The 72,089-nt window shown below is 35.5% G+C and overlaps 5 protein-coding genes across 6 annotated transcripts; 1 reads left to right on the top strand and 4 right to left on the bottom strand.

Annotated features, from left to right (window-relative positions):
* Window positions 1-21,677: 21,677 nt before the first annotated feature.
* On the bottom strand, window positions 21,678-22,790 carry LOC140867559 (cyclin-dependent kinase G-1-like). The gene has a single exon (XM_073272635.1). The coding sequence runs from the start codon at window positions 22,788-22,790 to the stop codon at window positions 21,678-21,680; it is 1,113 nt and encodes a 370-aa protein (XP_073128736.1).
* Window positions 22,791-26,211: 3,421 nt separating this feature from the next.
* Window positions 26,212-34,618, bottom strand: LOC140874274 (guanosine nucleotide diphosphate dissociation inhibitor 2). Its single transcript, XM_073277550.1, has 13 exons — window positions 34,361-34,618; window positions 32,663-32,725; window positions 32,457-32,540; window positions 32,255-32,362; window positions 31,972-32,144; window positions 31,135-31,246; window positions 30,934-31,014; window positions 30,675-30,737; window positions 29,812-29,913; window positions 28,864-28,988; window positions 27,148-27,358; window positions 26,987-27,061; window positions 26,212-26,466 (listed from the first exon to the last, which is right to left on the bottom strand). Exons 1-13 carry the CDS (start codon window positions 34,445-34,447, stop codon window positions 26,416-26,418), a joined length of 1,335 nt encoding a protein of 444 aa, XP_073133651.1. The 5' UTR covers window positions 34,448-34,618; the 3' UTR covers window positions 26,212-26,415.
* A 5,795-nt stretch (window positions 34,619-40,413) lies between these two features.
* Window positions 40,414-45,226, top strand: LOC140876429 (ankyrin repeat protein SKIP35). The gene is made up of 4 exons (XM_073280390.1): window positions 40,414-40,510; window positions 40,725-41,743; window positions 42,256-42,688; window positions 44,115-45,226. Exons 2-4 carry the CDS (start codon window positions 41,004-41,006, stop codon window positions 44,928-44,930), a joined length of 1,989 nt encoding a protein of 662 aa, XP_073136491.1. The 5' UTR covers window positions 40,414-40,510; window positions 40,725-41,003; the 3' UTR covers window positions 44,931-45,226.
* A 2,176-nt stretch (window positions 45,227-47,402) lies between these two features.
* LOC140865036 (desiccation-related protein At2g46140) lies at window positions 47,403-49,731 on the bottom strand. 2 transcript variants are annotated; one of them, XM_073269540.1, is made up of 3 exons: window positions 49,653-49,731; window positions 48,099-49,024; window positions 47,403-47,612 (listed from the first exon to the last, which is right to left on the bottom strand). In XM_073269540.1, the coding sequence occupies exons 2-3, from the start codon at window positions 49,020-49,022 to the stop codon at window positions 47,607-47,609; spliced, it is 930 nt and encodes a 309-aa protein (XP_073125641.1). In that variant the 5' UTR covers window positions 49,023-49,024; window positions 49,653-49,731; the 3' UTR covers window positions 47,403-47,606. The 2 variants fall into 2 exon arrangements, with proteins under 2 accessions (XP_073125641.1, XP_073125633.1); XM_073269532.1 differs by lacking the exon at window positions 49,653-49,731 and adding an exon at window positions 49,343-49,587.
* A 1,447-nt stretch (window positions 49,732-51,178) lies between these two features.
* Window positions 51,179-54,697, bottom strand: LOC140891370 (6,7-dimethyl-8-ribityllumazine synthase, chloroplastic). The gene is made up of 8 exons (XM_073299834.1): window positions 54,505-54,697; window positions 54,176-54,288; window positions 53,968-54,063; window positions 53,183-53,278; window positions 52,910-52,988; window positions 51,873-51,919; window positions 51,673-51,732; window positions 51,179-51,387 (listed from the first exon to the last, which is right to left on the bottom strand). The coding sequence occupies exons 1-8, from the start codon at window positions 54,653-54,655 to the stop codon at window positions 51,346-51,348; spliced, it is 684 nt and encodes a 227-aa protein (XP_073155935.1). The 5' UTR covers window positions 54,656-54,697; the 3' UTR covers window positions 51,179-51,345.
* Window positions 54,698-72,089: the final 17,392 nt, after the last annotated feature.

The raw sequence follows: 72,089 nt of genomic DNA, 5'->3' as shown, positions 1-72,089 counted from the left end.
TACTCAAGTATTCTCCACCTCGATCCGATCGAAGTGCTTTAATACTTTTACCTAGCTTGTTTTCTACTTCGGCCTTGAATTCTTTGAACTTTTCAAATGCTTCAGACTTATATTTCATTAAATATAAATACCCATACCTTGAATAATCATCAGTAAGGTAATGAAGTAGGTGTGGCCATGTTGAGTCCCTACTCTAAATGGACCACAAAACATCTGTATGGATCAAATCCAACAGATTCTGACTACGCTCAGGTTTCCCCTTAAAAGGAGATTTAGTCATTTTTCCTTTTAGGCAGGATTCACAAGTAGGTAGAGAGTTAATATCAGACATATCAAACATGCCCTCTCCCACTAGCTTGTTCATCCTCCTTGAGGAAATATGACCTAGTCTAGCGTGCCAAAGGTTTGCGGGTTTTGACTATCGATTTTCCTTTTGTTTGTTGTCGCCGGTTTGTCAATACAATTCACTGGAACGTCTTTTAGTTTTAAATTGTATAGATCGTTTTCAAGTTGTCCATTTCCAATTAAACATTCGTTCTTGTAAATATTGCAAATCCCATTCACAAAATTACAAGAATAACCATCTCTATCAAGCATAGAAATAGAAATAATGTTTTTAATTAAATCTGGCACAAATAAAACATCTCTCAACAATAATTTAAAACCATTCTGCAAAATCAAACAAACATCTCCAATGGCCGTAGCTTCAACTCTGGAACCATTCCCGAGCCTCAGCTGGGTCTCACCCATTCTAAGCCTGCGACTTCTTGTCATCACCTGCAAATCATTGCAAATGTGAGATCCACATCCGGTATCCAATACCCAAGAAGTTGTATTAAGTGACATGTTTATTTCGATATAGAACATACCCTTTGCAGTTCCTAACTGCTCAAGATACTCCTTGCAGTTGCGCTTCCAATGACCCGGCTTCTTGCAGTAATGACAAACATCCTTGGATTTTCCATTGTTTGAAGCACTTGTCTTTTGCTTCTTCTCGGGTTCCACTTTCTTGGGTGGGGCAGAACGTTTCTTGCCCTTCATACTTGGCCCCTTCTTTGCAGAAGATGAGGAGCCCACCAAGAAAGCTGGCTTATCCTTCTTAAGTGTGGATTCATATGTAACGAGCATATTGACCATCTCTTCAAGGGTGGCCTCTATCTTGTTCATATTAAAATTTATCACGAATCCATCAAATGAGGAAGGAAGAGATAGAAGCAACAAGTCCACATTGAGTTCATGCTCCAACACCAAATCAAGGGTCGCTAACTTCTGTATGAGCCAAATCACTCGTACCCCATGATCACGGACCGAAGTCCCTTCACGCATGCGGCACGTCATCAACTCCTTAACAGTAGAGAACCTTTCAGCCCTCGACTGAGCCCCAAAAAGTTCCTTGAGTTGCGCGTGAATGTCAGCAGCATTCACCGTGTCCTCAAATCGCCTCTGGAGTTCATCAGACATCGAGGCTTGCATATAGCATTTGGTCTTGATGTCATGGTCCCACCATGCATCAAGCTTGGCCAATTCCTCCGGACTAACATCAGCTGGTGCTTCCTTCGGAGGTGCTTTCTCTAATACGTAGAGCATTTTCTTCGAAGTTAAGACAATCTTCAACTTCCGGAACCATTCCGTATAGTTGGCGCCAGTCAGCTTGTTTTGTTCGAGGATCGAGAATAAAGGATTTCGCGAATTCATTGTATGAAATACTGAAAAGGAAAACAGACATATATCAATGATTTTTTAACAATTTACTAAGACATAAAATAGGCGAATTTAATTTTATGAATCTCATCCCACTATTTTAACGATTTCACCACCCTCTAGTGAAAACGGGAAACTTTTTCCTTAGTGAGAACATGGAGTCCAATTGACAAACTTATGGTCCCGAATAATATCAGCCAACCATAATTCTCAAAAGGTAGAGCCCAATTGCTTCCAAAGCAACCCCCATGTGTTTACCTCATGTCCAATAAGGGCCCAATAATATGACGCCGTTTAAAGTGACATGTCAAGATGACCCATCAATATTAAGTTGTGATAGACGGTCGCCATGTGGATCCCCCAATAATATGAGCCGATCCCATGGGAGTTCCACCCAACTTACAACATTTGTCGATCCAATGTACAGCTTTCCGACGGACGGGCCCCCCCAATAATATGAGCCGGACCGTATCCGCGGGTAGCATCACATACATTGACCGTTGATGGAAGGTAGGAACATTTAAACAATATTTAAATTTCCTTTATTTATCTTGATATAAATTTTAAATCATATTTAAAATGAGGGATTTTATTTATAAAATATTTGTCTCATCATATTTAATTTATTGCATGCATTGCCGGATTCACGCAATTTATGTCTAAACATGCATACAATCATAATATCACATATTATATAGGATGATCGATTCCATTTCTAATTGACCCGTGGTTGCCAATCACGGGTCTTAGTCCAATCCTAGGTAATATGCAGTATGCAAATGCAATCCTATTACATATGCTTCCAATTTACATTTCTTCAGTCTTCATTGTCTGCTGGGCCCACCATCTTCAAATCTTGATCTCCCACTAAATCTAATGTATTTACAATAAATAACAATGACAAGTAGGGGATACATTTTTAGGGGGTGGGAACGGGCTATAAACCAAGTCCACTTTTATTACATATGACATTCATATCGGGCCATAAACCAGGCCCATTAATAAAACCAACAACAATAAAGACAAAATGTAAATTCCTAACATACACCTACAAAATTGGTCATGGCAATCGATCATCCTTATCCAATAACATTTAATTCAAAATTAATTTATTGGATAACATGCTGTGGCAATTCAAATTTAAACAAGATAAAATCATATTTTATATATAAAATCACATTTCACATATAAAATCATATTTTATCTCCATATCAAATAAAATCATATTTTATCTATAAAATCCAATTTTACAAATAAAATCATATTTTACTCAATATATCATAAGATCATATCTTATCATCAATTGTACCAAAATAATTGATTTCAAAATTCAATTTACGGATAAAATATTAAAATTTTCCAAAAATTCAAATTTATCCAAAATCAATTTTAAAATTTACGGACTCGAACAATTCGATCCGAAATCTCGTGAACCAATCAAAAACAATTTTTGACCGGACCAAAAATAAAATTTTAACATATTAAAATTAATTTTTAATAAAATATTAATTTTTCCCGCGGGCCACCCGGGACACTCCCGGGTTGGCCCGCACCCGGGGCGCGGGCCGGGGCAGCCCGGCTGCCCCCTTAGGGCAGCAACGCTTGCTGCCCTGGCGGCGCCTGGCGCCGCCCTGGGCGGCGCCGAGCGCTGCCCTGCGCAGCGCCCAGCGCTGCGCTGGGCAGCGCACCGCGCTGCCCTGGGCAGCGCCGGTCGCCGCCCTGGGCGGCGCCGTGCGCCCCCTTTGGGCGGCGCCGTGCGCCGCCCCTGGGGGCAGCGACCATCGCTGCCCCTTCCGGGCAGCGATCCAATCGCTGCCCGGGTTTCGCCCCCGAAAAAAAAAAAAAATTTTTTTTATTAAAAATATTTATTTTGTTTCAAAAACCGAGACTCAAAAATTTTTTGTACAATTGATTAATTCAATCGATTGATCTGAGCAACCTGGCTCTGATACCACTGTTGGAAAACTGGCGAGTTCCCAGACCAATTACGATTGATACCCGGTGCAGCGGAAGTTTAAAAATTTTTCATGGAACGTTTCCATGGTATGGGTATCAACCGTTCATCGATTGAATTACGTGTGTGTAAAATTTAAATAACAATTAAATAAATTTTACCTCAAATCTCGCAACGAGATTAATGGACACCAACAGAACAATTCTGCTCTTGTTGTCTCTCCCTGGAACCGATGAACGCCTTCAATCAGGTCCACGAACAGAGGTTTAATCCCTCTGATAGATTGCACTAGAAAATCTATCAGAAGTTTTCTGCGAAGAGAATACACGAATTTGATTCGTTATTCCTTACTGCGATTCAAAATCACAGACCGGAATTTTCTCGGGCAGAGGGAGGGAGAGGCGGCCGAAAAACGTTTTTGAGAGGGGCTAGGGTTTCGAAAATCCTGTCTCAAAATTATGACCTATTGTGTGTAATTTCTGTACTGAAATAACTTATTTATAATGCAGGCCACTAACACCTTAGGGCCCATTAGTCATAAGCTGGGGCCCGACAAGCAAAGCCCACTCGTTCAGAAATTAATATAAAATTCATCGTGACTCCGATTGATGAAACGATTTCACCAATGTGCACAGAAACCATTTCTGCACGTTTTAAAGTCAAAATAAATTTTCCTGAATCCGAATTCAGTGGTTTCCAAAAATGTCCATCCCTATGTCATTTTAGGAAATCCTACTCCCTTACTCTTATTTAAGAAGTCCAACTCCTTAGTTCATTAAATTTAACTCTTTAAATTTAACTATCTCAACGGGGATTAAAACTCCATTACACTGTGTGACCCTCAATGGTTCAGGGATACAGCTAGCCGTGGGCTCACAACTCCTTGTGACTCGGAACAACACTTTCCGACTTGCCCAACGAATCATGGTAAAGCGCCTAGCAACATCGCCCCATGATTCCCTAGGTATCACTGATAGTGCCTACAAGAACCAGTAGATTTTGGTTAGCGTACAGTACGGTCCCTTCATCCATATATCCCGATCGAATCAACAACCATTGGTATATCGAGAGTCGCTCAAGATTCGATAACTATGCAATGCATCTTGAAGATCAAATTAGTGACATCGCATGTGCTACTAAGAAACCATTTCTTAAATCACATCAAGTACTCTGACCAGAGATTTGTCACACTAATATCTCCTCAGATCGCATAGGATATCCACACTCGCAAGTATGTGGTGAATCCTTGACAACAATGCATTGACTCCTATATGTGTCGTAACTGTACACAATCTCGACACCTGATGACCCCCTCAGAGTCGGTAAACGAGTCAAAGCACAGTACTAGCATATAGAGTCTCCATGATGTTTCAAGTCGTAAGGACTAATGGTGTACAACCAAAACCGCGGACTTTATCCACTCGATAAGTGATAACCACTTGGAAAGTCCGGATAGGGTAGTTCGACTATTCATCCTATGAATATCCATTTGCATGCTTCGAACATCTCCATGTTCCCTACCAATGAAACGTGGTACTCCGCATCGCAAATGCTAGTCTCAAACTCGAGCGATCCTTATCCTTATTATCGGACGGCTCAATCGACTAGGAACGGTTTTAGAATATACAGTGACTATAAGATGTATTTCATGATAGACATCTCCATGTTCTACCACATCTTACATACACTATAGTATATTCAAGGTCTTTATCAAAACAACAATAGTATATCACAATATAACAATATGAAGTAATATAAAGTCATTGCCATAAAAGTGTAAATAATATTAAACAAAAGATTGTTTATACAAAGAGTCAACAAAGCCCATAGCCACACAGTTGGCTCACTGGGCACCCACTCTTACAATATTGGTACTAAATGAGTCTTTAGGAATAAACTTGATGAGCATGGTACTATCACTAGAAATAAAGCTAGGCTTGTAGCGAAAGGATATAGTCAAGAAGAAGGCATTGATTATGATGAAACTTATGCGCCTGTTGCTAGAATAGAATCTATTCGCATGCTACTTGCTTTTGCTTGCTCTAGAAATTTTAAGTTATTTCAAATGGATGTTAAAAGTGCATTTCTTAATGGTGAATTGAAAGAGGAAGTTTACATTGAACAACCTGATGGCTTTGTTGATGCATTATTGCCTGATCATGTGTATAGACTAAACCAAGCATTGTATGGTTTGAAACAAGCTCCTCGAGCTTGGTATGAAAAATTATCAACTTTCCTTCTTTCAAATGGTTTTTTGAGAGGAAAGATTGACATTACTTTATTTAACAAAAATGTCAAAGATGATTTATTGATTGTGCAAATTTATGTTGATGACATAATTTTTTGTTCTACTAATGAAACTCTCTGTCAAGATTTCTCCAAGCTTATTGACCGCGTTAATCGGTGTGAATAAATTCAACTGGCAAGCGTACCAGGTCAAGTAATAATATAGTAGGCAAAGGTCCAAGTGTCGAATCCACAGGGACCGTATAAAAATGATTATCAAAATATATTTATTTCTACCTAATCTAGACTAATTAAAAGGATGATTTCAGATTTTTAACTAACAAATAAAATTGCAAATAAAATTAAATAAACTAAAACGGAGCTGGAAAATTTGTATTTAACTCAAATTTGGTAAAAATTCGATCAAGGACTCACGTAGGTACCAGACAATTCATGTAACAAGCAGTCGATCTAAGACATCAGACTTAATATTAATTCACGGAAATTTTCCTAATTCGTTCGAAGGACTATTTCTAGAACAATCAAACCTATTCAAATATTGATGAACTAATATTTCGTAATTCTAATCAAACTTGATTGCATGAATAACTGTGAAAATTCAGTTTACACCCAAACCGCATAATGAAACCGAATTCTATTTCTAGTAAGTTTTACACTATGTTGAAAATCAAAGTGATCGAATTTGAAACCTCCTCCGTCGACTTGGAATCGATTAACAAGCAAACAAATAACTGGCCAAGAAATTTATAAGACAAATATAAATTCGATAATCAATAAAATCAATCAAGTCTGAAAATCTCAAATAAACAAACGAGTTTTATACATAAATTGTCTGGCCCAATCACGTGGCCTTGATCGAAAGGAAAAACTACTCAAGAATCAATTTCATAATTCAAACAAAGTTTTTGATCATGAATTGAAAATAAAAATAAGAAAAGAAGAAGAAACGAGAAATCTTCTCTCCCAAGTTATAGTAGCCGCCGTCTCTGAAAATCTGGAACTGGAACCCTTATTCTGATGCTAAAAAATATATTTATAGGTCCCAAATATTAAAAAGATAAAATCTTTCCCGAGCAAGAATTTTCCAAAAATAAAACTCTTGTCCCGCGGCTCGCTCGAGCGAGCATAGGGTCTCGCTCGAGCGAGAACTCTTCTGCTCCAAAGAATTTGAAATCACGTCTCGCTCGCTCGAGCGAGCACCACCTCTCGCTCGAGCGAGCATGTTTCTGCCCGAAGAATTAATTCATACACAGACGTTGAGCGATTGCTTCCTCTTCAGCGCTATCGCGCTTGCTCTCTTCTCTTCATCACAACTCCACGCGCTATCGCGCTTCATTCCTCCTTGTTAGCACTAGTTTTAGCTATTCCCATCTTCTCTTGCGCTTTAGCACTCCCTCATGCGCCCTTCATCTTCAATCATGCGCGATAGCGCCTTCCTTTAGCGCAGATCACAATTGGTTTGCACAACACCTTGCGCTGTTCACTATGCTCCCTTGCGCGTTTGCGATTCCAGCTGCGCCCTCCATCTTCAATCATGCGCGATAGCGCCTTCCTTTAGCGCAGATCACAACTGGTTTGCACAACACCTTGCGCTGTTCACTATGCTCCCTTGCGCGTTTGCGCTTCCAGCTGCGCCCTCCATCTCTTCATCAGCGCATGATCTTCATTTGTTCTTCTTTGACGCAGCTTGAAGTCCATGCTTCTGTTCTTGAATCCTTTGTTCCGGATTCTGCTCATTCATTCACGTAATTGTTGCTGAAGCTTGCACTAAATCATGCGCCTAAACTCGATCTTAAATCTCCAAGGAAATAGTGTCTTGTCATCGCAAATGTCGAGTTTCCTATAAATTAAACCAAGGGGAATGATGTGAACAATATGCATGAAATGACACAAAATGCGTACAAAATAATACGAAGTAATTCAAGAACGATATAAAAACATCACAATAATATGCATACAAAATGTAGTTATCAACACCCTCATACTTAACTTTTGCTCGCCCTTGACCAAGACATGCAAAACAAAATACAAACAAAAACATAAGTAAGGACGATTCATAAATATGCAAAGCCTCCGAGAAGTTCAATCATAAAACCAAAAACACAGACATGCTCTCAACTTTTCATAATATACCTTCGATTTAACGTGAACGTGTGTGTGTGAAATGTCATTCCAGTTTCATACAACTCAGACCAAATTCGTCTCAAATCTGCTTAGCGACCTATAACAAATCAGTGCAAGTTTCACTTTTTAAGTGCACATTCCTTCCAACGACCTCTAGACATACCCACCTCCCTTGAGATAATGAATTACACACCTCCGGATTTTGACCCGGTATTGCTTTATTCCCAATAATTACCCGCTGACTTAGCTATAACTGGCTAGGATACGAAAAATCATTCTATTTTTTCTTTCTAATCCCCTCGTCTATAGCCCGGATGGAGCATCAATCCCATTTAACCCGCATACTTAGCCTTAAATTAAATATTTTTTATAGGATTTTAATCCTTTCAAGGCCCGGATGGAATTGTATAAAAAAAAAATTTTCTCTAGATGCGCCCAAGATCATAAGTGTCTTACTAGAGCCTCATCAAAATTCATAGAACACAATCAAGATCCACAAACCACCTATTGTCGTGCAATGGTCAAACAGACAGAAACTTCATCAAATCTTTCGTTACAGTCCACTGGTCTAACACAAGTGCTTATAAATATTCACGATTCAACCTACAGTTTCTCATGTCAAGTCAAGAGCAAAAATTTTCAAAAATAAATTTTTTTTCAACATAAACTTCATCATCATTGGCTATTATGACTCATCCCACTCATGCAAGACAACACAAACAAACAAAAATAAACAATATGAAAACAAACATGAAACATGACAGATGCAAAACAAACACACAAATGCAAAACTAGTCTACCCCCCCATACTTATCCAAAGCATTGCCCTCAATGCTCCAGAACAATGAATAGAATGCAAACAAAAACACAATGCAATGAAAAACAAAAACACAAAGAAAACAAAAATAACACTCCCCTGGTTTTCGATTCATTCTCTTCCTTCTTGACAGAATCCTTCGGGACGGTATCAGCATTCTAGAATATCGGTAGGCACGACCAACTGGCATGGGACAAAAAACAAAACTCAAATAAAAACAAAACAAAGACAAAATAAAAAACAAAAGCAATAACAATGGGTTGCCTCCCAGTCAGCGCTAAATTTATAGTCTATAGCCCGACTATACTCCTCTCTTGAGTGGCGAAATTCAAGGTGGTTTATCCACCATCTGTGAAAAACTCGAATCAGTCCTGTACTTGCATGCTACATCATTAAAAATTTTATGTATTGGACCAATTCCTGCAGACAACTACACTTGCTGACATGCATCACCAACAACATCAAGCATATCAATCAAACGAATAGCAGAACAATCTTTCAAAATTGGGCTCTCAGTAGCCGACTTAGACATAGTAAAAACTACTTGTTCATCGTTCAGTCTCAACACCAACTCTCCTCTCTCAACATCAATCAACGCCCTACTAGCAGCAAGAAAAAGACGTCCTAAAATCAGGGGAACCTCTAAATCCTCTACCATGTCAAGGATAACAAAGTCTACAGGATAAATTAAATTATCAATCTTGACTAGGACATTCTCTATAATACCTCTCGGATATTTAATAGAACCATCAGCAAATTTGAGAGATATATCAGCAGGTTCAATATTCTCTACACCTACTTTTCGAGCAATAGAATATGACATTAAATTTATGCTCGACCCTAGATCACACAACACATTATCAAAAGACAGACTTCCAATATGACAGTGTATAGAAAAACTCCCTGGATCTTGCACTTTAGGTGGAAGCTTCTTGTTCAACACCGCCAAGCACTCCTCCTTCATCGTGACTTGCGTAATATCATCCAATTTCTTCTTGTTTTTCAGCAAGTCCTTCAAAAATCTTGCATAATTCGACATTTGAGCTAAAGCATCTGCAAAAGGTATGTTAATATGCAGTTTCTTGAAGATTTCAAGAAACTTTTTAAATTGAGAATCAAATAACAATTGCTTAGCTCTATGGGGGAAAGGTAAGGTAGAAATATCAACATTATCATTAACTTCAAATTTTGAAGTCTTGCCTTTCTTATCTGCCTTGGAGGATTTTTCAGTCCGCGCATCCTCCTTCCTATTCTTTTCGCCCATCTGCTGCTCCTCAGACTGTGCTTGAGTCACAACCATGATAGCGTTCACGCCTCTGGGATTTGGTTCAGTGTTACTTGGTAAAGCTCCAGCAGGCCGGGTTGATAATTGGGTTGCGATCTGACTCATCTGAATTTCCAGCTTCTGCAGCATGCTCTCCTGATTCTGCTAGCGAGCCTCAGTACCCACCATGTACTTCATCATGATCTCCTCAAAACTCGGCTTCTTCTCCTCTTGCTTAGGCTGCCAGTTTGGATTATAGTTGTTGTAGGAGTTGTACGTCTGCCTTCCTTGATTGCCCATAAAATTCACAGTCTCAACTTCAAACAACTTCCGGTCTTGTTGCATATTCCCTTGTGCTTGATTTACCGGCGCTGTTTTCATGAGTGCCACTTGGTGTGTCAGCGCGTAAATCTTAGCATTCAGGGCCATTAAAGCATCGACCTCTAAAACTTCAGCCTTCTTCTCACTCTTTACATCCGGCCACCCAATGTTACTCTCTGCCATGTTGCCAATGATCTCCCAGGCTTCAGCTGGCGTCTTCCTGAACAAGCATCCATTAGCCGCAGCATCCAGCATAGATCGAACCGACTGATCGGTTCCATTGTAGAACATCTGGGTTTGCTGGCTTTGTGTGAGATTATGCTGAGGACACATCCTCAACATTTTTTTAAATCTGGTCCATGCCGCATGTAGAGATTCTTCCTCCTTTTGCTTGAAAGATATAATATCTGCGAACAACTTCGCCATCTTCGTAGGAGGGAAATACTTGTTCAGAAAAGTCTGAACAAGTTGATCCCATGTAGTAATGGAACCAGCAGGCAGATCATCTAACCACTCCACAGCTTTGCCTTGAAGAGAGAATGGATCAGCTGAATTGTAGAGGGCTTCAGTTCAAAATTGTTCGCCTCAACAGCGGGGCGAACGATGCTAGATCCATAACCTTCAACTGGCGGCCTAATAATTTCCAAAACAGTACGATTGTCCGCCATCTATCCTAGCACCTGAAAGTTACAAAGAAAAGAGAGGAATTCAGAATTTAATAAAAAAAAATTAAAATAAAGTCTAATCTCAAGAGAAACAAAAATTCTGATATCAAAACAGTCCCCGACAACGGCGCCAAAAACTTGACCGCGTTAATCGGTGTGAATAAATTCAACTAGCAAGCGTACCAGGTCAAGTAATAATATAGTGGACAAAGGTCCAAGTGTCGAACCCACAGGGACTGTATAAAAATTATTACCAAAATATATTTATTTATACCTAATCTAGACTAATTAAAAGGATGATTTCAGATTTTTAACTAAAAAATAAAATTGCAAATAAAATTAAATAAACTAAAACGAAGCTGGAAAATTTGGATTTAACTCAAATTTGGTAAAAATTCGATCAAGGACTCACGTAGGTACCAGACAATTCATGTAACAAGCAGTCGATCTAAGACATCAGACTTAATCTTAATTCACGAGAATTTTCCTAATTTGTTCGAAGGACTATTTCTAGAACAATCAAACCTATTCAAATATTGATGAACTAATCTTTCGTAATTCTAATCAAACTTGAATGCATGAATAACTGTAAAAATTCAGTTTACACCCAAACCGCATAATGAAACCGAATTCTATTTCTAGTCAGTTTTACACTATGTTGAAAATCAAAGTGATCGAATTCGAAACCTCCTCTGTCGACTTGGAATCGATTAACAAGCAAACAAATAACTGGCCAAGAAATTTGTAAGACAAATATAAATTCGATAATCAATAAAATCAATCAAGTATGAAAATCTCAAATAAACAAATGAGTTTTATACATAAATTGTCTGGCCCAATCACGTGGCCTTGATCGAAAGGGAAAACTACTCAAGAATCAATTTCAAAATTCAAACAAAGTTTTTGATCATGAATTGAAAATAAAAATAAGAAAAGAAGAAGAAACGAGAAATCTTCTCTCCCAAGTTGTAGTAGCCGCCGTCTCTGAAAATCTGGAACTGGAACCCTTATTCTGATGCTAAAAAATATATTTATAGGTCACAAATATTAAAAAGATAAAATCCTTCCCGAACAAGAATTTTCCAAAAATAAAACTCTGGTCCCGCGGCTCACTCGAGCGAGCATAGGGTCTCGCTCGAGCGAGCACTCTTCTGCTCCAAAGAATTTGAAATCATGTCTCGCTCGCTCAGGCGAGCACCACCTCTCGCTCGAGCGAGCATGTTTCTTCCCGAAGAATTAATTCATACACAGACGTTGCGCGATTGCTTCCTCTTCAGCGCTATCGCGCTTGCTCTCTTCTCTTCATCACATCTCCACGCGCTATCGCGCTTCATTCCTCCTTGTTAGCGCTAGTTTCAGCTATTCCCATATTCTCTTGTGCGTTAGCACTCCCTCATGCGCCCTTCATCTTCAATCATGCGTGATAGCGCCTTCCTTTAGCGCAGAAGGGATCTGTCACCTTTGGAGACAACAACAAAGGAGTTATCGAAGGAATCGGCTCAATAGGTATTTCTAAATCCTGCTTGATTGATGATGTACTCCTAGTGAAAGGACTTAAGCATAATCTACTAAGCATAAGTCAATTGTGGGATAGAGGTTATGAAATCAAGTTCACTCCCCAACACTGCACTATATCACTCACATCCGACAAATCCATAAATTTCAAAGGATATAGAAGTGAAAATGTATACAAGGTTTCTTTAAATAATTTATCTTTATCAAATATCAAAAGCCTTGTATCCTTGAATGTTGATGACAACATTCTTTGGCATAGACGACTAGGTCATGTTGGTCCTAATACCATAGAAAAACTTTTTAAACTTGACTTAGTTGTTGGTATGCCAAAACTCAATTTAAAATTAGATTCTGTTCGTGATGCGTGTCAACTTGGCAAACACACAAAGGAATCTTTTAAAAGCAAAATTTTGTATCAACTTCTATGCCCCTTGAACTTCTTCACCTAGATCTATGTGGTCCCTCGAGGAACGCTAGCCTAGGAGGGAAGCTTTATGCATTTGTCATTGTGGATGATTTCTCACGTTACACATGGACATTGTTTTTAGCCCACAAAAATGATGCCTTTGATTAATTTAAAACTTTTGTCAAACGTGTTGAGAATGAGAAAAATCTTTCTATCAAACAGATCCGTAGTGACCACGGAACTGAATTTTAAAATGAGAGTTTTACAAATTTTTGTGAAGAGAAAGGCATCGGTCACAATTTTTCTTGTCCTAGGACTCCTCAACGAAATGGGGTCATTGAGAGGAAAAATAGGACACTTGTGGAGATTGCGAGGACCATGATATGTGAGCTTCTCTACCAAAATATTTTTGGGTTGAAGCAATGAACACTGCTTGTTACATTATCAATCGTGTTTCAATAAGGCAAATTCTCAAGAAAACTCCATATGAATTATGGAGAGGGAGAAAGCCTAACATTTCATACTTTCGGGCTTTTGGATCAAAATTCCATTAATAATAATGGTAAGGACAACCTTGGCAAATTTTATGCCAAATCCGACAAAGGTATTTTTCTTGGGTATTCTACTACGAGTAAGGCTTTTAGAGTATTTAATAAACGCACTTTACTTGTTGAAGAATCAATGCATGTTGTATTTGATGAATCTATGTCTATAGTTTCTCGTAATACTAACGACGATGTAGAATTACTTGAAGAAGAGATGGCCTCCTCAAGCTTAAATGAAATAGATGTTTCTGTTGAGAAAACACCACTTTCGAAGGATTGGACTCTTCACAAAGATCATCCTATAGATCTTATCATTGGAAGTACTTCGAAGGGAGTAACCACTCGCTCTTTACTTAATAATATCTGCAATAATCTTGCTTTTGTTTCGCATGTTGAACCTAAGAGCATTGATGATGCTTTATTAGATGATTCATGGATTATTGCTATGCAAGATGAATTAAATGAATTCAAGCGTAATGATGTTTGAAATCTTGTTCCTAGGCCGCATGATAGATCTATTATTGGTACTAAATGAGTCTTTAGGAATAAACTTGATGAGCATGGTACTATCACTAGAAATAAAGCTAGGCTTGTAGCAAAAGGATATAGTCAATAAAAAGGCATTGATTATGATGAAACTTATGCGCCTGAAGCTAGGCTTGTAGCGAAAGGATATAGTCAAGAAGAAGGCATTGATTATGATGAAACTTATGCGCCTGTTGCTAGACTAGAATTTATTCGCATGCTACTTGCTTTTGCTTGCTCTAGAAATTTTAAGTTATTTCAAATGGATGTCAAAAGTGCATTTCTTAATGGTGAATTGAAAGAGAAAGTTTACATTGAACAACCTGATGGCTTTGTTGTTGCATTATTGCCTGATCATGTGTATAGACTAAACCAAGCATTGTATGGTTTGAAACAAGCTCCTCGAGCTTGGTATGAAAAATTATCAACTTTCCTTCTTTCAAATGGTTTTTCGAGAGGAAATATTGACATTACTTTATTTAACAAAAATGTCAAAGATGATTTATTGATTGTGCAAATTTATGTTGATGACATAATTTTTGGTTCTACTAATAAAACTCTCTGTCAAGATTTCTCCAAGCTTATGCAGGAACACTTTGAGATGAGCATGATGGGGGAACTTAACTATTTCCTCGGATTGCAAATCAAACAGTGCAAGGATGGGTTCTTTGTGAACCAAAGCAAATACATCAAGGAGATTCTAAAGAAGTTTGGGATGGAGAACACAAAATCATCATCCACACCGATGAGCACAGCAATCAGACTCGACAAGGATGAAAATGGTAAATCTGTAGATCAATCTTCCTTTCGTAGTATGATTGGCTCCTTACTTTATGCTACTGCTAGTAGACCGAACATTATGTTTAGTGTTTGCTTGTGTGCACGATTTCAATCATGTCCAAAGGAATCACATTTGTTCGCCTTAAAACGCATTTTCAAATATCTTTCAAATACTCCAAATCTCGGCTTGTGGTATTCGAAAAATTCTTTCTTTGATTTAAAAGCTTACTGTGATGCCGACTTTGGTAGATATAAGGTGGACAGGAAAAGCACTAGTGGAATTTGTTTCTTTTTAGGAAACTATTTAGTTTCTTGGTTTTTCAAAAAGTAAAATTGTGTTGCGTTGTCAACAACCGAAGTCGAATATATGGCTGCCGGTAGTTGTTGTGCGCAAATTCTTTGGATGAAGCATCAATTGCTCGACTATGGTGTATCTTTTTCAAAAATCCCTATTTTTTGTGACAACACTAGCGCCATATGTCTTACAAAGAATCCGATTCAACATTCGCGCACCAAAAATATTGACATTCGTCATCATTTTATTTGTGACCACATCGAACAAAATGAAGTTGAACTTCAATATGTTGACACGTCAAATCAAATTGCCGATATTTTTACAAAAAAACTAGATGAAAATACTTTTATTCATTTGCGTGGTGAACTTGGCATGATTGAGTTGTAATCACTTGTAGACATAAGTTTAAATTTAATGTCATATTAAAGGGGAGCTTGATATTAAAATTCGAGCAAATTAATGTTGAATAATACAAATTAATTGTATTTATTCATAATTATAAGCTCACATTTTATGTGTATTATTTGGTATAAAATTTTCAAAAAAATATAATTCTAAGAAGAAAAATCCGAAAAATTCTTCACATTTCCGAACGTTGCTTCCGTCCCACATAACGTTGCTTCGGTTGGAGGACAAGAACGTTGCTTCCGGTCATCCATCGTTGCTTCCGTTCCCTCCTATTCCCGCCTCATTTTAAAATTTTAACCGCGAAAATTTACCGCCAATAGTACGAACGTTTCGTCCGATGGACCAACGTTGCTTCCGTTCGTTCCAAATCCCGCCTCAATTTCAAAATTAACCGCGAACTCTTACCGCCAAAAAGACCTAACGTTGCATCCGTTGGTAGAACGTTCCTTCCGTTCGTACCTTTTACCCGCGAATTTTTCCCGCCAGGATGAACGTTGCTTCCGTTCGTGCAACGTTGCTTCCGTTCCGTCCCTTGCCTATATATAGAGGCCGAAACTTTCAGATTTTTGCACACTAAAATCATTCTTCTTTCTTTCTTTTGCACGAAAATATCTCTCCAAAATGGCTTCTCGACGCCAAGTTGATCCCTCCAATCCGAGGCGACGCACTCGTGCTCGTACTCAACCTTTTGTCCACAATCTTAACCAACCTGCTATCTCACAACCTATTCCTGCCAACTATAGGGATAGGCAGATTTTTCCAGGCCGTATTCTTGATCGCTCTTACTTGGCGACCTCTCATCTTCGTTTATTGGATCTTATTGATTTCCAACAATGGGGTGCATTTTTCCAACCCTCTGATCCAGATTTCATTTATTCTTCCCTTATCCATGAGTTTTATGCCAATTTTGAACTCAAATTGTACAACGATGATATATATGTTGTTACAATTGTTCAAAATCGGTACATTCGTTTCTCTTCAGGTGATCTCGCTGCTTGGTTCTCTTTTCCTAGAAATGGACCCAGCGAGTTCTTTGCATTTAAATGGTCTGATGATAGTCCCGAGTTTAACCGCTTCGAGGCCCTTTCTGCTATTCTCGGTCGACCACCTCACGCTGGTGATGATCGACCATCTCTTAAGATGCTTTGTCCTGATTTTCAAATTATCCAAAAGCTGATCACTTCTTCCATCATTCCGCGCGCTGGAGACCACTCCAAGTGCAAATATCTGGACCTTTATGTCCTTTTTCACATTATTACTCAGCGACCTTTTAACCTTCCTAGGTTTATCATTCAGGTCATGCATCACACTGCCAAAAACTCAAAGAAAGTCATTCTTCCTTTTGCTCGGTTTATTAACCGAATTCTTACACACTTTGACATTATCTTCGGTTATTTGGAGAAGATGCCTATCACTGAGACTTATACTCTTGACCATGCCTCCATCACTAAAATGGAGTTGTCATGAAATCCTGTATTATCTCGATGGGTGCATGATCCAGCTCATATTTTCATCCGCTATAATCCTGTAACCCACTTTCACTTTCCTTTTTCTCTTATTCCTCCTTCCATTCAAGAGCAAGGATTTCCTGTTGGTTTCACTGACACAGATATTTCTTCCTCTTCTATGATTCCTCCATCTTCTTCTACGTTTGATTATGACGATCTACCTTTTTCTCCTCCTTTGATGCCTCAGCCTCCACCTACTCCGGCTCCATCTTCCGATCGACTCCTTGAGTATCTTCAGCGGCTTGAGATCAACATGGATCGCAACTACTCCGCTATTCAGTCTATCCAAACATCGATCACGGACTTGACCTTAGAGATGCGAGGATCTTTTGAATCTGTCCATGACCGACTCAATTTGATGGAAGCAAAACTTCTTGAACAACCTTCGGATGATGACTCTTAGTTTTATATTTTGATGTATTTTGTAAATTCTCTATTAATGAAATATGCTTTTATTTATTGTGTTATTTATTTATCATATTTGTTGCCTTTTTAATTATCACAAAAAGGAGGAAAATTAATTTGGTTAAATATTCAAATTGGCTAAATAAAAATTGATTATGTGATAAACATTTTGGTTAAATTATTGTTACTTTAAGGGGGATCTTTTTATATGTATTTAAATTACACTTTATATCTCCTGTTTAACCAAGTTTTGTGATTATCAAAAAGAGGGAGATTGTTACGCCTTAAAGGCATACAAATATCTTAAATGAGATTAATGTTTTTAATGAGATAACTTATCTTGTTTTGATAATTACAAAACTAGGTTATTATTTCTAATCGTTTAAAGTGAGACTTTGCAGATTAGATTATTATAAACATTATTATGGAGAAGAACATTGCGAAAATTACTGAGAATGTTTGAATCATCCAATTTCGATCTCCACCAATCATATTAAATTTTAGGATGCTAAAAAGCTACGGTCCAAAATTCAAGTCGATCCGACGGACGGATTTGGAGTTATGATTTTTTTAAAAGTGCCGCGCAGAATTAGAAGCAAAAATACGACGAAGTAACTTCAGAAAAATACTGGAATCGTTTGGGACTTTCAAATCCAATCTCTACAGTTCACAATGAAATTCAGGATGTTCTAAAGCTACTGTTCAAATTTCAAGTTGATCCGACTCACGGATTATGAGATATGAATTTTTGAAGTTTGTCGCGCAGTCTGAATTATGCCGAACGGACGTAACGAACCTAGGAACGGACGCAACGTTCCTTGTCAAGAACACGATCCAATTTTTAAGGAAAAAAGTCATCCGACAAAAGCCGCAATGCGCCGAACGGACGCAACGAACCTACGAACGGATGCAACGTTAGTCAACAACGCCGAAAGAATTTAATGTGCGCCGAACGGATGCAACGATGGCCCGAACGGACGCAACGAACCTGCCCGAATTTTCAGCTATAAATACATGCCATTTGAAGTCATTTGAACTCACCAATTCACTCTCATGTCTCTTTGCAAGCAAGATCCTCTCCTTCAAAAGTTCAAGAAATATTTGTGTGTTATATTCAAAATCGAGGGTTGTTTGTATAAGTTCATTCGTGAGTTGGTTGCTCGGTTGTTGTAAACACTTGTGTATGAAGACAATTGTATTATACGAGTGTTGTGGCTATCCTTGGAGCCCTTAAGGCCAAGTGTTGAGTTGTATCAGCGCGGTGATCGTGTTGAGTTGTACGGCTATCCTTGGAGCCATCAAGGCCAAGACGTTGAAGTACTAGTGGATCCTTGGTTAATCGATCTTAACCAAGAAGGAGAGACGTAGACGATTTATCGTCGAACTTCCATAAACATCTCTTATCCCTTTTACTGCTTTATCTACATTACACATTTATTTACCGCACTTATTATTAATTGCTTTAAGTCTTCCGCTTGCATACTAGCATAATTGCTTTAAATTGCTAAAGTTGCCAATAGAACCTAAATCCCCCCCCCCCCCCCCATTAGGTTCTAATAGTATGTTACTTGTTATCTTATTAATGTCGGGAGAATGGTAGAAAGCAGACTCGTATTGAAATAATACAATTGAGTCGAAGTAGTAAAAAGAAAGTATGTGCTCCAGTTGATGATGAAGCAATACGAGTGGAGGTAAAAATGTTCTCATATATTAACTTCTATATACTCTATTCATTTTATAAACAAACAACTCTTGTTAGGAATTATTGGAGGAGTTTGTACAACGTCATCTCATCAATAAGCCCGAGGGAACACAATCGATAGAAGTGCATGAGGAAGCATTTTGGTAATAAATTTTTTTGTTATAGTTTCATAATTATTGTTAAAACTATTACATATTGTTTGATGTTAATTTTATTTTTATATAGTGATGTATTTGGACCCAAACATTCTAGTCGAGTTCGATGTTTGGGAGTCAAGTATTTCCTGAGCATTGTAAGCGTATGCCCATTTATATTCAAACCTCTCATTCTACTCCAAATATATCAAACAAAGTTAAGGAAATGGAAGAGAAAATGAGAGATATGGAAGCTCGCCAAGCTCAAAGGGAGGCAGAAATAATGGCACGAATGATGAGACAGATGCAAGAACAACATATGCAACATTTAACACACATCATGCAAACTATGACATTTGGAACTGCTGGAGGATCTCATGAACCCGAGTCACTACCAAGACAGGTATAAATTCTTAATCCCAAGAAATAAGTTATAATTATTTGTGTAAATTAATGATTTTAAACTATATTTATTTTTTTAGATGGCGGCTGTGATGGAGGATATTATGAATCAACACGCAAATGCTCTTTCAATCACAAATGGAAGTATGCGCAAATCTCCACCACGAGAAGAGCATAACCTCTAGTTAGAATATTAAGGACAAGTACTTTGGTTTTTATTATCATTTTCGTATGTTTTATGGAGACTTATTTGTTGATGGAGTTATATATTTGGTAGATTGAAGTGTGGTTTTGCTTGGTATAAAAGTTCCTTTATTTTTATTATATATTATTCATGAATTGTGGTTGAGATTGCATCATTGTAGTATGCAATATTTAACAGCAAGCCACGGCAAAAGGAGTGTATAGATGGACAAAATCTATATCAACGATTTATCTAACTATTAGAAAAAAAAAACTATAACCATTTCTAATTCTTGGTTAAATCATTCTGAAAAACCGCTTTTAGAACACATGATTAACGAATAAAGATATAAGGGCGGTTTGAAAACCGTTATAGAATCAAGCATTACAAATGGTTAATAACCGTTGTTAAATCTTAGGTTACGCACAAACATCAATGATTATGAAGTATTTGTTAACCGCTTCTATATCAATATATATAAGCGGTTATTCTCCGATGCTATTGTTGCATTCGCCGCGTTTTACAACCGCATCGATAGGACCTATAACAGCGGTTATACCACCTCTGCGGGAGTATCTACAGAAGCGGTTGTTGCACCGCCGCTGGAGTATCTATAGAAGCGGTAATACCTCCGCCGCTAAAGCAATGAATTAAAAACGGGTATTGACCGTTTCTAATAGTAGAAAATGTGACTAAAAATAAACTGATGATTCGTTTCATAACCGCTCTAATAGATGGCAATAGATGCGTTTAGCAGCCGCCTCAATTGAACACCAATAGAAACGGTTATAAAAGCTGTACCACCGGGAGAGACTTTTGCTTCTAAAACCTTTAGCTCCGCCAACAAGCGAGACGGGAATTGAACCGGAGGTAAAAGTTTAGAAGCGGTGGCAAACCGCATCTAAAGCTTTCACACAACCAGAGAATTTCAGAATTAGGATCATCTTCATTGTAACACACATGACCATAAATGAACAGCTTTTGTGAATCTGTTACATTAAATTATCAATCCAAGAATCAACAATTTTATGACAAAGATTCAAGCAAACAAAAAAGTTTGTTTGTTCGTTTGTTTGTTTGTTTACCTTAATTCCCCTCGGTTTTGAACACAAATTAAAACTGCCATCAACAGCTTAATTTGAAAGTACGTAACATATATATATATCAGTATGAATTAGGAACCGCACAATGCAAGGTCCCCCTTTGCATTAATGTAGTGAGAAAATGAATGGCATTACGTTTCTGAAACATAATTAATAGGAGTCCGTGTCTAATTAGTTTGTTATTATTCAAAATCCCGGCCAGTAATTTTAAATTCATATGATACGAACTTTGAAGTAAATTTTTTAAATTTGTACTACCATTTAATTTCTTCGCACAGTTCATGATAGCATCTGAAATATTATAGGAATTAAAAAATAGCGCAAGCTTAAGACATGAAATATAATATTTAATATACTTATTAAGCTTAAAAAATACACATAAAAAGGTCTTTAATTATATATATTCCAATCAATATCAATGGTTTGGAGTATTCGTCAATATATATATATATAACACCTGATTTAGAAAACTTAATTAAGATGAATTAGAACATAAAGTACTTTTACAATTTTACTATATATATATATATACACAATGAATGAATTATATATATATATATTAACAATTAATGTTTTCATCATAGCTAAAAGATGGATCATCAAATGTTATGTTTACAGACGTGGATCGATCCATGAACCTCCAAATCAAACTAAACTAAAAATTATACATAATTAATCGATGATGATTTCCCGAAACCAATCGTGATTGAGAGCATCCTTGGCTGTAATCCTCTCTTCCGGATTGTAAAGCAAGAGCTTGCTCAACAGATCAATCCCCACTTGCGAAAGAATCGGCCCGAACTTCCTGCTCAGTAGATTCAATGGCTGTACTTGTTCTTCAAACTTGAACATGCTCCCGGGAAGGCTCGAAAATCCCGGCAACCTGATATCATCCGGGGTCCCAAGTATCTCGTACACCTTCTTAATCTGATCCATCTCCGAATTCCCTCTGAAAATCACTTCTCCAAGCAACAGCACTTCAGCCATGATGCAACCCACTGCCCACATATCCACGGCGCACGAATATGTCTTCGCCCCGAGAAGCAGCTCGGGTGCCCTGTACCATAAAGTCACCACATGAGGAGAGTAGGAGCCGAATGCTCTTTCTCTTTCGTATCGCCGCGACAACCCGAAATCGCAGATCTTGGCTTCTCCCTTGTGGTTGAGAAGGATGTTGGAAGGCTTCAAGTCCCTGTGCATTATCCTGTTTTCGTGGAGGAAGCGGACACCCTCCAACAACTGTTTGATGAGAGCTTGTGCTCGAGTAGTCCCGTCGAAAGGAGGAGTTGTATTTTTCATTGCCCTTCCGAGGTCGTTCTCCATATACTCCATGACCACGTAAACGCCGTCGTACTGGTCCACGACGACTCGCTTGAATCCCACGAACGATGGGTGGCGGGTGACTGATTTGAGTATGTCTATTTCTCTGGAAGTGGATTCGCAGAAGCCGTCAAATTCTTCCTTGATGGCCACCACTTGGCCGGTCTTCTTCTCCATGGCTTTGTAAACCACTCCGTACGAGCCGTGGCTGATTTCGGACAAGAGTTGGTATTCATCCACGCTTCCGTATCCGACTGAATCTAAGCCTAATGTGTTCTTCGACAAAACGCTTGGGGGTGTTTTCGATTCTCCAGAACTCAGATTAACAATTTCTACCCTTTTCTTGATCACGATCCCAATCTGTCCTCCCTTGCTTCTTCTAGCAAATTTCTGCCTCCGAGAAACGCCTCCGCCGCAGCCCTTCTTGGATCGACGATCCAAATGACAAGGATGTTTGTTTGCCATCACAATTTTTTTTTTTGGTTTGGTTTCGCGTTCGAGGATATATAATGAACTTGTGACTTGTATGTCAATTAATTCAAATATTTTTATTATTATTATTATATACTCCGATTATATTTTTGGAAACCATATCTAGAATCCATCGTGTAAAAGATATTTATTTGTATGTGTATTTTAAATATCTTGATGGTTTTGATATATCGTTTCCTTGTTAACCAGAGCAAGTTTAGATATAAAATCATTTTATCTTCAAAAGTTGGCTTTTAAATTAAACTGACATTTTTTTAAGAAAATAATTTTGTATTTGGATAAACAGATTAAAAAATGTTTTTTTTTTTAGTTATTAGAATAATAATTGAAAAGGTATAAATATAACTTTTAGAAAAACACTTGTTTTAACTAATAAATGCTTTTAAAACCAATATAAAATAAACCTATTCAAACACATCTAAAGCAATAAAATTAATTGTTTTTTTAAAAAAAAAAATTGTTTTTTTTACTCTTTTTCATTTGTACTGATTTCACAAATATTATAATTGTCTAGTCTCTCTCGTGATTTTGCAAATATTACACTGCAAAAATTTTGTTTTCTTTAAATACCTTCTTCTTTTTTTTGAAATATATATATATATATATATATATATAAAAATAAATAATATTTTTTACTATTTAGTTTCTTAGTCCAAACACACTTTTATTCAACCACCACATACACAACGTTTACTTTATAAATTGGATAATAATAAATTTTACAAAATATTTACTTTTCAAAAATATGCGGTTGATCAATAAATTTGATTACTAATAATGATACACATTTCAAAAGTTTTAATCAAATTACTTTGATGGAAGCTCATTTTTTTAATCAACTTATTTTTTAAAAAAAAAAATTATACATCTATATCAATACTATTGTAAAGCAAGAGGACCTCTTACTAACTTATTTGGTCTGCGACCTAATTACATCAATATAATTTTATATAAATGTCTCAAATATACTATCATGATATTCACTCTTTTAAGAACAAAATATCATAAAGACCTTTCCACACTTCTTTCACTCTTGTAACCATAATGCACCTTTCTCTCCCACAAAATTCTCCCAACTTCCATTCTCTTTCATTTTTTTTACTTTTTTTTCATTTGTACTGATTTCACAAATATTATAATTGTTTCTCTCATGATTTTGCAAATTTTGCACTGCAAAAACTTTGTTTTCTTTGAATTCTACACGCATGCATTACGTGTGCACAACAACTAGTATGATAGTATCTATACAGTTTACACGTGTACCTATAAAATTTATTCGAATTGTGATAATTGTATATCAGATAATTCATTTTTATAAAAAAAATAATAACTTTAAAATTTATTAAGTAACTTTTCTTTAAAAAAATGATTATTTAGTAGCTTGTACAATACACCGAATAATTTTTTTTATAATATATATTTTGCATATCGTATAGTTGACTGCCACATTTTTAGTACATTTGAAATTTATTTTTTTTTATCGTAAGTACATTTGGAATTTCGATACACAAAAATAATAAACTTGGATTTTATATTTTTTTAAAAAAATCATGTATTTTATTTTTACTGCATTTATTTAAGTAGGTGTTTTTCCTTTTCGTTTTTTGTATGATTAGGTTTTGAGTAGGTTTTTTGTTGTGAGATGGTCTCACGGATCATTATCTGTGAGATGTGTGAATGTTACTCATATTTACAATAAAAAATAATATTTTTGACATAAAAAGTAATATTTTTTCATGGATAACCTATATTAATCAACTTATTTTTTAAAAAAAAAAATTATACATCTATATCAATACTATTGTTTTTTTTACTCGTACTGATTTCACAAATATTATAATTGTCTCTCTCGTGATTTTGCAAATATTACACTGCAAAAATTTTGTTTTTTTTGAATTTTACACACATTACGTGTGCATGTGTTTTCACATTAAAAAAATACTGAAAAAAATTAAATTTCACGAAAATTCTCATTTTTATTTTTATTTAATAAGTTTTTGAATATTATATAAAAGGTCGTTGAAAGTAACTCATTCATTTAATGAATAAAGATTGTTAGAAAACATAAAATAAAATATTAAATATAGATACTAAATTATATATATTTGAGTCGAATAAAAAATATATATAACCTTAGGACGAGACATAATGTATACTATCTATACTTATATTAAATATGAATGAATAAAGATAAAATAGTAGGTTGATCCGTTGATATAGATTTCATCTTAATTGCACGATCACCCTCATTTGCTTAGATATTTATCATTCTACGCATCTAATTTTAATTGCAATACTTTTGATAATTATGAAATTATCGCTATTTTAACAAAAAACAATTTAAAAAAAAAACTGTACACGCACGTAACTCATACTTCCAAGCACAAGTATTATATTAAGTATAACATGCATAAAAACTTGTGATGTTCACTACATATAATTTTTAGAGTAAAATTCATTTTGATACACGAACTATTAGTAAAATGTCAAATTGGTACATGAACTATTAAAAATGGTTTAATTGGTACATAATCAACTTATAAAGTCAATTTTACCCTCCACCTACATTATTTTAAACTCTAATATTTTTGTTAAATTAAAATAGATACACAATTTATTTTTAAATTTTTATTATTAATACAATTATAAACATAAATTTATATTTATTTAAATTTTATATTACAAAAAGAGATCGTACTCATTGTACGAAATATTGTAAATATTAATTAATACAAACATGCACATACACACATATATATAACAATTGATAAATTATATATTAAAAAATAATATATATTAAAAATATATAATAAAAAATATATATATTTCTGTTTATTTATGCTATATTATTATTATTTATATTAATCAAATTTAAAATTATATATGTGTGTCTTTCATTTATAATCTATAAATTTTACGTTGAATATTTTTTCGTATAATGATATATAATATTTTTTTTATAGTATAGTAATTAATAAATATGAATTTATATTTATAATTGTAATTAATATAATAATTTAAAAGATAAAAATATGTATGTAGTTCAATTAATCAATTTAATAACAATATTTAATTTAAAAACAATTTAAGTAAATGACAAAATTGGCTTGAGTTTGATTATATACCAATTAAACCATTTTCAATAATTCATGTACCAATTTGACATTTTATCAATAGTTCATATACCAAAATAATTTTTACTCATAATTTTTATTACAAATTTATCATCACTACATATATTTTTTATTAAAATTAAAATTAAAATTTACTAAAACGACCAAGCAAGCAATCTGATCAATTTTATTCATCTACTTTTATAGTGCACCACCTTAATTTTAAATTACCCACATAGAATTTTTATATAAATTTTAATTTATTTAAAAAAAAACTGCAATAAACTCAAACTTAGATGCTTGCCACAACTGGAATCCAAACAAATATTCGCAAGAAAACAAGGGAATTCTGAACAAATGTTTCGAGTTTTAGATAACATTAGCAAGAAAAACAGTCAGGTCAAATAAAGCTGAGTTCCATCACAGACTTTTGTTTGGGGGGTAATTTAGCACACAAAAGTGCAAGTACAAACAACAGAGTTTGCTCACTCTTCAGCAGCACTTGCAGCACTCAAGTCCACATTGAGGTCAAGAACCTGTGACACCAGATGAAGGAAATCAATTACCATTTTTCCAGTTTAATACGGTAAACCGGTGTCTTAAAGTGAATACAGGTAACAGCTTCCGGTCCAAGTTATTCAATTTTACATATAGTTGCATTAATCGGTTCAAATCTCCCAAAAAGTACAAAGCAGCTAATAGATAGTTAATACACGGTTCCCATCTTTACAAGTTACAACATCAATTTCACCCAACAACAAAAATGTTTTGATATTCCAGTAGACTACTATGCATATGATTGGTTAAGTGAATCTAAGGATATGAAGCGGTATCCATTTTGTCAGAAGAAACTTTCCCCATTGTTCATCCCCGAAAGGATAATATTTTAAACGGATTTCACCAGACATGCTAACCTTGAAGCAAGAGGGATGATAAAATGATTCTACTGCTTTTTAATCATACAGGGTCAGGCAGTTTCCGTAAATGGATTATAATGTGTAGCACTGAAAGATAACAATAGCGTTAAATACTGAAGTAGAGAATTTCAAGTCTCACCTTTCCAGTGATCAAGGTATACATATTCAGAACATCCACGACCGTGGACTCAAAATGAGTCGTGGCATCATAACTCTGTCACAAAGAGTTGAATGAGTATATAAACAAAAAAAATATTGTACCAAGCACTTGAACAGGAACAAAATTTGCTAGAAACTTACTGTAGATACAAAGCAATTATCCAATGAAGGCTCGTTGACTGGTTCATATCTGTCATAAGTTTCAAAGAAAATCTCATCCACGGGTCCAAGAAGATCAATACCAGGCTTCAGTTCACTCTCAGGGTGGTCGGTTTCTGCTTCTGTTGACACAAATGCGATATATTTCCCTTTTGGAGCAACATTGTGGGAGTAGGAGCAACAAAACAAATACCTGTAAACAAAAAAGTAATATCTTATCGTACATGTGTAATATAACCAAAGTGTTGGCAACTAATAACTTCTGTAAAAAATTAGGACTGAAACTGATAAGTAAAACAGCTAGACTGCAAATTATCCTGCGGTGTTGAGTTTATTTTTAAAAGCCAGTCAAGAATATAAGCAGAAAACACAGGAAATCAAATTCCAAGGAATACAAAATGGGAAATTTGGATTTGTCATAAAAAATTAGTGTACTAGTGCACCCATAAGATATTACTAAAGAAGTTAACTTTCAAAAAGTTAACTTTTCGATGACCAAACAAATTATAGGAGATGCATTCCAGATGGATCCAGATTTGCATTAATTAAAATTCATTGCAATCATTAACTTCCCGAGTTCATTGACCGTGCCTCTTTGCTAGAGGTTTACAACTCCTATTTAAATGGTCAAATGGTTACAATGCTCTAGACATCGGTCAAATGATTACAACGCTCTACACTGACTAGTTCTTCAAATCTATTCAATGAAACAAATCAAGCATTGTCCAACAAATTACCAACCCATACAACCTTTTCATTGTGGTGCCTAATAGACACATTAACAGAAAAAATAAATTTATTTTGCATCCATCCTTTAATAGCTTCCTCACTCGTTACTAAAGCACAAGGTGCACAAATGGCCTGTAGTCTAAACATTTACAAATAGGTATAATATTTTAAAATATATATTGGTGTAGATGTTTATATCATGCAACATTTGATTGTACTTTTCAAACAATTGAACAACGAGAGAGAGAGCAAATATCCATTAGTAAATTAATATCATGTCACATTTATAACATTAAATAAAACAAAATATTGTGAAAACTGTTTTAAGAGACACTTCAGAAAGAGGTCGAATCTAGGTACTAGGTAGGGCTTCGCCACACCCCTCCGCCTTTGGACATTTAACAACAATGAGACCGACAATCGGGTTTTGAGAATGGCAGTTTATTAAAAGTGCACGGATTCAGTGAAAAAATACAGACATCTTTCGGCGGTCTTGAGGATTCCCTCCAAACAGATCGCTACAACGATTCCTTACCGTTAGCCAAGATCATAGTGACATATATATCAAGTTATCAACCACATACAACAACAGCAGTGAGACACCGTGACAACTGATCTATTACTCGCATTATCACGTGAAATATTACTCCAGAATTTCGGCCTTGAGACCAAGAAAACTCCTCCTGCCAGTGTCACGAACTAACTGAGGGCCAATCAACCCACCCACAAACAAACACATACATACCAGACCTCCATTCTTCTTATAATGAAAAATCTGCAAATTCTGTCTGAGAGTGCCTTAACATGATGTGATTATTGGTACAAGTAATCGCACATGGCAACAGAAGTTACTCGGCTCACAAAGTAATCACATTTTCACACTATAAGAAACATATCACATAACCTCACAGGTACAATTATTCTAGAAAACCATAATCATATTATGTACACGTGAGTAAAGTTACTTACATATCTGATCTCCGGCCCAACTGCTTCTGAGGGAGAATAACCTGCGACGAATGAGAATCATTGGTATTTGGGATGGGGTGACTCATGATAGCTATAGCTCTGGCAACTTTTCCAACCTTCCTCACCTGAAAAAGCCACATTGTATTATTAATCATAATGGTACATGTATATGAAAATTATGGTTGAAACAAGATTTGGGTTTCCTAAACTATGACTACATGTATAATGGTACACTGTATTTTCTATTGCAAACTGAAACAAATGACTATTTATGATGGAAAATAACGAAGAATTTTTAATTGTTGAAATAAGCAGAATATTATTTTTTTAATAAGTTTCTTCATAACAAAATAAAATACTTAAAAATATATTTAACAATTATATGGTTAAATCTAAAATATTGAATATTAATTCAAAATTATAAAAAAAAAATATAAGTTCAATAACATCAACAAAAATCTATAATTAGCGGCAAACATTATAAATTATAAAGTAAATTGACGTGAAACTTAATTTTCACAGTAAACAATAATAAATTATTTAAAAATAATCAAACAAGAAAAACAGATGTATTAAGTAAAGAGAAAAAGCAAAAGGGGTAAAATTTTGATAAAACAAAAAAGGAGACAGCCAAAAACAGAACGGGGGCCATATTTATGTTTTGAAGTTATTCTATTATGTCTATCGTTCGTTTAGAAACATAAACCTTCAAATAAGACTTTTACCTATTTATCATTTCCAGAGAAGTGAAAAACAGAAAAGCTTGCGTTTAAGACTCCCAAAATGATTGCTTTCCAGGGAAAACTATTTTTGGATGTCAAAAGCGCATTGAGGGGACGCTGAGATTATAATAATAATTATATAAAAAAAAATGAGCACTTCAAAAGGACGAGACGTAAAAGTTACGTGCAAAGGTACATAGCAAGTCAAATTCAGGAAAAGGATTACCTTATTAGGAAGGTAGGAAGGATCGCATACAACCTTCTTGCACTTGGCTGTTTCTCCTTCGGATGTAACACCAATCACCTGACCTTCATCATTAAACTCTACCTGACAGTTGACCAATTCCAAGTCAGCAGTCACGACATTAAATCACCCTCAAAAACCAACAAAACCAAGCAGAAATGTAACACACAGTAACCAAAGGTATAACAACTAGAGTGGCATCATCATCCTCAATGATAAGCAGGATACGAATAAAAGTAAATTGTAGCTTCAATTAAGAAAACTTATAAGCAATAATTTTAACCAAAAAAAAAAGAAACGATGAATGACCAATTGGAGTAAATGTAAAAAGAAAAAGAAACTACTTCACATTTTATGACACCACCACAAGTTCTAGAAACCCCTGATATAATGGAATGTTAAACGGAATTTCTCACCAAAAGAAGTAATATGCTTAAATGTCAAAAATCAAATGTCTCGTTCTATGAGGTATGACATCAAAATCTACCGTAGATAAGTTACAAGTTTAGGCTGTGTGTAGTGTAGGATCAGTCCCCTTTTGGAGAGTTACCTTCTTCAACTAATTCTAGCCCAAACTGTTAAAAACAACAAATTCACACTAGTAGGTTTCCAAGCCAAAACTTCCAGCCAGAAATGTTTTATTGGTGGTTAGAGAGTAAAATTACGAGTTAGTTAATCTCTAGCGAAACAATCGAAGAAACTTATTATAATATCATTTTCATTCATCATTCCTATATCTGTACACGGTAGATTCCTTTCTATGTTGAGACTCTGTTGGAGAGGGTTCACAGGGCGGAGCCACAACGAATGGAGTGAACAAGAAAGAAATACATGAAGCAAATTACCTTGCATTCAGGCTTATTCAGCATATAGGTCCCACCGTATACAGCACTAAGGCGAGCAAATGCCTGGAAATATTAAGCAGCAGAGAGAAGCTAACATGAGGCAGAATATCTGAGAGAAGAAAATAAGATTGAGGCAGAGTGCAAAAGGGAATAATCTTTTCTTAGGATAAAAGACAAAGCAAAGATCTCAAGCATCCACAGCCAATTAAACTTCAATAAAAAAAATATTGGTACATGAACCCTGAATAAAGAGGTAAACCTGGGGAAGCTCTCCTAGGCCATATAATGGATAGATGTATGGTGATCCTCCAGCAAAGCGTGCCAAAGACTCCTCGTAAAGCTTTAACACAACCACAATTTCAGAAAGAGACATCAGAAGTCCACGTTCAATTGCCTTTTCAAGAGCACAAGAAAAAGAGAGTGGAACTGAAAACTTTCTTGAGGTCCAAGAGAGAATTACCTTCATCCTTTTCACAGTATCCAATGCTGGTTCATCCAAGTAACGGTCATCTCTGTGAAGAGCCAATGCATGACCGATTACATCCACAGTGTTGTCATCAAGACCATACTTGCTGTCAGAAGGCCACAATATTCGTCTCAGAACAAGTTGAAGGTATTAGAAGTTTTAAGGAACTGAGTATATACATAACCAGAATGGTTAAATAAAGATAATAAATCAAAGAAACATGCATCTGTTCAAGAATAAATTAATAGTATCTTTTTCTCACACAATAAGGATATTAATCATGCTAGGAAGGCAGGATCTTCATAATGCTTAAAGGAGAAATGCCCGTGGAAAGTTAACATTTGAGGAAAAAGATCCCATCAAATAGACATAAACAAATTTGCGGAAATGCATTCAGCATCAAGGAGATTACACTGTACAAAAATTCTAATGTTTGAATCCTGACAAATTCAAATACACTGCAAAAGAGTTCCTCAGACTAAACTTTGACCTCATTTACTGTTTTGGGTAAGCTAACATATCCACTGGTGCACAACACTGTAAAGTAAACATCTCGATCCACCTTATCTTTGTTAACCCTTTGATACTAAACTTGATACTTCCACTGCAATTTTTAATTTAAAGTGTACAAATTACACGAGCCAACCTAGTGAGCTCAAAAGATGACATAAGATGTATCTTGCCAGACTCCACTCAGGTTCATGGGGAATCTTATCAGAAACGAAACAAAAGGATCCTTGAAATATAAGGATGGACAAAACACCCACACACTTCAGATAAAAATTCCTAGAGTGATAACAAATAACGTATACGCAAAGTCATTGGTCATACGCAATAAACTCCCTAGTCGAAACTCTAGTCAAATCAATCCCTTCATGTGTTTTAGGATCATCTTCCTTGTAACCCTGAACATAAATGAACAGTTTTCGAGCACGTCGCTTCTCAAAGATGCCCATAAGTGGCGATTTGAGGGCCTCTACGTCATTTGCAGGCACCTTGTGAATCTGTCACATTTAATTTACAGCAAAATCAGGCCAGGATCAACAATTCTAGAGAATCTATACAACAAAAACTTATGACAAAGAACTAAGCAAAGAAAAAGGTCTATGTTTACCTTCCCCTTATTGTACACAAAACTGCCATCAACAGCTTTGAAATACAAGTATTTAGTAACATCAGTATGAATAAGGACCCGCACAAGTTCCCCGTTAGCCATAATGTACTGAGAAAATGAATGAGTCATAGTGGCATTATCGCTAGAAAGTTAAAGGAATAAATCTTCAAATGACGTCCAACAAGACACAAATAGTAAAAACCTTAGGGATCATGTCAACATTATAATCTCTGCTAGGACCCAAGTGAGCTGGTGGCTTATCACTCCCTCTAAACCTCTTCCATAGCTGCATTGAAAAAACAATAATAATAATGAAAATGAGAATGAGAATTCCCTTCAGATTCTACAAGTCATAATGGAGATGCTTGTTGGCATAGGTTCTTTAGCCAAAACAAAATATAATAATACCTGAATGAGATTGAGAGAGGATGATTCTCCACCATAATAATCGTTCCGATCCATGTGTAGAACCTAAATTCAAAGGCATAACAATGTTAAGCCCAATAAGAGTGAAATAAATTCAAAGGCACTGTGGTGATGATGAATAATTGGCAAGAAATCTACGGAACTTAAATATCCATTACACAGGGATTTAGTAAGTAGTTATGAATACATAAGTACATAATGTATGCATGTCAATGAATGTTAATGTCATCTATAACACATTAATAATCTTTTTTTTTGCTTTTAGCCTTTTACTTTTGTAAAAAAACAAAAACAAAAACAAAATATATTTAGAGTCTTAGACACTAGCAACTTTTTAAACTAGTCAACTAGACAAGTTTTACAACGAGAAAAAATTAAAATAGATCATGATTCATGCATGGCGTCTCTTAAGCAACATTGAAAATACACCATTTATTATCTCTTCACCATTTTAGAGCCAAATAAGTTTTTGACATAATGGCGAGCAACCCCGTCAAGATATTTGTTAACTCCTATTTCACATTAGCAAAGGGTGTAAAGTATACTGTTATTTGTTCCTTCAAACTCATGTGCATTAGTCTACACCCTCAATTGCATTAGTTTACACCCAGATATTCTTCAAAACAGTGTGCATATACATAATCTGTCTATTCACCCAAGGCTAGATAAGCACTCACTAAGCACAGCTGTGGTTTCCACTTTCATGGTGTTCTAGTTAATATTTAATAACATGGGTTTTTTATGGACTGATGACCCCTTCTCTCAGTAAACTATGCATTTGGTTAAGTCACCCAACATAGTTTTCGAACTTCCAGCACATGTGACAAGATTATAGGGTGAAAGGGAAGAGAAAGTTTACGTAACATATATGATGGGCATTAAAGGGAAGAAGCCTCCAAACAAAGTGAAACAATTGAATGTTATAAGTATATTGAGAATGCAAGTTCAAAGAGTTGTTGATGCTTCAAAGAAGCAACTGGGACAAGTCTTCACTCCTCTCTAGAAATGTGCAATAACTAATAGTTGACAGGATAAAGAAAATAGTCAAACTATACTTGCACAATGAGCAAAGACGTGAAGTCACCTATAAACACAACAAATCTCAAGACAATGTGAATTGTCAGATACCACTTGCATGCGTTGTTAATCCAAATCCAAACGTGATGAACCAATCCAAATCCTAAAGCCTATCACATTCAATTCACTGCCATCAATGTCAAAAATTATCGCACCTACTAGCTATTCCTCAGAGTTTTGAGCCCTCGTATTCTATGAAGAAATTTTTGCAACTGCTTTGCATGAAAATATCAATTTAGTGGCCCATTTGAAGGAATATTAGCAAAGTAAAAATAAAATTCGATCAAATAACGTAGCCAAGTAAATATATAGGAAATGGATTAGGCTCCTGGCGGCATCACGGTTCGTGCCAATTATTTCATCAAAAATCCTAATAGAATGCATGTAAATATGTAACAGGTCCACAATTGGCATCATTCATAATCAGCCAGATCATTTGAAATTAACACTAGATCCATTTCCCAAAATTACCCACAAAAAAATCATTCATCATTCAATAGACGAAGAATCAGATGAATCTGCATAAATCCAATTTGCGCATGTCCTAAGGTGGGGAAACAAAAAAACAAATGGTGAAAAAAAAGAGCTTCGAATAAATGAAACCTTAAGACCATCGACAGACAAGAGGCCGCTGAGAATGCATTCCTTGAGGCCCGTCCCCAACACAATCACATCGTACTCTTCATCCATCTTAGCTGATTTCTCAACTGAAATCCAATAGTCTCAATCAATGGAAACAAAAATCACCTTGATAGGGATCGGATCGCCGATAAAGGGAAAAAATGGAAACTAGGGATTTTTGTCAGTCAAAGGGATGGAGAGATTATTGCGTGTGTGGAGGGATCTAGAGGACGTAGGGTATATAAGTAGCTCTATGTCGAGTTTTTAAAGTGCTTTGCTCATTTCATTATATTTATTTATTTATATATTGTTGTATGATTTACATTTACTTAACGTTAATTTACCCTTAATCATTTTCATTCCTTCACACATATATCAAGTTTCATATTTAAAATATTACCATTTATCAATAATAAAAAAAACCGAATATATGACAATCAACTGGTAATGTAACGATAACAAAAACCGAACATATCAATTGATAATGTAACGAGAAATGTTAGATAATATTTTTTCCTAATCAGGTTGGATAACAAATTCTTAAATTTAATTAGATTGTTTTGGTTCGAGATTTAATTATAAAAACTCTACATGAAAATAAATTTTTCCTTCTTGCCACTCTTTTTTTAAGTATCATAAAGATATCTCCTTCAAAGAAGAAGCATTGGTTCAAACTTCAAACCCTTCCACGTAAATTGCTCACCCAAACCTATGTATTTTTGTTTATTTAAAAATGGTTTGTTCTTTGCGTAAGAATATATCAGGTTTGTTAAAATGAATAATGATAGAATCTAAAAGAAAAATGACAAGGTATATTTTATTCGATAAATACTGTTTTATTATGGGCATTTCACATAAACTAGAGTTTTTTTTAATGACGATAGTAGCCAATGAAGGTGACAATGATGAAGATGATCTGAAAGGTATGCTAAGGAGTTAGAAATGAGATTGAGATTCAGGAAGCGAATTATGATCCTATGAGTTGAAGATGATGATGACGGAGGAGAGTAGTTATGATAGAGCATATCTGAGGTGGGAGCCCTTAGTCTACGCTTCGTCGCAAGGACGAGGCTCGGATGAACAAGCGTGTGAATCTCACTCACATGGATCACCTACGGAATATGCAACCCCCTATAAAATATCGTTTTGTTTGCTTCATTTGCAACTCATTACTTTCATTTTTTTAGGGACACTCAAACTCTTCTCTTCACTTATTTATCTTTCGACTATGACTTAAGTGCCAGAGGGGCTACGTCGGGACATTCTCTCGGCCCCCTCTAACACTCTTTGTTTGGTTTCAGGTTCACTCCGTTCTTAAAGCTTTATGCTTAGGTTAGATTCGAATCTTGGATTTGACCCTTTAATTTTAGTAAGTATTATATACATTAATTTTTTGTTTAGAGTAGAAAACATAGTGGAAATTGAATTAAACTAATTTTAGCTAAAAATATACATCTCTTAAGCAAAATGCCCGTAATTTTATTCTTCCATATGGAAAACTTATATCGATTCTTGATCTATCCACGTGAACTTTAATAATATTTAATTTAATAAATAGGAATAAAACAATAACTCAAACGTTAAAATATTTATATAAAAAAAACTTTGTAATAATACACGATGGAATATCTTTTTGGTGGAATATAAAATATTGCCCAAAAGCATAAAGAAACGTATTCCTTCGAGGCTTTGTCTTCGAAAATCAGATGGCGACATATGGGCCATAATTATATACACTTGTTTATTCTTTTTTTTTTTTCTTTTGCAATTAAAGTTTTCAATGGTTTATTGGTACGGTTTGGGTAGATTGGGTTTGGTTGAAAATCAGTAATTTAATTTTTGGCTGATTCATGATTAATTGCATCATTGACATATGAGTTTATTTTGATTGATTGCAATTTGATTGTCCCCTTCAATTAAGAACATAGTACAAACGACGTATTACTGGTTAATTATTTGATAGTTAAATAAACTTCATAAATTTGCAAAAACGTCCCCGAGTTTCAAGCCACTTTTGAATCCAATCCAATGTTTGCATTTATTTCTACCATTCTCTTCAACCACATCTTCTAACCCTTTTTAAAGATAATAGCGTCTTTATGCATGTGATATATACAATATATTAAATATTTTGTGTTTAAAATGATTTTTATATAAATCGTGCATAGATTACATTAAAATAAGACAAATAAAAATAGGTTTTATATTTTTTTATATTAAATAAAATAAAACTTTTTGGTCATATGATAATAAATTTTTTTAATAAAAAAACATGGTAAAAATACCAAAACTAGTAACTCTAGACCCTCAATTTAATAACATATTATAGATCGTCCTAGTCAAGAGATTGTTATTAGGATGTATTCCGAATTCTGAAAACTTGTACGACAACAGCAACACAATCAGCAACAATGATGAACAAAGTCGAGGCGAGATAATCTCTCTATCCGCAAGACGAAATTGTCTGTTAACAGTGTTCAACGTTGGCGACAATCGTCTCTAAGATACAACGACTAACGATCGTGATATAGCAGCACTATAAATATCACGAACTTCAGCGAACGAAAATAAGTATCAACTTTTCTTTTGAGAGAGTGAGAGAGAGATTTTGCAGAAATCTGATGTATACGTTATCAGATGTTTTTCTCTATCTCATTATACGTTATAACTGATCATATATATAGCCTAAGACTTCAAACAATACATATTATGGCCTAAAGATGCAACCCGTGACAGAAAAATCCCACAAACAGACACAATTTTTCGGAGCCCAAAAGGCGCACCCGAGCGATAATATTTGACCGCTCGGGCGGCCATCTTTTTCTGAAGCCTGCTGTCTTGGCAAACGAGGGCTGCGCTCGGTCGGTAGTTTATTACCGATCGGGCGGCCAACAAATCTCAAGCCTACTGTCTCGCAAGGTGAGGGCTGCGCTCGGTCGGTAGTTTCTTACCGATCGGGCACACTAAAAAATAATAAATATTATTATTATTTTTTTCAATTAAATTTTATCCAAATAATAATAATTGATCATAAGACCTCGCCTCGCCATGCCTCGCCGGCCGCATGCGTTTGTTACATCGACTAGCGTCTTGCCCCTTTACAAAACATCGGTGCCCTAAGGGCCCAATCTCATAATCCAAAGTTGGATTATATAAGGTGAGCAATACATTGGAGTTGTTTCAATGTGGGACAATTTTTCCTCCAAATTATTTCACCAAATTCAAATTTTTGCATCAATTGGGACAAGCCTTTTGGACAAGTATTTCAAGCCCATTTCATGTCATTTTATTCCAACAATTTATTCAACATTTTTCCAACAGAGTTTCGAGGGCAGTTGTCTTCCCTTAAATTTTCATGAAAACAAATATCTTAATTTTTTTAAAAATTGTACACATAATATCTATGAATACACCAATTAAATTTCATCCAAACTACCCCATCATCAACCAATAACAAATGTTTGAACTTTGAAGAGTGTAATATTTTTTTCCTTCACTAAATTTTTAAAATTTTTATTAAGAAAAAGATGAAAAATGTTTCTTATAAGCTCTACAAAGCACTACCTTATGATAACTTGAGTCATGAGACCAATTTCTTAAAGGCTAGATGAGAACCAATGAATTGTTAGAGGAGCTTGTTGAATAATCTTGTAAGTGTGGGTTTGGACAATACATGACAAAATGATATCATATATAGTTATCGACGTGACATTGTAAAATAAATATAATATTTATGCAAGGAAAAAATGCTATTTAGCTTAAAACCACCTTTCGATCATGCAGGACGAAATGCTTGACTTATAGAAGCCGCATATGTATTCTCGATAATGTGGAGTAGTAAAGTCCACGATAAGTAAATGACATTCTGGAAAGAATGGCGACTGTGATACTTATTGTCTTGTTTTAGATGAAACTAAACAAATAGAATGGTTATAATTAAGTAGGGGTGTTATCGAACCGAGCCGAGCTCGAGTAGCACACTACTCGAGTTCGAGCTCAACTCATATTTTACTATTCGAGCTCGATCGAGTAGTAAAATATGTGATTGAGCTCGAGCTCGTTTGTAGTTCGAGTACTCGAGCTCGAGCTTGAAAATTATATATATATATATAAATTTAAAATATATGAATAAATAAATAAATATAATATTATATATATTATAAAATAAATATATATATAAATATAATAAATAAATAAAATATATAAATAATATAAATAATATAAATAAATATATAAATATATAAATATTATAAATAAATAAATAAATAAATATAATATTATATTATATATATTATATTTATTTATATTATATTTTTTTTATATATGTGGCTTATCGAGTAGCTCGCGAGCTACTCGATCACATAGTTTCAAAGCTCGATCCGAGCTCGAGCTCGGTCAAATCAAGCTCGAGTCGAGATTTGACCGAGCTACTCACGAGCTGCTCACGAGTAGCTCGGCTCGTTTACATCCCTAGTTATAAGTGATGTTGATGGGCTTTAACAAGGTCAGAGACACCCGAAAACACTACAATCTTGGCTAAAAAAATTGTCCCAGTTAGTCTATGTCGTCTTTTAATTTTTCAAATTAACTTGTTATTGATAGATTCTATGCTACGTTGAAATAGTGTTCGTTGCAAATATCGACATCGATTTAACAATTGATCAGTGATTTATTTATACTACATGAAAAATTGTGGGACACATTTTCAATGGTTTATATATTTTTTTGTTACTAGAGTAACATTTGTATGAAATATTAAATTTTTAATTATAAATCAATCGTGATTACATTTTAATTTAAAATATTTAATTTTTATTTGATGGTGATAGAATCTAATTAAATTAAAGTATAAATTGTTCATGTTAAATAAGGTCAAAGTTCACTAAGCCTGTGTGTTTGAGCCCAGAGAGAGTTCATGTGTTTGGAAGGCTCGTGACCCATTCACAAATAAACTCTATAAATAGAATACTTCTCCTCGTATTTGAAGATACTATCTCACCTTTTTCAATTTATGCTCTAAAAACTCTATAGTTTTTGTGAGTACATATTTTGGATAGATCATTGACTTTAGCGTCGGAGGATTTTCGTCGGGCATCTCTCAGCGCCTCTAGCCTCATTTCGTGACGCAACTAAAGACCCTAGTATTGCTGGATTGGATACGTAAGGAGCACTTGACTTCCTAAAGTTATGGTATACTCTAACTGACTGAAGTACGCAGAAGACCCTTTTCAGGATAACAAGGTTTCGAGCAACATCAATATTGTTTTAGTATTTCATGGGATCAATGAGCCAATGTCAAAAAAAAATTATAACTGCAATCCCAAACTTATGTAATATTGTTAAGTAATGAACTTGGACCTAACACAACCTCAAAGTTGGCTCAATGGAGGAAAGATTGTCCATGAACTAAAAAATAAAAATACATGAACTATTTGTATGAAATATTTATTTATTTATAATAATAATAATAATAATAATAATTATTATTATTATTATTTATGTCGCTACTGATAATGGATGGACAAAAATCTCTCTTATTACTTATAACTACTCACTTTCAACTTACTTTTTCAATAATATAATGCATGAACTCATTAGAATAACGATATTGGTCAAATTAATGGATGTGCAAAAATGCCCCTTATTACTTATAACTACTCACTTTCAATTTACTTTTTCAATTTAAAAATATAAAAAATACTTATTATTTTTAAATGTGACATAAAATATTTATGCACACAAATTTTTGTGTGCGTGGATTACCAGTATATATTATACTTTTTGTAGCTAAAATCTATATATCTCTACTATTTAATAATAGTTGAGAGACTTTTAAAAACTGCTGTCAAGAAGACATCAACTTTTGTTTCGATTTTACTCTTTCATTTCTTTCATATCCATTATTTTACTAAACTTTCCACCAATTCTACCCTAAAAAACATATATAAAAATAATATCTATTTTACACACATAAAAGCGTATACATTATTTTACACACGCATGAGCATATAAATTTGTTGCTGTATGTAAAACAAAAGAGCTGAGAATATCATTCTCCACAAATATAAAAGAGAAGGCAGCCACTCGCGCACGGCCCAAAGGCTCTCTCTCCCCCACTAATAATTTATTCAGGTCGCTCCCTTCTCTCTCTCTCTTCCCATTCCATTATTTTTATTAATTTTAATTTTAATTTAATCATTAACATTTTCTGCATTTTCCTGAAAAAAAACTGTAATTTATGTGAAATTATGTGAAATTTATTCTCCTTTTCGTATATTGATTGATTATGAGTTTGTTGACGTTTGAGGATATTTTTTGTTGATTGAGATGATATAATGCTTTGTAGGGTTTTGTTGATGGTGGGCCGATTTCAGGTTTGTAATTATTGGAGAGTTTTTGATTCAAAAGAGAGCAAAGTTGAAATCAGCCGCTCTTGAAACTTCTGACGAGGAGGAAGTTTTGATCTCTGAATTGTATTGTAATCAACGTTTTTTTTTGCCGCGGCATACGTGTTTTAGTTTTGTAGAATTGGCTGAAGCCGCCATGGAAGGAAATTAAGAATCTTGGATTTCGGACAATATTTTCTGAGGTATCTATTTGTCCGCGTGGGTTGGATAAAGTTAGAATGTCTGGGACTGAGGCTTCCCCTGTTACCTTACCTATGGAAGCAAAGAAGGTTTTTGTGGTAGGTAGAGAAAGTGACACTGAAAGTGAAATAGGCAGCCAATCTTTGGATATAGAGGGTGAAGTAAATATCGAAGAACGCCAGTGTTCTGAGAATGGCTTGATGGAAATGGAAATAGAAACTGCTGATGTTGAAAAGTCAAGTATGGGTGATGAGGATGAACATGGTACTAATATTGCCAATTTTAACTCAGAGAAAAGCGGGGGAGGCAGCCACAACAATGTAGTTTTCTCAAGAGAAGCACCGCTTGTAATTAAGGAAGATTTGAATACAAGTGCTTGTACTTTCGGTGCCGAGAAACTTAAATCCAGGCTGATTGCTTCTGAATGCGAGCACGGGAAAAATGAGAAAAAGCTCAGTCGTGTAGATAGAATTGAGCTAGGCCGGTTGTTTCAGGGGGCTGTGAGTGCTCGTGATTGGGAGCTTGCCGAGAGTCTGATCTTGTTGGCAGATTTTCAGACACTTAATGATGCTCTGTGCATTTCCTTGGATTCAATCTGGTTCTTGAGTACACACCGAGAAGTGGATGGAATTACTGGATTAATTAGAAAGATAATTGCTAATGGGGCATATGATTTCACTCGAGCTGCTCTTAGGACTTCATTTCTTGCTTCTTGCGTGTCTGCTTGTCAGAGTCGAACGATGAGCCTGGCAGACACTGTTAATGTGATGGCACAGAGGTTCTGATCTACTCCCTTTGCATGCTCAAGCAAGATGACTTGTTTTTTCCATTGTCAAACTAGTCAAACACTATGCTTCTCACAGCTGGGAGTTCTTTTGTTTTTCTTTCATGCTATTTTAGGTGATTTTGTTGAATTCTCCCTGGATTTTCTCTACCTCGCAATTTGAAAGTTAAGATTAAAGGCTGAATTTGTAAAAGAATTTTGCATTTGGGAGTGATTACAGAGATCTTCCCAAGCAAAATTCCCTTGATAGAAACTCTTTTAAAGGGTCCCCCATTGATTCCGTTCGAACTTAAGATTTTTACTCAGTGTTGTTCTAATCGAGTTAAGCATGAAATATGGCTCTCTATAGTAAAAAGGTGAAAACTTTATGTCGATGTCTCGTCAAATTGATGAAACGAAATGCGAAAATGTTGTTATATTTCATTTTCTTTTCATTCACTGTAATTCTCCACATGTTTGTAGACATATTTTTCATGTTTGAGAGTTTTAGCGTCATGTCCTACTAGGTTGCATGAGAGACTGCAGGAATGCAATGGGGATGAAGTTTTGAAGGCGGAAGCTGGTGCTAAGGTTCAGAAATTTACCGAGTGGGCTCTTAAATGTATAAGCTTCCATTCTCGTTGCCAGGGTAATAGGGACAGAGTGGGTAATCCCTCTGCCGTTGGAATCCAGCTCCAGTTATCTGCTTTTAAGACCTTTCTAGATATTTCTGGGAGCCATCTTACCGGAAAAGATTTTACGGAGGCATTTGATGCAGCTTGCTTCCCACTTACGCTCTTTTCTAGTTCATTTGATCCTGGTTGGTCCTCGGGTTTATCAGCAACTGCAATCCAAGGATTGTTGGGGATGCTGGTTGAGGGGGGTGCAGACAATGTTAATCAATGTTTTCTGGAGGCCTCACGATTTGGGAGCACAGAGCTTGTTCGCATTTTATTGCAGGTAATCACATTTATTGCTGTTAAGCAATGATTTTATGAACTATTTGTGCCATTGATAGTTTCACTAGTGCAACGTTGCAAATATTTTTGGTCAATTTGGAGCGGTGCTTGATGACTGTCCTCTCCCTTTCGTTAAATTCTATTGATTTAACTTCCATTGCCCACCCTTTTTCCCTTTCTCCATTTCAATAGTGTTGTTACTTTAGCCGTTTATCTTTCCAAGTCCTGGAATCAGTAGCTCATACGACACATTTTTTAGTCATGTACTTCAATAATTCTTTTAGCATCTTTTATCCTTTCAGCCATGCTTCGTTTCACCTCAACCCCCTCTAAATCATACGAGTACCCTGTATCTGTTATCTAATTCCTGGTGCAACGTGTATATATATATATATATATTTATCAACTATCGTCCTTAGATTGTTGCAACGTTGTGAAGCTGGATAGATAAGAATATTGAAATTCATTTATCAAAAGCAATGTACTAATATATTGGTCATACCCAGGCCATTAAAAATCAATGACAGACTAGAAAACTAAGTCTCCCAGAGATGAGTCATGAGGATATAAGTAATACATGTTCCCAATTAAATACAACTTAATTTGAACAAAGAGAGAATCAATACATTGCATAAACCATAAAAAAACCATCATGTTTCTAGCAGGCCAAGTACAATAAACCATGTATGATATTGCCAAGATCAGTATGAAACTTACTCTGGCTTTGAATATCCGGGATGGATTACATAAAGACACTTGCTAGGAAGGAAGGAACATTTAGACATTTAGTGTTAATCAATGCTGTACTCTGTCGCACTTTACTTTCGGGTGATTCTACGAATTAAATGATGGGTTGATGCTAAGCATCACTGCTTATAGTGTCATCTTGGCCATTAAATATTGATATCTATGAATTTAAGCTTGTAAACACTATGTGGCAAAAACAATGGCTTAGGTCAGATGCCATCAGGCACCAGAACATTTAGCAAAACAACAAGGACCTTTCCCTGAAGAAATTGGCCTTTGTTTGATTACGCTTCCTGCATTATCGGAATTTTGAAGGTTGTTTCTTGCTTGATGTGTTTTAGATTTTATATTTTTCTGACAATCCATCTTCCAATAGGAGAACACAATAGTGATGATTGAATGTTATCTGTTGTATGTGCTTTCATGGACAGTTAGTGTGTACAATCCTGAATGTTTTACAAATACTGTCCTTTTTTCACGGATAATTGTGTTTGCCCATGCTCTTGTGTGTTCTGATATTGGTGTTGAGTGTTGACTTGACTTTCTTTGCTCATTCATGCCTATGATTTGATCAATCCCGTGATTTATATTCTTATGGAAAATTGCAGTTGTAAGTTTTGAACTGAACGATTTGGTTTAGTGCTCTATATTAACGTGTTTTGGTTCACTTTGGGTGCTAGATTGCGCAAAGAAACAGCTTAGATGTGGATGTTGACCTGGCACTGGGTTTCGCTTCACATTATGGTAAAATCAGTACAATGGAGTGTCTTGTGGAAGAGGGTAATGCTATGGCTTTCTTGGGTCCTCTTATGCGAGCTGCTGAGAGGGGTTGCATACCAGTTGTTGAGTGGTTTGTTCAAAGGGGTTGCCGAGACATGGAACTGTGCCTCGCCCTCACAGCTGCCACATCTAGCAGTCAAGTAGAGGCTGCTGCATATCTTCTGCCCCACGTTCCCCAGCACATTCTTGCTGCCCTCAGCATTGAAATTCTGAAGGCGGCAGGCGAAAGAAGCGGTGGGTCTCTCGCTGGGGTAGCATTTCTCCTCCATTCCGACTTTTTACGGGATCCTGCTGCTACTTATGCTGTTGCTGACACGATCGCCAGATCTGAAGATGAGGCTGTTGCCCCCGAGCTCCGTGATTTTCTTCAAGAGTACTGGTCAGAGGCAGCTTTCTTGGATGGACTGGGACAAGGAGAAGTGCATTTCTCAAACTTGGTTCAAATCATGAAATGGGGCGAATCTCCCATCTGTTTAAGTGATCTGCCTGGTCCCTTGAGGGTGGCGATAGCATATCTGCCTTTGTACAGGGAGTGCATCAAGGCCGGAGGCAATCTATTATCACAGAAGCATCGTGGGCAGTTGGTGGAAGCTGCAAGAAGACTTGGAGGGGTGGTACTAGACGAGCCGGGCCAAAGGACAGAGTTACTGGCAGTATTGGAGCATCATCTTCCTCCTTTTTTACTCCACCCAGCTGTAAGTCGTTTGGCTCCATAAGAAGACAAGGACTCCTTATCTTATGGAAATCTCTCTCCCTCTACTCAATTTTCCTTCTCATATAATAATATCCGAAATTAGCCGTGTTGAATGAAGATGCATCGTCTCAGGTTGGCGATTCACAACCAACTTGAATATGAGTGAAACTTTCCGCAGTGGAAACTATGTGGAATTTGGTTAGGGATGTGAGGTGGTTTTTGGTTTGTAAATTGGCCACTTTTAATCTCACTTTTGTTGGACTAAAGGAGAAGGAAATTATGAGAAGGTGGTATATATTTTGATGCGGAAAATGATGATTTTAGTCTACATGCTTTCATACTAAAACATTTTTTTTTATCTCTAAACATTTCAAGATAACACAACACTTTTGGAAATTTGGTCCTTAAATTTAAAAAATATGTGACATATTTAGTCCTTGCCGTTATCTTTAATCATAAAGTTAACAACAAGAATTAAATACATCACATTTTTTAAAATTCAGGGACTAGAAATGTTATATTAAAATATTAGATTATATTAATTTTATTACTAAGAATAATATGATAATAAAGTCACCTTTATGTTATTTTCCCCTTTATTTTATTATAAATATACATATAAATTTTGAAATAATTTTTCTACAAAATTCAAACATAGTAAAAAAAAAACATACCAAGATATAATTTTACAGTATCGATTTTTATTTATCTTGTGTTTTTAAAAGTTCTTTATCTTGTCACTTTATTTGTGAACAAAATTTTTTACCTTCTAAAATAAGTTTACCCAAATGATTTGACTTTATTCAAATTTATTTATTTATTTTATATATATATATATATATATATAATAATAATAATAATTAAAAGCATGAATATCCATAAGATTCGACTAAAAATCATTTTTTTTATTTAACACAAAACTTATAAAATATAAATAAAACACATTTTTATAAATAAACTAGATTACTTGACTTATTCTTTTCAAAATGTGATTTTTTTTCCATTAAAAAAATGTGATTTTTTTACTAGGCAAAAATTACATTATTAATTTTTTAAATAAAATATGATAAAATAAATAGATTTATATTTATATAATAAACATAAATTTTACCGTGTTATGATCCTTATTAATAATTTGTTATTTTTAAATTTTAATAAATTTAAATATTACATTTTTCCCCCTAAAGTTTATAAAGTATGACATATTTAGTCATTTCCTTAAACTTATAGTTAAAGATAACGACATCGACTAAATGTATCACATTTTTTGAACTTTAATGACCGCAAGTGTTACATAAAAATGTGCAAGGACCAAAAGTGTTTTCATGTACAAATATGATGACTAAAGTCATCATTTTCTCTATTTTGATCCAAAATTGCTGCTTGTTACTTTATTATATCTTCATTGTTATCGGAAAAAATTCACATATGACAATTATTGTAACATTATTTGTTACATTGATAGTTAATTTTATTTGTTAAGCTTCTATTATCAATTGATATAATAGTTTTTTAAACATATAAATTATTACACATATCAATCAATGATTGTTGTAACAAAATATTACCCCCTCCATTGTTTTGTAACAACTATTGAACAAAATTGGATTGGATTGGTTTGGTTTGCGATAAAAAAACTCGAACCAAAGCAGTACCATTGTTTTTTATAAATTTGCAAATTAAATCAAACTATGATAATTAAAAACCAAACCAAAATTTGTTTTTTGTTTAAAGGAATTTTTTGATTATTTTTAAACATCATTTAGAAAAATATGAGTACTAATTATACTAAATAATTTAATATTATAATTACGATTGATGATATTACGAATTTTATTTAAAAAATATAAATTCTCAAAATAAAATCATTCAGCTTTTAAAACTTGTAGAAGTACCATCTATTATCAATTTTTGATACGATCTAAACTAAAAGATATCTATATATGATTTAAAAAAATTATATATTTATGTAGATCAATTTGGTTTGGATTTTTTAAATCAAAACCTTGACCAAACTAATTTTCCCGATTTTAGAATCAATTCAAACGAATAGAAAAAAAAATAAATCCAAGCCAACCGTTTGGTTTGATTTGATTTTTGCTCACCCCTAATTTTTCTATGCCATAAATAGTTCTGAACTATATTTTCCCTTGAATTGAAGCCACCAACTGACCAGCCAAATTAAATTAAATGAAGAAAATTTAGAAATTTAACTTTTGCTCGGTTAATTTGGACCTTGCTGCTGCATGTGCATGTCAATCAATACAAATAACATAATCATAATTCATACCAAAAAGGGGCAAAAAAAAGTTGATTTGTTAAAGTAGTATTTGGAACCTCTAATAACAATGATTATGAATTTTTCCTCATCAAATTTGTTAAGAAAAATCTTTAATAATTTGTTTTTAAAAGTCGCAAACACCACCTTAATTTGTTTTTGTTCTGTTTTAGTGGGCTAGACACACAAAACAACTTTTGTGCCTAAGGCTATGAATTATGCACGAAAGAGTAACACTTAGCGATTCAAAACACACATCAATCAACCACTCCAAAACATTTCAAGAAACTGCCTCGACCATATTTTGAAAAACAAAGTAACCATTGAGTCTTCATAATAGTGCCTAAGTTCAAGTTCAGATATACTTATTTAATTGTAGCAGAAGATCAAGCCACCAGCACCAGCGAGCCAGCGGTATCCTCATTCCTGTATAACACAAATCGACACATCAGACCATGATAGGAAGAATGTTTCGAAAGAGAGTGACAATGCAAATAAAGAGAGTTTAATCTCGGATCATGATGCATTACATAGGAAAAAAGAAACGGGAAACGCTCCTCATGAACAAGCATTAGAAACGGAGAGTGGACATAATTTAAAACTATTCTAAAATTCAAAGGTTAGCCTAAGAATGAAATGAATTTTCCTTCATGACACGTGTACTACCTCACAAATGTAATACCACAGATTGTTGGAGAGTAAGAGTAGGTCCATAATATAAAAGATCATCTATTCTTTAGGTTCTTTACCGTATGTTGATGTACAAGTAGCTCAAATTTCAGTTCACTGCAGGTTATACACATGTAAAGAATGCCGAGGCCATAGAGGACTTAAAACGTGAAAAATATTTATTACCAAATGAGAGAATGAAAGAAAATCACGCAGCACAACTAGGTACTGCTCTTACTATACCTCATCATCATCATCACCTCCATCTTCCCTATTCTTCTTAAGACGAGTGGTACCACCCTCCTTGGAAATTGGTAACTTCATCGGCCCAAAAGGAGTGTCCACGTTTATAGTTCCTTTCATGGAATATCCAGTTCCTCTTCCTCGAATCATGTCCCAAACAGCAGAACCGCAATCCTTTGGCCTAAAATTAATAGGAATGTCGATGAAGGTGATTCCATTCTTTTCAAGATTAGCAGATTTTGCAAGGTCAGCACTTGCAACGCTCACGTCACATAGCCAAAACTCGTAGTCAAGATCATTAAGCCCCAAGTCAAAATCGTTCTTATTTTCCAACTTCAAATGAAGAGTTGCAATGGTTTCTTCAAAAGAAAACTTCTCAAAATGGATCTTCTCAATATCAATATCTGGTTTATAGGGTATTGGTATTTCCCCAGTCTTCTCGAGTGGCAATGTAAGCCTTCCAAGAACCGGCACATCCACTATGAGGTCAACCTTAATTCGGTAAGGAATGATACTACCCGGCTTTAAATCATTGTAAGTGCTTTTGATATCATCATATATTAAACAAATAGGTATCTTAACTGTCTCTGAACCATGTGCATGAATTGTTCCAGCATCTGGAATCAAACCAGAAATCAATTTCCTTTCATCACTCTCGATTAAGTAGTTTATGTCGATCAGAGGGATTGGGATAGGATTTGGATTCTTCACAAGGACATCGACAATAAAATCTGCCTTTTCGAGATTTATGTGAGGTATATGAATGGCAGTAACATCAGCAGTTGGCTTCCCAAATCCTATAGTTCCCTCAATTTTCTCACCAATATCATGGATGAAATCCTTAACCTTGTCGAGAAATCCACCTTTCTCTTCGTCTTTCTTGTCTTCCCTTTCAACAATCTCAGGTTTATCACAAGATGCCATATCTAATCAAGAAACAATAAAAAAGTTACAGAAATTTTATTATGTTTTTATAGACAAAATAAAACGATAAAAAAAAAAACAATCTTGAAAGTGCAGTAGCCACAAACGGGTGAGCTGATCTTTCAATAACAGTGATTTAAAACGTGGGATTTCAATTCTAAAGCAACAAGACACATTACAAAGTCACAGATCATTCAACCTCCCTTTCAGAAAATTATACAGAGCAAATGAAAGTTGTAAAGCAACAACATCAAGATGAAAGTGCACACAAATCTGAAAAAAGATTGGATCTTTTCTCCATCGACATTTTAATACATAACTTATCGATTCTATCATCGGTCAAAGCCCATATTTCTTGGCGTTCACTTTCATTTAATCAAGATTTGCGTACAAAAAGCTCAGAACCCCCACATAAATCTTGAGATCTAGAACCCAAAATCAAGATTAAAAAAAATGCACACGCTAGATCATGAACAAATTCTGAAAAATCTAGAGAAAAGAACACAGGGTTCCCAGATTTGGTGATTTGAGTCAGAAATAAAGAGAAACCGGGGACCATCAAATGATCACCATTTTTCCACATTCAAAAGACATATTCAACACGAATCGCCAAAAGAGAAAAGACCAAACCTGTAACAAGAGTTGAAAACAAGTGAAGTCGGCAGCAAACTTGAGAGGGAGACAGATGAATCCGAAGATTATCTTTAATCTGTCCAGCAAATATAAGTATTATGAATTCATTTATAAAATAACAAAGAAGTGGTATTATTTAATTAAAAAAATTAAATATATTTTATAAACTTTCTAATAAAACTCAAATCATGAATTTATTCATTTATATAAAAGAACAGTGGTATTAGTTAAATATAATATAACTTAAGTCTACCTTCTGATATTCAACAGGATTAACTATTTGGTCAAATTAATTAATTTATATGCGTTTTAAAATTTAAAAAAAATGTTGTTCGAAACAAAAACACAAAAAAATAAATAAAATCTGTAAACTTCGATTATTGTGAGTTGCCGACATCGTGAGGGTATGATGGATATGGAGTCCCACGTGGCAACATTGCCTGGTCATCGCTAAACAAATTATTGTTACAAGAATCAATTACTAGTCTAGTCTCTGTGTACGTGTCGATTATTAAATTTTTTTTTTAATTCTTGTTAAAAAAAATAAAACTAAAATTAAGATTTTCTTATTTTTAATAAGTTTTTTAAAGATCTTTTCATAAATTCAATTTTAATAAAAAAAAATAAAGGATAAAAATTATATACTATATACTCTATGTAAGTGCAGAGTGATCTCAAGATATGCCAAATTTTAAATTCAATTATTATTATTATTATTATTATTATTATTATTATTATATATATATATATATATATATATATATATAACACAATGAAATTGCGAAAAACAAAAACAAACAAACAAAAAAACAGTTTTTATTATATATATTGTTTGAATTAAATTAGTATTATGAATAATCTCTACACTGAAAATATGTTAAATTTTATAAGATAATTGTGCTAATTTTTTTTTAACTTGTAGATAATAGTAGTAGTATCATTAGAAAAGTCTCAACGCTCTCTCGTTCTAATAAAAATATATACCCCTTTTATTATAAACAAAAAAAAAAAATCGAAATACATTTTTTATTACATGAGAACCGCAGCCGCTATCTTTCGGTGCGCACTGGATAAACTACCGGACTAATGCAATAACCTGAAGGTGTTGGTAAGGACTAGGAGGAATTGAACTCTTGGCCTAAACCACACTAGGCAAGCCCTGTGTGACAGACTAATCCAAGAAGATGTTGATGGGACCAAGAGGAATTGAACTCTGGCTTCTGGCCAAAAGTCCACCTACTTCACCAACTTGAACACCCAATTAGTGACCCACCTGCATCTAAATAAGTTGAAAGACTAAATGCGGAAAAAAATAGAGAGAGAAGACGAGCACTTCATGAATACATGATTCACTTTGAACGGTAGCCTTTCTTTGTTTTCCTTCATATTTTCCATCTCCTTTTCAACCCACAGTAATCTTTTCAAGAATAAAATGCGTATCACAAAATTTAATTTATTCCGTAGGTGACGAAGAGCACGTATATAAAAGATCCACAAACTTGTTTTAATTATCAAGTAAAGAGTAAAAATAAACAAGATTCATTCCCAAAGTTCAAACCAAGTTGAGGAATAATTTAGTTTCTAAGAGATACAAACTCATGAGCGACCGCAGAAATGGGCAGATACTTTCGGTTGTTTCGAAAGGCAAAGCACAATGCGGCAAAGCCTCGGACGGCAGGCGAGCGCTGTGTCAAAGCTTGAGATGATGCTCGAATAAAGATGCCATCTCAATCTGCCAATTGCGAGACCACTTAACAATCAAGAATCGATAACCAACATATTTGGATTAACTTTTTAAAAAAATCCAAGTAAAATCAAATTTTGTGACAGTTCATGCTGCATGCTGTAAGCTTCATGAAACCGAGTGAAGAACTAGTAGAATGAAAATGGCACTAATCAAGGGAGTATTACTGGGCTTAGTCATCCACAAGACTAGTTATTGAGGAAATCAACTGACCAGTGACCAACTTCAGAAAGTGAAAAGGAGAACAGGAATGTTAATTTGTAGTCAACTTACAGCTGTTAGAGCTGCTTCAGCACCTTTATTTCCCGACTTACCACCTGCTCGGTTTAATGCCTGAAAAATAATTATAAAGCAATTTTATTATGAAGTAACAGTCCTGTATTTCAACATATGTATAGATCCAACAAACACTCCTGTATTTCAACATATGTATAAATCCCACAAACACGCAAATATTTTCTCTGCCAATTTACCTGCTCCATGCTATCACACGTCAAAACACCAAATATGCAAGGCACGCCTGCAAGTCAATAGAATACAGTTACACATCCATCAATCAAGACTACAACAATCATTAGACATATGCTAATACGCTTTGCACGGAAGTCCATTCAACAACAGCTCGACCTGAATGATAAATCCAAAGATTAAAAAAAATTCCAACACCGCAATATCCTATCCAAGCACTCTCTTGTCGTTGCAGCTTGGACTTGGGGTAAATGGAAGCAATAAAGTGAAGGATGGCCAAAAATTGTTTCAGGGCATTGGGACTAGGAAAAAAGATGAAGCATCGTAAATCATTGTGCATTGGTTTTACTCCTTATTCTTTTCTTAAATGTTAATTCTTATTAAAATGAAGAACTCATCAAGACCACAACAAAAGAGGCTGGAGGCAAGAAAAACCAAGGATAAAATATTTTTTAAGAATGAACATCTGTAAACCCAAGCTAGATTTCTGGTATCCGACAAACCAATCGGCCCTTTTGCCCCTGGGGACACATGATCATTCCAACCCCGAGAAAGGACTATAGGAATTTATTTGAAATACATTTACATTTTCAGATTCCACATGGACTGACTATTACCCATTTAGTACATCTATATAAATAAACTTCAGCTGCTTCGTAAACAATAGATATCACATATACAGGAAAATCATTGCCAAGAATGATAAACAATGACGAAGCAACAAAATTGAAGGAATTGCACTCAAGAATACCTACCTTTTTGTACATAAAATGACCAATAAATAAATATTTGCATCATCTGTCATTTCTGTTAAAGAAATCAACAAGCTACGCAAAAGCAAAACATGCTCTTGAACAGATGTCTAGAAAACATTAACAGCAAAAAAGAAAGAACGTCATACTGGTAGTACATTGCATATAAATCCAACAAGCAAAACAAAGCATTAAGTGAAACTCAAAATGCCTGGAAGGGGGGGAGGGGGGGGGGGGGGGAGATTTTAAATGCACCGACTTTTTATTTTATTCTGTCATGCATAACTCACCTGAATTCAGACCAGCTGATAATACTCCAGAAGCAGAAGAATTGGCCACAGCATCATAGTGGGTGGTATCACCTCTAATCTACTGGTCAAAAAGGATACAAAAGAGAAGTCAATTACTTACAAAAGGCAACAACAGATGCATCAATCAATAACAAGAATAAAAACTCATAGATAGCAGGCATATATGAGCATAAAAAAAAGGACATCACAAATTGGCAGAGCAAGAAGTGGGAGGTAACCACGAAACTTAGAACCTGTGACAAGAAAGCTTACCACAGCTCCAATACACACGATTGCTTGGTATTTTTGTGATTTTCCAAGTTTCTCAGCAACCAAGCCAATTTCAAAACTACCAGGAACCCAAACAACCTAAGGTAAGATGAGAAACAATGCAATTTTTCAGCGTCACTTACAAGAAACCAAAACGCATAAAGGATGCAACTTTTTCCCAGAAGATTTTCCACATAACACTGCAGCACAAAGGCTGAATCAAAGTCACTCTCGCAGGTCTCATTGCTACCAGTAGCACACAATAATGTTTTCTCCTTCTAGGTTGGTTCTGTATTTTGCATGTTTCCACTAATACTTTACCAGTATAACAGAATCATGATAGGAAACAAATATACAATCCACACTTAATCGCACATATGTTTTTCCCCGGCTTTCTTTAAATCGATTTTCGTGAAATTCTCTGATCTCAAATCAAAGCCTCCTTGAATTTGTTCGTTAATTGAGAAGAAACATGATTCAGGTCTTCAGTGTTGGGATAAAGTTGTAAATTTACAAAAAAAACAAAAAACAAAAAGGTACTATCATAATACTGAGACACTAGCACTGTTTGATAAAAATGATCATAAGCTTTGGATGGCAAAGATGTATGGGGAGCAAATGTTAATATGCACAATGTTTTTAGGGGAAAAAAAATCTCCTGCATCGAATGTTATACATACAACTAAACTTGGATAGTGCATATACAGCCACTTTCAAATTCCAAACATCTATATAATGTTCATGTACAACGATGTAATTGAAGAATAATTAGCAGTCAGATGACTAACATCAATATCTTCTTCTTTAACCGAATATTGCTTAAAAGTTTTCAAGGCTCCCTCTAAAAGAGGCTTGGTGACAATCTCGTTGAACCGCGCCACCACCTTCACACCAAATAAATCAGATTCAGAAGCTCAACACCAATTATGATAGAAACGTAAATAACTCTAGAGGAAAAAAAAAAAAAAGCAGAACAAGTAAACTAAATTTACACACGATGGCAAACCGAAGACCCTCGGCAGAGGTAAGTGATCCAGTCAACTGCCGAACAGCCAATGTATGCAAAATGTTATCTTTCTTTCTCGGCTTCTCAATTGATAATTCAAAACCTGCAAACGATGCTCAAATCAACAGCAAAAAGACCCCGAGTAAAAATTAACACCAACCACCACGCAACTAACTCACATGATTAACATTGTCCTACCAAACTTCTCCATCGATTTCAAAAATAACGAACAAATGAGTCTAATTTTAACAGGAAATCAACCATTACTGACCGCAATCGGATCACAGGAAGAACCAAAACAGAAGAAAAAAATACCAACCTAGGCGAAGTGAATGAGCGGTAGGCGCAGCCACAAAACTTGTGGGCTTATTATAGTTGCAGCAGTAGGGCGAACAAAGGGCGAGAGATTTCTGAAGATCTGTGAAATTGATGCGAGAAGTAGGTGGAAGAAGAGAACTAGACGAAGCCATTCTTCAAGAAATGCAGCAAACAGATGGATTCCTTGGTTTCACCGATGTAACTCTGAGTGTGCCAGAGTTGGATAGGGACAGGGTCGATCCATTGAATTGGGCCTTGAAGATAATTGGGCTCAATGATGTTCAAATTGGTCCAATGGACCTCATTGTGGGCTAACTGTTGATAAATAAGCACCCGAGATGGTCTTCGTAGAATAAACAACTAAGTGAAATCTATTCAACATAGATTTTAATTTGTTCGATCAATCAAACTAATGAACTACGCCCTTGTATTAATTTGCCAGAAATCATAATAAATTGAATAAAAAAATTGATACTCATAAAATGTGTTTTATTCACGTCGTTTCATATTTGAAAATTGAAATATTCACATCATTATATAATGAATAAAAAAAATTGATACTCATTAAATATGTTTTATACACGTCACTTCCTATTTAATATCATTTGAGTAAGTCTCTTGTAAAAACGGATTGATCTGACTCATATCTATTATAAAAATTATATAATATTTTTGGCATAAAAAATCAATGGATTGGGTCGATTAAGGGAACTATTTCACAGAAAATGATTCATAAAATGGTCTTATTGGATTTTTTGTGATCATTGCCTATAACATTTAAAACGATTAACTTTCAATTTCCACGACTTGTAGTACGACCATAATTTTCAGAAATGAACCTTTCAGCAAAAATAAATTTAAGATATGAAACATTTTATCAACATGATTTTCATATCATGGTGTCTTAATCATTTCTTAGAAATGCATTCCTTTCAACTGGCAATATTTTAATCATTTTTTATTGTACGGCCATCAATTTCCAAGTCATCATATATATAGAGTTTTGTTATGCTTCACACTAACCATGCCATCATGTACAAGTCATGAGTTGACCCGTACAATAGGTGAGTTGACTTGTATATGATGGACACAGAGTTGGACATAGTTGGTGGGCAGCATAGCAGAACTATATATATATATATATATATATATATATTACTCAATCAGCAAAATGATCATCAATTATTAGGCAAAAAAATGATCACCTTCAAACAGCATATTTATTCACATTTATAATTCATGCACTAATGATCAGTATCATTAATTATTACGTAGAAATACTCTACTTTCAAGTTGTACGAGCTTCTTTATCTCACACTCTAAAATTCAAATTTCAATTTATTTGTATTAAATGGCAAACCATAAACATGTCTACTACTACCTCACACTAATGAGTAATGTCTCCCTCGCCCCATGCGGAGTGTTAGTAATTGATGGTTAAAATTAATAAGTACAGGCATTTAGATAATTATTCAAATATATTACAAGAAATATACTTACATTTTAAACATTATCACAAAAAATTATTATATAAAATATAATTTTATCATTTGAGATAACACTCAAATAAAGATAGCAATCTTTTGCCATCAATCATTTCATTTGATAAATTCGCTGAGTGGAACTGTAACTTGTTTTTACGTTTAAAAAATCAAAAATTATTTTATCTATCAAATAACTATTTTTCAAAAAATCCAAAATCCTTCTCTTCTAAATAAATTTTGATTATAAACTTTAGTATCTTTGAGAAAAAGTTAAAAACGTCCGTATAAATTTTTTATTAATATTCATAATAATAATAATAATAATAATAATAATAATAATATTCTTAAAAAATAATAATAATAATAATACAATATATAAACAATTTAATAAATTAAAAATTTACAACGACACTCATCGCCAAATATTTGGAAAACGAAAAATTATATACAAATTGTATATTTTATTTATTATATATTAGAGATCTGAGAACTAAATATATTAAAGTAAGACAACTTAATATCGTAAGCGAATTAAATGAAATGTATAATCAATTCAAACATTTTAATGTAATTCATATTTTCGAGATCCAAATTTAAATTTTGAAAAGGAAATCGAAAAGACTTCACATTTTATTAAGTATTTATTTGTTATTTGTTTTCAAATACATGACGTGAATTGTGATAAGTCTAAGAGTGGTATTTAAAACGTCTTCCTAGTTATATTGCGAATCTTTTAGATAAACCTCTTAAAGAATTAGAAGGCCTAGTTTACTGCGATGTGTGATTTGATCAAAATTTTGATTTTACAGATTCAGAATGAGAAACTGTCATCCCAGTCAATCTAATTGAGGACTACGTTTATTAAAAATAACTTATAAGTTTTAAGAGTTTATAAGCTGGTTTAGGAGCTTATAAGCTATCACCATTTATTTAAAAAATAAGGTGTTAAAGTTTGGATGAACATATTTTAAACGAATTGAAGATATTGATGTGTTTGACATTATAAGATTTTTTTATTGTCAAAATTATTAAAAAAAGATATAATACTATGAATGTTATTTAAAAATAGTTTTAAATTTTTATCATAATAAACCTATATTACAAAAAATAAAAATGTGTCATATTTTAATTTATAAAATTGATATTCTTTGAAAAATTTATTTTTAAAAAAATATTTAATATTTAATAAGTGGATGAGATGACGGAGATTTATAGAAATATAAAAGACTATTTTAGAGAAGTAAAATTTTAAAAAAAGATTTTTTTTAAAAAAATTGGGTCACCCCATCTTTTTAAAAAACAGCTTAAAAGTTGTCAAACAAATTATTTTGACCACTTATAAGATGTTTGACCAAATTATTTTTAAACAAATTGAAAGAACTTATAAGCTCCAAAACAACTGATAAGTAGTTTCCTAAAACTTATAAGTTCAGACATATGTATTTCAACAATCATTTGCTCTTATAGAATATGCATTTAGACAATAACGTACTGATTTAGGCAAACAATTCGGTTTATGTGAAAGTGAGTAGAAAATATAAAATGTAGTTCTAGCTAAAATTATTGGAATAATTCTACCACTTCTACTAGGAGTAGCCTTTTTAGTGCTAGCTGAACGTAAAGTAGTGCACTCAAGAAAACCATTTCTTTTCGGTTGTATCCGGGCTTTTGGTCTTTTAAGTAATCGGCTCTTTTTATTTTTGAAATATATTATCTTCCTCGGCAAAGAAATCTTAAAAAGAGATTCGATTGGCTTAAAGTGATAGCAGCTTCTCTAATCTAACTTTGTTACGAAAATCTTCATAATCATTTATTTTTAGAGGTTGCAAACACTACCTTACATGGCTCGGGATTCTCTCAATGACCCCATGATGCTATAAGCGGGGCGATTTCTTGGTCCAACATGAGCGAACTATTTCGAACTGATCTTGAATAAGACCATTATACCGACCTAGATAATAGTGATCTTCATACATAAAAATTTGTGTGCATAAATAATTTAAATTATCAATTAATTAAAAAAAAATATATAAAGCATGCTAGTTGTAAGAGATTAATAATGAATTTATTTATATGTTAACTTTTTTTAAAAAAATTAACCACCTTTTAACGGGGTCTTAAGTCCATCACTGGGCCGCGGTGGCTGAGGTTTTTGTTTCACAACTATGTTCGTGTGGCAAGTAGTGACTATAAATTAACTGGCGACAACATTAATTTCATAGGATTTGTTTTTTTTTTCCCCTTCCCCCTAGTGTGTAGGGGCCCGATTTCACATTTATTGTGATATGGGCTGACAAATTAATTATACTTAGTGGGGAGTCCATGCTAATTATAAATGCTGCTATTATTATTATTATTATTATTATTATTATTATTATTATTATTATTATTATTATTATTATTATTATTATTATTATTATTATTATTATTATTATTATTATTATTATTACTCCCTAATTATAAATGCTATTATTATTATTATTATTATTATTATTATTATTATTATTATTATTATTATTATTATTATTATTATTATCTACAGACAACAATTTTTTTCATCTGTGATAGAATTGATAATTTAAAATTAAATTATAACATAAATTTATGCTCATAAAATTAAAATTATTTTATTAAATGCTACAGCAATGCGAAATATAATTTTGCTTTTAAATTTAAATTTATGTAGATTAACATGTTTTCGTTCATTTTTCTTTTGAACTCAGCTAATATTTGTATGAGATACTCTCATTTTGAATGTAAAGTCTTTGACAAAGAGAAATTAATAGTTAATTATATGGATTGCTAATTATTTCATGGTAATATAAAATATGTGCTGTAAAATTATTCCTAAAATGTAGAGATATATTTTTAATATTTATCAGAGTCACCAAATACGTTAATTAATTACTACTACAAAATATAGATATACTCATAAAAAATCATTTTTGTTGTAGCTAAATGTTACAATACAAAAAAAAAAAAAAAAAAAAGAAACCATTCGGAATTTATTTACTTTTGCATATGAATGTATAACAATCTAGCTAATAAATCGAAGGCTGATAGCATAATTTTCAAATGACCTGTAAATAAATACAAATAAAAAGGTGAATATATTTTTAAAAAATCTTACTATTTTTCAGCTTGTAAAATTTCATTTTTGTGTTACATAGGCATTTTTTTTTTTTTGAACAAAAATTTATTCTATTTTTCTATTGAGATATATTGTTCGTATACATGAATATTGGAGAAAGTAATATTCGAAATATATAAATATTGTTGAAAATATGTTATTATTATTATTATTATTTAAAGTTGAATGTTGAATGTTGAATGTTGAATGTTGAATATTGAGTTGTAAAATGTGGAAAATTAGTGTGTGATGATGTAGATGATGATGTTTTAATTTTTGGACTAATATCAAATGTGGATCTATAAATAGGTCTTCATTTGTGATGAAAAATATAATTGATTTGAGACAAAAAATATTATAAAGTGTAGATTTTGATATATTTTGAGTTTTGGAGTTTTTACTTTTTACCATAAATTTTACTTTTTTCACAACACGTTATCAGCACGATCGCTCGAAGGTTCTCTATAACTTTCGACGCTCCAAAATACAAGAAGAAGTCAAAAATATTCAACAAGTAAGAATATTCATTTGTACTGTTTATGTAGTGACCCTTACCCGGATCACCTACTAAACAGAACTTAGGCATTCAATTAACTTAATTAAACAGATATCAGAATAAAACTGCGGAAACCATAAATAGTTTACAACCCCAAGTAAAGGAATCTGTAATTTATCCAATAATATACAACCAAATCGAATAGCTGTAAAAACCCAAACAACAGTAATAAAACCTAAGCGAAACTCCAGCCGGCCAACCGCTGACTAGCCCCTCCTGGATCCCCCCTCCTCGTCCAATCGCAAACCTGCCCCATGGAATAGGGTGTCCAGAAAATACAGAGTACGAGACGTGAGCATAAAACGCTCAGTGCGAGAGTATGAGTATACATGCATGCAAAGTGAACTCCCTAGAGACTCGAGGTCAAGGATCAGATAACAGAGACAGACCGGGCCCTGGTATGTAGCACGCTGTGCCGTCGCTTCAGGAGGTGGCTCCCATACCGAGATAACCGTGGATACGCCGGACCCAAATCGATGGAAGTCCAATCCACTAACAGGATAGGGTACAACCCTACTAACAGACATCTCGAAAGAGATACAACAAGATGCAAATGAATGCAGCATAATATCATGGCATATAAATCATGCAGTCACATAATACATGTATACTCAGTCAGGGTATCTCGAACAGTACTTTCGTACCTCAATACAGTGCAAGCTCTACCAACTTTAGGTCCACGCCAATAGTCTGCTCTACACTGCCAAATGATACTACTATCATCAAAGTGCTCTAAAAGCTTTAACTAAGCTATTGCATACTCCTAAATATTTATAGGAAGCAAAAGCTATACCTTCGTCCGTCGTTAGCCCTTTGATGTCGATGCCTCCAGAACTTGGGCACAACTCCGCTACGACTACCGAATGCCTCGCCGATCTCCGGACCAAGCCTAGGAAGACTAGAACAGCTCCAAAAGGACTAGAAAGGAAAGGAGAACTCGGAATTGGCAAATGAAAGTGAAGTCTCGGCCTTCTATTTATAGACAACGATCGGAACTTCCGATCCTTGATCGGAACGTTCGAACCTCGATCGGAACGTCCGATCCTGCCATCGGAGCTTCCGAAGATCCTGATCTGCCACGTGTCAAAATATCACTTGTTGACTCCGGATAGGGGTGATCGGAGCTTCCGGTCCTGATCGGAGCTTCCGATCCAACCACACGTCATGCCTGACATAATAACATCGGTGCCTCCGATCGCTCATCGGAGCTTCCGATCCTGTTCGGAGCTTCCGATCGTGCCTTCGGAGCTTCCGATCCGTCCGATACCCAATTCATTTAATTAGCATTAATCCTTTAATTACTCAATTAGGGTACGGGCTACTACATTCTCCCCCACTTAAGATATTTCGTCCTCGAAAATAGATCTTAAGTACCGAATGCAAAAACAGAAATCAGAAACATTCTTTATTCGAATCAAACGTTTACAGAGTTTGCAACTGAATTCAACTTAAAGAATGAAATCAAAACAACTCAGGATGGTCTTTACGCATCCTGTCCTCAAGCTCCCAAGTAGCTTCCTCAGTGCCTCGGCGCTGCCACTGAACTAAAACCAAAGGAATGACTTTGTTCCGTAAAACCTTATCCTTATAATCCAGGATACGAAGAGGCTTCTCAACATAAGTCAAATCCTTGTCTACCTGAACCTCAGACCGCTGCAGGATATGAGATTCATCTGCCACATACCGTCGCAACAGAGATACGTGGAACACGTCGTGAATACTGGATAGATGCGGTGGCAAAGCTAGTCGATAAGCCAAATCGCCAATGCTCTCCAAGATCTCAAACGGACCGATAAATCTGGGAGACAACTTGCCCTTAAGGCCAAATCTGAGAATCTTGCGGAAAGGTGACACTCTCAGAAACACTTTCTCCCCGACCTCGAACTGCAAGGGCCTACGCTTGATATTAGCATAGCTGGCCTGACGATCCTGTGCAGTCTTAATCCGTTTCTTGATCTGATCAACAATGTCTATCGCTTGCTGGATAAACTCCGGTCCCTCAGCCTGTCTCTCCCCCACTTCTTCCCAGAAGAGTGGAGTACGACAACGTCGCCCATACAACGCCTCAAAAGGTGCCATCCCAATACTAGTGTGATAGCTGTTGTTATAAGCGAACTCGATCAACGACAAATGATCCTGCCAAGCTGAACCAAAATCCATGACGCACGCTCTATGCATATCCTCTAACGTACGGATAGTGCGCTCTGACTGACCATCAGTCTCCGGATGATAGGCTGTACTCAAACTGAGAGTAGTACCCATCGCACGCTGAACACTCCCCCAGAATCTAGAAGTAAACCTGGGGTCCCGATCGCTGACAATGCTCACAGGCACTCCATGAAGTCGGACGATCTCCTGAATGTACATCCGTGCCATGCGATCCACAGAGTACTCTCGGCTATAGGCAATGAAATGCGCTGACTTGGTGAGTCGATCCACCACAACCCAGATAGCATCACAGTTCCTCGGGAATACCGGCAAATGGGTCACAAAGTCCATTGTGATAAACTCCCATTTCCATTCAGGAATAGGCAGACTGTGAAGCAATCCTTCAGGTCGTCAGTGCTCTGCCTTGACCTGTTGACACACCAAACATCTCGAAACAAACTGATAAACACTGCGTTTCATTCCCTTCCACCAGAAACGAGTACGTAGATCCTTGTACATCTTGTTGCTTCCAGGATGAATACTCAACTTAGTGCGATGTGTCTGAGACAAAATCTCCTCTCGCAACTCTTCATCCTGTGGAATCACAAGCCTACCAGACAAACACAGAAAGCCATCTGACTGAAAATGAAATCCAGACGAGCTACCCTCGTTAGCTAGACGAGCTAAACGCTGGGTCTTCGAATCAGACATCTGAGCATCTCGGATCCGCGAATACAAAGCTGGCTCAGATAATATCGCAAACATCTGGATACTCTGCATACCTTTCTTATGCTTGAAGGTATAACCTGAAGTAAAACAGTCACTGATCGCACTAGAAATCGAACAAGTCTGAAGTGCGGATAGTCGCACCTTGCGACTCAAAGCATAAGCGGTGAGATTAGCAGCTCCCGGATGGTACTTAATCTCGCAATCATAGTCCTTAAGCAAATCCATCCAACGTCTCTGCTTCATGTTCAACTCCGCCTGCGTGAACAAATACTTGAGACTCTTATGGTCGGTGAAGATCTCAAATTTCTCGCCATACAGATAATGACGCCAGATCTTCAAAGCGAACACAATGACTGTCAATTCCAAATCATGGACTGGGTAGTTGTCCTCGTGAAGCTTTAGCTGTCTAGAAGCGTATGCGATCACATGCCCATTCTGAGTCAGGACACAGCCTAACCCCTGAAGAGAAGCATCCGTGTAAACTACATACCCTCCAGATCCTGACGGTAATACCAACACCGGCGCAGAAGTCAACCGCCGTCGAAGCTCACGGAAATTCTCCTCACACTCGGAGGACCACTCGAAATCCACACCCTTGCGGGTAAGCTGCGTCAACGGTCGAGCTAACTGAGAGAAGTTCAGAATGAAGCGACGATAATACCCTGCTAGACCCAGGAAACTACGGATCTCAGCAACTGTCGTCGGACGCGACCAATTAAGTACCGCTTCAATCTTGCTTGGATCAACAGAAATCCCCTCCCTGGATATGATATGGCCAAGAAAGACCACTCTATCCATCCAGAACTCACACTTGCTCAGCTTGGCGTACAAATGCTCATCTCGAAGAGTCTGTAGTACCAACCGCAAGTGAGAAACATGCTCTTCCGTATTACATGAATACACCAAGATGTTGTCAATGAAGACCACGACAAACTTGTCCAAGTACTCCCTGAAGACACGGTTCATCAAATCCATGAATATAGCCGGCGCATTAGTCAAACCAAATGGTATCACTAGGAACTCGTAATGCCCATAGCGAGTACGGAATACAGTCTTGGCTACGTCCTGATCATGGACTCTCAACTGATGATACCCATATCTCAAGTCAATCTTGGAGTAAACTGATGTGCCCTGCAGCTGGTCAAACAAGTCATCAATACGAGGCAACGGATACTTGTTCTTCACAGTCACTCGATTCAGCTGCCGATAGTCAATGCATAGCCGCATCGACCCATCCTTCTTCTTTACGAAGAGAACAGGAGCTCCCCAAGGAGATACACTAGGACGAATGTACCCCTTGTCCAAAAGATCTTGTAGCTGATTCTTCAACTCACGCATCTCTGACGGAGCCAGACGATACGGTGCTCTAGAAATAGGCGAAGTACCCGGCATCAACTCTATGCCAAACTCAACTTCCCTTGCAGGAGGAAAACCCGGAATCTCATCAGGAAACACATCTGGAAATTCATCCACAACAGGAATGCTCTCTATCCCAATACTCTCAGCGGATAAATCAACTGCATAGATAAGGTAGCCTTCCCCGCCAGACTCTAGAGCTCGACAGGCTCTCAAAGCTAATACCAAAGGCATCGGGGGTCGCGATCCCTCACCATAGAAAAACCAGCTCTCACTCCCCTCCGGATGAAAGCGTACTAATCTCTGATAGCAGTCCACTGAAGCTCGATAGGTAGTCAACATATCTATTCCCAAAATGCAATCAAAGTCGTCCATCGCCAGGACCATGAGATTCGCTAACAGAATGTTCCCTTCGAACTCTAAAGGGCAACCCATCACTAGACGCTTAGCCAAAGCAGATTGGCCCGTCGGAGTAGAAACAGACATCACTACGTCTAGTGCAATGCATGGTAACTTATGCCTCTTAACAAAACGTGCAGAAATGAAGGAATGAGATGCACCAGTGTCAATAAGTACAAGAGCAGGTATACCATAAAGCAGAAATGTACCTGCTATGACTTTCTCATTCTCCTCCACAGCCTGATCATGTCTCAGGGCAAACACCTGGCCAGAAGCTCGTGGCCTCAAATGAAAACTCCCAGCAGACTGTCCCTGCGACCTCTGCTGTACGGTGGCCTGAGAACCCGATCCTGAACCAGAACCAGAACCGCCTCCCCCAGACAGTGGACAATCCCTCCGGATGTGACCAGTCTCTCCACAACGAAAACAAGCTCCAGAAGCTCTACGACACTTGTCGGATGGATGGTTCTTCCCACAGTGATCACACTTGTCCTTCTTACCGTAACGGACAATGCCTCCAGAACCAGAGGAAGAAGAAGTAGATCCAGACTTCTTGAAAGATTGGGCACGGGGACCCAAAGAACTAGCAGGCCTCGACTGAGGGAAAGACCTGTTCCGCCGAATGCTGTCCTCCGCCTGGTGACAACGGCTCACCAAACCCTCGTAGGACATGTCGTCACCAACCGCCACACGATCATGGATCTCAGGGTTAAGGCCCTGAAGGAACAGATTATACTTCATCTCTGAGCTATCAGCAATCTCGGGGCAATAGGATAGCAGATCAAAGAACCTCTGCTGATACTCATCAATAGACATGGCTCCCTGTCGCAGACTCAGTAGCTCGCCTGCCTTCGACTGACGGAGTGCAGGAAGAAAATACCGCTTTTGGAAAGCTGTGCGGAACTCAGCCCAGGTGGCCACTCCTCTCGCTGCAACAAAAGGTGCAGAAGTAAACCTCCACCACCTGCGCGCACGCCCATCCAGAAGATAGCCAAGGGTCTCCACCTTCTTCTCCTCGGTGCACTGGAAAGTCTGAAAAGTCGTCTCCATGCGGTCTAACCAGTTCTCCGCATCCTCCGAAAACTCACCTCCAACTAAGGGCTTAGGACCCATAGCTAAGAATCGACGCACAGTGAAACGCTCGTCGTCATGGTGACGATGACGCCATTCTCGACGAGGCTCCCGGTTGGCATCACCCCAACGCCCACCAACACTGCCATGAGAACTCTGGTCGTCACGATTTGACATCTACAAAAATACCTCAAGATGAGACTAAATCCCAAGAATTCTTTTGCATGCTCTGATACCATAAATGTAGTGACCCTTACCCGGATCACCTACTAAACAGAACTTAGGCATGCAATTAACTTAATTAAACAGATATCAGAATAAAACTGCGGAAACCATAAATAGTTTACAACCCCAAGTAAAGGAATCTGTAATTTATCCAATAATATACAACCAAATCGAATAGCTGTAAAAACCCAAACAACAGTAATAAAACCTAAGCGAAGCTCCAGCCGGCCAACCGCTGACTAGCCCTTCCTGGATCCCCCCCTCCTCGTCCAATCGCAAACCTGCCCCATGGAATAGGGTGTCCAGAAAATACAGAGTACGAGACGTGAGCATAAAACGCTCAGTGCGAGAGTATGAGTATACATGCATGCAAAGTGAACTCCCTAGAGACTCGAGGTCAAGGATCAGATAACAGAGACAGACCGGGCCCTGGTATGTAGCACGCTGTGCCGTCGCTTCAGGAGGTGGCTCCCATACCGAGATAACCGTGGATACGCCGGACCCAAATCGATGGAAGTCCAATCCACTAACAGGATAGGGTACAACCCTACTAACAGACATCTCGAAAGAGATACAACAAGATGCAAATGAATGCAGCATAATATCATGGCATATAAATCATGCAGTCACATAATACATGTATACTCAGTCAGGATATCTCGAACAGTACTTTCGTACCTCAATACAGTGCAAGCTCTACCAACTCTAGGTCCACGCCTATAGTCTGCTCTACACTGCCAAATGATACTACTATCATCAAAGTGCTCTAAAAGCCTTAACTAAGCTATTGCATACTCCTAAATATTTATAGGAAGCAAAAGCTATACCTTCGTCCGTCGTTAGCCCTTTGATGTCGATGCCTCCAGAACTTGGGCACAACTCCGCTACGACTACCGAATGCCTCGCCGATCTCCGGACCAAGCCTAGGAAGACTAGAACAGCTCCAAAAGGACTAGAAAGGAAAGGAGAACTCGGAATTGGCAAATGAAAGTGAAGTCTCGGCCTTCTATTTATAGACAACGATCGGAACTTCCGATCCTTGATCGGAACGTCCGAACCTCGATCGGAACGTCCGATCCTGCCATCGGAGCTTCCGAAGATCCTGATCTGCCACGTGTTAAAATATCACTTGTTGACTCCGGATAGGGGTGATCGGAGCTTCCGGTCCTGATCGGAGCTTCCGATCCAACCACACGTCATGCCTGACGTAATAACATCGGTGCCTCCGATCGCTCATCGGAGCTTCCGATCCTGTTCGGAGCTTCCGATCGTACCTTCGGAGCTTTTGATCCGTCCGATACCCAATTCATTTAATTAGCATTAATCCTTTAATTACTCAATTAGGGTACGGGCTACTACAGTTTATATATATTTATTGTGTATATATTAATATATAATTTTATGTTATTATATAAAAGGCTGTCTATGATACCGAACTTATAATAACGTGATATGATATATATTTATTATGTATATATACTAACTATATTGGTATAATTTCACAATATTATATAAAAAGCTGTCTGTGACAACGATCTTATAATAATGTGATATGATATACTATATCTGACTATATACTAACTATATGTGTATAATTTTACAATATTATATAAAAAGTTGTCTGTGACACCGATCTTATAATAATGTGATATGATATATTATACCTAACTTTATACTAACTATATTTGTATAATTTCACAATATTATATAAAAAGCTGTATGTGACAACGATCTTATAATAATATGATATGATATACTATACTTGACTTTATACTAATTATATTTGTATAATTTCACAATATTATATAAAAGGATGTCTACGACACCGACCTTATAATAATGTGATATGATATACATAATTATTTAATTATGATTATCATTATATGCATCACATGATTATCACGAATTTTTTATTCAACACATACTCGATTTTTTTCCTTACCCCCAACGGTCACAAACGGTAATAAAACGGCTAGTTTTTGCCCTATAAATATGTTCACTCAAACTCATTTTCAATCACACCAAAATTCACTCTTTCTCTCAAAAATATTTTCTCCTCGGTTTTTTTTTCGAAGATGAAGATGATGGCATTTCTAAGGCTATTTTTCGTAACGATTATGATCATATGCTCACGAATCTTGTATTCACCAGCGATTTTCCACCACATACATTTTCTCTATTTGTATACGCACTTGTAATCTTCGTTCTTTCATTATTTTGTATTGTCATATTAATGAAAATTAACTAAAAAAATGCATTGTTATTTTTCTAGTACCACCATGTCAAATTTGGCAAAGATTGAATTCGTTGCGCTCGATATCACTGGATAGAATTATATGCCATGGACTCTCGATGTAGAGATGCATCTTGAGTCATTGGGTCTAAGTGATACCATCAAAGAAAATAATATATCATCCTCACAAGAAAAAAACAAAGTCTATGATTTTCTTACGTAGACATCTTGATGAAGGATTGAAATGTGAGTATCTCACAGAAAAAAACCCAATGATTTTATGGAAAGGGCTAAAATAAATATTTGAGCATATAAGGGAAGTTATACTCCCGACCGCCCGTGATGAATGAAATACGTTGAGATTTCAAGACTTTAAAAAAGTCAGTGATTACAATTCTGCGATGTATCGAATAGTCTCGCAATTGAAATTTTGTGGGCATGTTGTTACTGAAATGGAAATGCTTGAAAAAATATTTTTCACATTCCACGCATCAAATATAACTCTACAACAACAGTATAGAGTACGTGAATTTTCGAGATATTCTGAACTAATCGCACGTCTTCTTGTGGCGGAAAATAACAACGAATTATTAGTAAGAAATCATCAATCCCGACCCACTGGATCAACGGCATTTCCAGAAGCAAATATCGTAATTAAAAATGAAAACCAAAATCAAAGGCATAGACCAGATTTTGGTCGTGGACGAGGTCGAGGACGTGGGCATGGACGTAAAAATGATCGCGGTCGTGGTCGCGGCCGTGGGTATGAAAATAATTGAGATAGTTACTTCAATAACTCATCTCAAAAGAACGTCACGAACCACCCACCAAAAAGGCATCATGAAAATACGAGTGAAAATGAAAATCACTCAAAAAGATCTGAGAGTGTTTGTTATAGATGTGGCACTCCAGGACATTGGTCACATATTTGTCGAATCCCTGAGCACCTATGTAAGCTCTATAAAGAATCGACAAAGGGGAAAGGAAAAGAGACCAATTTTGTAAAACAGTAACCATTCAAGTGGTTCAACTCATTTCGATGCTGCTGATTTTTCAAATGATTTCGAAGACATTGATTAATATATTGGTGGGAATAGAATGTAACATACTGTATTTTTCATGTATTTTTGTATTATGAAACATGTTATATAATGTCATTAATTTTCTTTATTGCATATTTTCTTTTGAAGTTAAAAATGAAAAATGGTATGAGCAAAGCTAAACAAGGAAATAATCCCATGGAAGTTTGTATACCCGATAGTGGTACAACGCACATTATAATCCGAGATAAAAGATATTTTTTGAAATTAAAACCAACAAAAATAATGGTGAATATAATATCAGGTCCTGTAGACTTGATTGAAGGTTGTGGAAAAGCACATTTTTTGTTACCTAATGGTACAAAATTTTTGATAAATGATGCTTTATATTCACCATAATCAAAAAGAAATTTGTTGAGTTTTAATGACATATATTCTCATGGGTATGATACTGAGACAATAACTGATGAAAATCATAAATATATGTGTTTTACCACATATAAATCAGGAAAGAAATATGTGGTTGAAAAATTATCAATGCTCCATACTGGATTGCATTATACACATATAAGTCCAATCGAATCAAATATGGTGGTCAATAGTTCTTCAATATTAACAATTAGCATGATCGATTGGGACATCCTGGTTCAATAATGATGCAAATAATTATTGAAGATACGCATGATCATCCATTGAAAGACCAGAAGATCTTTCAGAATAATAAGTTTTAATGTAAAGCATGTTCTCTTAAAAAACTTATTATAAGACCATCGCCAGCTAAAATCCAAACAGAATCACCTATATTTCTTGAACGTATTCAGGGTGATATTTGTGGGCCAATTCATCCACCATGTGGACCATTTCGATATTTTATGGTATTGATAGATGCCTCTAGCAGATGGTCACATGTATGCTTATTGTCAACTCGGAATGTGGCATTTGCAAGATTAATGACTCAAATAATAAAATTGTGGAATCAATTTTCCGATTATACAATCAAGAAAATAAGACTTGATAATGCTAGAGAATTTACTTCCCAAACTTTCAATGACTATTGTATGTCAATGGGAATTACTGTTGAACATCATGTTGCTCATGTTCATACGCAGAATGGATTAGCTGAATCATTGATTAAACGTCTACAACTGATTGCTAGACCAATGATTATAAGAACAAAACTCCCTATTTCTATATGGGGACATGCAATATTACATGTTGCGGCATTAATTCGCATCAGACCAAGTTCTTATCATAAATTATCCCCATTGCAGCTTGCATTTGGTAAATAACCAAATATTTCTCATCTGAGAATTTTTGGATGTATGGTGTATGTGCCCATTGCACCACCTCAAAGATCAAAAATGGTCCTCAAAGAAAAATCAGTATTTATATCGGTTATGATAGTCCATCAATCATTCGATATCTTGAGCCTCAGACATGCGATGTGTTTACAGCACGCTTTGCTGATTGTCATTTTAATAAAGAAATCTTCCCAATGTTAGGGGGAGAAAAAAAACACATCGAAAAAGAAATCACATGGTATGTACCATCATTGTTAAATTTGGATCCAAGGACCAAACAATGTGAGAAAGATGTACAACAAATTGTGCACTTGCAAAGAATTGCAGATCAAATGCCAGATACATTTGCAGACACAAAAAGGGTAACAAAATCATATATACATGCTGTAAATGCCCCTGCTCGAATTGAAATTCCAAAGAAACAAATTGAAGACACTCATGATGTCATAAAACGCTTGAAGCGTGGAAGGCCAGTCGGTTCTAATGATAAAAATCCTCGGAAAAAAAAGACATAGAGAAACACGATGAGCATAAAATAAAAAATGGTGTTTGTAAGGCCCTGAAATTAATTATTTTGGGATTAGTGGAATTTGTTGGGTTATTAGAATTGAATTGATGGGATTTAATTGAGCCGAGATTGAATTGAATTAAATTGGGAGTTTCAGAGATCGAAATGCAAAGTTGGATTTTATATATATTATCTCATGCAACTTGGTTGACCAAGTCTTCCATCACTCCCTCAATCTTTTCCCTTCCCTCTCCATTCGTACGTTCTGAACCGGAAGCCATGGAAGGCGATTTCTCAAGCTTTTCATCCGTTTGATTCGTACGATCCGACCGTCAGATTTTGATTTCGAGTTGATTTTCACGATCACCGCATCGAGGGTTTCCTTCTGACGTAAGTTTTGCTGCGATCCACGAACTTTGAATTTTGTTGGGTCGTTAGAATTTGATAATTTTCGAGTATAACGTCCTTGAGCTAGCATAGATCGTGTATTCGAAGTCGGTTCGGAAAAAGATCGAAGTTTGGATTTTACATGAATTTTTAGGCTTAAATTCGAAAATGGGTCTTTGGATTTTGTTGGATTTTGGTTGTTTTTGATGGATTGGAAGATGATATGAGATAGTTTCAGTTGTTTGATGATGTTGTTGATTTTTGGATTGACCGTTTATAGCCGTTATGCCGTCGAAATCGAGTTTTGGATTATCGGTTGTTTATTCGGTTTGATTTCTGGGTTTTGTTTGAGTTAGAAGATTTATACCGAATCCGTATTTCACATTTCAGATTTGAGTTGAAAGATTCGGGTTTGGATCGAACTTGGAAGTTGAATCGATTCGAGGATCGAAGACGGTATGGTATTGAACTTCTTGTATGGCTTGTTTTGATTCGATTTGATTTTGATTGAGTTCGTTGTTATTTTCAGATTTGAATCCCCGACGAACTTGAAAAGGTAAGAAGACGACAATTGAATGATTGGGACGATTAACTCGAATTTGATTTAATTCGAGTGCCCAAAAGAAATCACATACTTGTATGCTATTTGAATTATTTGATTTTTTTTTACTTGGATGAGTTTATTTTCACTTGCATACATCTTGAGCCGAAGATTCGATTCGTTTTGAACTTAGATGATTTAGGGATCTATATTGAAGTGACTTTGGATTTCGAGATTTTTCAATTGCTAGAATACTTCTTATAGTTGCTCTGAAGTCTAGGGGTTTGAGTTGAGCGACATCCATCCCGAATGGGTTGTGTCAGTGAGTTGTTCGTGAAAATTTGACCCTGGGATCCCAACTGTATACCTATTGATATTCGATTATCCGATTAGATAATCTCGAGTTTTGAAGTCATGCATTGCATTTTAATGCATTTCGAGTTGAGTGCTGATATGCCTTTTTGAATTGATTGACTCG

This window comes from Henckelia pumila, chromosome 1 (genome assembly GCF_033568475.1).
Source record: "Henckelia pumila isolate YLH828 chromosome 1, ASM3356847v2, whole genome shotgun sequence".
In the NCBI taxonomy this organism is placed as follows: Eukaryota; Viridiplantae; Streptophyta; class Magnoliopsida; order Lamiales; family Gesneriaceae; genus Henckelia; species Henckelia pumila.
The sequence above is the reverse complement of the archived record's forward strand: the minus strand, read 5'-3'. Positions and strand labels throughout refer to the sequence as shown.

Bases quoted from the DNA above. Each gene is read 5' to 3' on its own strand.
- LOC140876429 (XM_073280390.1), top strand. From the start codon at position 41,004: ATGTCTGGGACTGAGGCTTCCCCTGTTACCTTACCTATGGAAGCAAAG. The intron at 41,744-42,255 runs GTTCTGATCTAC...ATGTCCTACTAG, and splicing joins GTTAATGTGATGGCACAGAG to GTTGCATGAGAGACTGCAGG. The intron at 42,689-44,114 runs GTAATCACATTT...TTTGGGTGCTAG, and splicing joins TTGTTCGCATTTTATTGCAG to ATTGCGCAAAGAAACAGCTT.
- LOC140874274 (XM_073277550.1), bottom strand. From the start codon at position 34,447: ATGGATGAAGAGTACGATGTGATTGTGTTGGGGACGGGCCTCAAGGAA. The intron at 27,359-28,863 runs GTAAGTAACTTT...TTTTGTTTACAG, and splicing joins TTGGGCCGGAGATCAGATAT to GTATTTGTTTTGTTGCTCCT. The intron at 26,467-26,986 runs GTGAGACTTGAA...CTGGTGTCACAG, and splicing joins ATACCTTGATCACTGGAAAG to GTTCTTGACCTCAATGTGGA.
- LOC140891370 (XM_073299834.1), bottom strand. From the start codon at position 54,655: ATGGCTTCGTCTAGTTCTCTTCTTCCACCTACTTCTCGCATCAATTTC. The intron at 52,989-53,182 runs GTAAGCTTTCTT...TTTGACCAGTAG, and splicing joins TCGTGTGTATTGGAGCTGTG to ATTAGAGGTGATACCACCCA. The intron at 51,733-51,872 runs GTAAATTGGCAG...ATTATTTTTCAG, and splicing joins CGTGTGATAGCATGGAGCAG to GCATTAAACCGAGCAGGTGG.
- LOC140867559 (XM_073272635.1), bottom strand. From the start codon at position 22,790: ATGGCAAACAAACATCCTTGTCATTTGGATCGTCGATCCAAGAAGGGC.